Raw genomic sequence first — 59,871 nt, 5'->3', positions numbered from 1 at the left:
AACATTCACAGGACATGCCACAGGCCTGCAGACTTTATATCACCTCACAAATGCACTGAAACAAAAACAAAAAAATCTGTTATCTGAGGAAATAGACAGACTATTTACTATTTGCTTATCAAACTATTCTGCATTTTGGCTGAGCATGAATTAAAAAATAAGTAAAAAAAAAAAACCAAACAAACATCAAAAATGGCAATGAAAGGAAGCATTTTTACATGACTGGCAGGAAAGGTTTATTGTACAATGTAACAGTTATAAAATAATGGCACCATAACTGTTGAGATTGTTATAAGTCTTGCAGTTACAGTGCTGGTTGCAAAATATCCCCAGGAAAAACGTAAGCCCCGACTGTAACCAAATCAAGAAGACAGATGCTACTTTTGTCTGCTCATTTATTCGCAAAGAGTCACCAGAGCAGGTACATGCTTGATTTCACTGAACGTTTTTATATACCACAGACTCTTTGTGACACATCTGTCAATGGGATTTGTGCCTCATTCCAGGATCAAGCCGAGGATCTTTTGCTTGTTAGACAAATGTGTAAACCACTACGCTACCATCAGGACCGTTACGTTTGTGTTCCTCAATAGCTATGCACACTTCTTCTGGTAGCTAAAATGGCAGATGGTGGAACAACTAGAATGACTGTCGAAACGCTAAGTTGCATGTTTAAGCAGGGAGAAGAGATAGTTTTCCACAACAGCTAGTCTGTATTGGATTTGAACATATAGAGCAGTTATTTTCCATTCCACATGCACCCATAAACATGAAATCCATTCTGCTTATTTCTCGTAACTTGAGGCTGGACCATTTCCCAAAATGCTTCTCGAGAAATCACACACGCAGTAACAACTCTGATTCCTTTCCTGTTTGTCTCCTATTTTAATTCCATAATAAAAAAAAACAACCCACAGGATTACGCTTGAAATAACACCTCACTTCCAACAGCACAGCACTTCCAACTTAGCATGAGTAAACTCTAAATTTTTAATTTTTACGGTACAAATGAAATCACTGGTGGGGACTATTCTCCTAGCACAGAAACAAATGCACATGAATACATGCATAAACACACACACATCCAAACACAAGTGCAGCTCTTAACCACACAGTAAAACCCCCATTATCTTTTAACCACAGAAAACAACAGCGCCTTAAGGTTAAAAAACCAAACTCTCTGAAGCCCATTAGCTATTCACCGCAGGGCAGAGCACTTTAGACTGGTGGTGTATACAGTTAACCACAGTATCTGAAGCACATTACCTACTTACCACAGCTCGTGTGTACGTGTATATGCGAATGCTTGTGTGTCTCTTGTGCAGTATGTACACCAGGCTCAGGTTAGCTTATGTGTATGCGCATTTTAACATTTGTGAGTTACTGAGCATGCGAGCATATCTTATCATTTCCTGGCTGTTTGTCTGTGTGTACACATGTAACACGACACTTTAATGAAAGGAAGAGAAAGACAAGGGTGGAAGAGACAACGGCAAAACGGGAAGAAAGATGACAGAGAAGAATATTGAACGACATAAGTCGCAAAAAATTCAAGCTATAGGGGGACACAAAAAGCAAGACATGTGGACATCGATAATACCAAGCCACAAAGACACTTTGCATACAGCAATGTAGAAAGAAAGACAGAAAAAAAAAGAAAAAGTTGCTTCTGAAACCTGCTTAAGAAAGCAAATTTAAGGACATTTTTAACAAAAAAGCATGGAAAAAGAAGGAAGAAGACAAAGAGAGAAAGAGAGCAGCGCAAGAGTGACTTAACTGTGAAATTCAGAGAGAGAAACTGCGATGAGGAGGCAGCAGTACATCTTGATCAACAGATGACTGATCATATCAGTGCTGGCCATCTTTCACCAGCCGCCGTTTGACGACATAACATGACCCCCTGTACACACACATGCACACAGCTGCGCGCACACACAAGCGAACACGAGCACACTCCCACATACACGCACATCCATTTCCCCCGACATACCCTGAGGCAGGAGCATCAATAACGAATGGCCTGGCCAGGGGCTTCCACTCACTCTCACTCACACACACACACACACACACACTCATTCATTCACACATGCACACAAGCATGTGCACAAATATACCCCCATATGTGTCTCTCTTTCACATATTCATGCATTCATTCAAACACACATGATGGTCAGGCTAGAGGAGAACAACAGAGGAATAAATTGGACACACAGACACACACATTAACCCCACAATATGGTTCTGTGCCCTCAGGCCTAAGGTCTTACCCCCTACTCAGGACCCTGTGTCCTCCTGATGCCCTCCTGCAGCTCCTCTCTGTGTGGTTATAGGCAAAAAGAAGAAGAAATGAGAGATTATTAATAAACTGTGAATACTGCTAGACCTAGAAACATACATTTGAAGTGAACAAATGATGTGTGGAAAACAGTAAAAGCCAGCAAGGGTAACACAAGAAGGGATAAAGAGGAATTAGAAAGTAAGAAATTCACAAAAAAAAGTGACTCAAACAATTCCTGAACTAAAAATGAACAATTGAATGCACAGACAAATCCAGTCTATCAGTACTGTTTCAACTGTAAGTGTAAATATTTCATTCCTTTAAGATGCCTCACATCACCCAGAGAATGGCTAAGAATGTATTTATTTAGGTTATTTATGCTATAAAGCACAACAAAAATCAAAGTCATGGAGATTTCTATAAGGTGGAGTTCATTTTCCCCTCCACAGTGTCGTTTTGACAATAATAATAAAGTTCAGCTTTAACTAACAGAATTTAGTTCAGACAATTTGTAGTTAATACTGAATTTCAATCAGTGTTGAAAACTGAACTGAAGATAGACTGTGAGGTAAGAGCAGAAAGGGGTTTTAAAAAGACAAAGAAGGTTAATAAAAGGTGGTTGGGTGGTGGAAAGATGGTGGTGTTGTGTCTCCAGTCTCATGGCTGACATCTCCTAAGTGTAATGGGAGTGTACTTTAACACCTGAGTCCACCAAAAGCAAGCGCACACATTTTCATACGAGATCCTTCACTTTCCATTCAGTCTTTCATCTTATATTCATCTTATATTATAGTATTTCTGTTTCTTTTGTTTGGCTCTCCTTTTTTCTTTTCTTCTGACTTTATTAAACAAACACACCTGGTGTCTAGCTACTTGAGGCCACACGTGGCTTCTGTTCACTCATCAAACACAAGAGCAGTACTAGATTAATTCTTCAAAGTACATATCCAATCTCTGTCTTCTTACCATGGTGGATGTCTCAGTCTTAAGACTTAGTCCAAGCCCACTTCAGTGGCATTGTAGTTACAAATACTAAAGTCCAGAATGATGGCTGAAGGGCAGTCCACAAATGGTCCAATCAATTGTAAATTTAGCTTATAAAAAACCCCCCAAAAAATCATTTCAGGGAGGAGAGGAAATATTTTTTATCTAAGGAGGACTCAAACTATGGTTTACTGCATATAATTAAAACACTCTAAAGTACTCTGGACTCTAAGTACTGTCCAGAAGTCTTAAGTAACCCCTCATTTATTTATATTTCTCTATACTGGACAAGTGGACTTCAACAGCAGACGAACAGTATCCAAAAGTCACGTCCTTAAGAAACAGGAAAAAAATCCAGCAAAGACCTGAACGAGCTCTAAGAGATTCATCTGCCCCTTTAGTTGATCCAATTACCAAAGCCTCATCAGAAATGGTCTCAGTGGAAGAGTGGCTGTCAAGATGCTATTCTTAAAGAAGAAAAACAGAGAGAAAAGTCTGAGGTATGCCAGATTACACAATAAGTGGTCTGAAAATCAGTGGGAACAGGCTTTTGATGAGGGCATGATGAATTCAAATGTGAAATTTCTTGTCCCCCGGTCCCACATTTTGAAACAACACCCTGTATTTTGACTGGTTCTGTTGGACATGCACTTTTCAAAACTTCAAAACTACTCCAAGGAATACAATCGGTGTCTTTCTTTTATACTCAGACTGTTATCCTGTGTAAGGCCATAGCTATCCTGGAAAGTTACAAATCAAACATGCATCTAAACTTACAATTAAAGATTAAAAACTGCCTAAATTAGCTTGGAGAACTGTTATGAAGACTCCTTAAAGAAATTACAAGAAAGCTTGCCCCAGACTTCAGACTGTGTTGAAGAATTGGCGGTCAAACGAAATATCGACTTTCAAGTTTGCTAGAATTGTTCAGACTCTATTCTATTTACATTTATCTTTTTAGATGTTTCAAAAAAACACCTATTTCTAATTTTGCTAGCAAAATATAAAGGAAAAGGCTGAAGAGTTTTGCATTGTACTGCATTTCTAATTCAAGTTCAAATGCACCTATTTAACTTACTAGAGGCAATGTAAGCTGTGAGTTAGACACGAGGATCTGCAACCTATAGTCTAAGCTGATGTTTCATTATCACAAATACTGTTTTGTCAAGCATTGTAAATAAAAGAGCAGAACGTGACATATTGTATAGACAAAACCTCCCCTGTGACACAGGTAGTCAATTATCTCAGAACATAAATGTACCTGAAAGTTGACACTTTAGCGATTTGCTAAATATCAAAACACTGTGCAGTCAAGTGTAGAGGCAATCGTTATTTGTGTAGGTTGACCCTGCACCTCAAAAGCCGACCATGTGGCATTTAGTGTTGATACACAAACACAGCTGATCTGCAGCAATAGCAGTCCAGCCTCCTATGGGAAGTGTGGCCTATCCCTGACTATTTAATAACAGAGGGGAAAAAATCGCTGCACATAAAGCTGTCTTTGCTTCTTAATTGCACTCTTTAGTTATTCCAGTTAATGTTAAATACTGACAGAAAGGGTTTAGAGACACATTAACACACACACGCAGATTAACACTTACACACCTTAAGGTTGTGGGTGAACTATACATGACACATACACACACAAAAAGAAAAAAAATGCTTTAGGTGAGCCACCGAAAACACACTGAGGATAATTATTACATTCATATGCAAACGACTGCAGTGCCTGCCTGGCAGCCTGTGTTTCTTAAAGTGTGTGCTTTTCTTATTTAATTAATTAAAACAATTGTCAATGAACTTTAAATTAGTCCAGCATAAAATAATCATTTCCAGTGTGTGTGTGCGTGTGTGTGTGTGTGTGTGTGTGTGTTAATAATTAGCAGGCAGTAAAGCGGCTGTGTTAATTGCATTTAGGATCCTGCCTGGGGAGAGAGAGGGGAAGGAGTGAGCAAGAGAGAGAGAGACACACAAAATGAGGGAAAGAGAGGAAGAGAAACAGCAAGCGAGAGCGCGCATGCAAGAGAGAGAGAAAAGGACCGTCTCTCATCTCTTGTTCCTGAAATAGAGAATTCCCATGTATTTTGAGATATAAAATGGAGCATGGAGCCCCCAGGAGCAGGAAAACACACATATACCGTCCATCTCACACACACTTTTTTTTTTATTCACTCACACCCTCATACATACACAGCCCTTGGGAGCATAGCGCTAACCTTAATTAGCCTAACACTGTGGTGAAATTGATTGAAATGCAGAACATCAATTATTAAGCCTAACTGTTTTCATAACCCCACACACACCCCGCCATGTAGCACATGTAGGGGGAGGCGGAGAATATTAGGAAGGTGGAGAGTTTGTGTGTTTGTGCGAGCACAGACACGTGCGTGTTTGTTTGTGCGCACGGCCTTCAGTAGCTCGTTGCTTTAAAAAGTAATGTGAGATCATGTGAAAATACACAGTGTACACAGCTGCACACTTAATACACAGAATTAACACACAAACATGCATAACATGATCTGCTTCGCAACAAACAGGGAATAATATTAGCTGATATTATTGCACACGATGTATTGACATTGGGAGGAAAGACAAATAAGAGAAAAAGGTTGAAGATCAGCGAAGGAGACAAAAGCAGCTTACAGGCCACATTCAGAACTGCAAAAGTGACAGTAAAAAAATCGTTAAACTAAACAAAGAACAACTAGTGCTTTAATTTTGTTTATTCAACCAATGTGAAAAGGTTAGAAGGGACAGAACGTCTTTTCCCCCTCCGCTCAAACAGCCTCCATCATTGTAAAAACAACCCCACAAACAGCTCATTTACAGGTGCTGCTGTATGCTGACAGGTTTGCCTGTGGTGGGAGAGCAAGACCTCGCGCTCACAGGGCACTACATTTATCATTACGCAATTTTTTAAGGAAAAGTGGCTGTGAAGATATGAAAACTTGCTAATTCTTTAAGATGGCAACAATGAGGAGAAATGAAGCGTCATGATCACTGCTGTGCATGAAAGGAATGGTTGAGATGGTGTGTGTTTCAACACCTTAAAAAATCACCTAAACATTAATTATAATTTCAAAATCTGAAGCCAAATACCTTCCCCCAAAAACATTTATATGCATAGTTGAATATCTGTGCACAGCTCTAAATTTCATTTTTCCAATTTGTGCCATTAAGCAGTTGTACAAGAAGAAGCAATCGGCCTGTGCTGTCATTCTCACTGGACATTTCAACCTGAAGAACCATCTAACACCAGCTACACTTGTATTTTAAAGAAAGCATAGAAGAACAACCTTGAAAGTATATTTAGATTTTACAAGAGATATTCAGTGTTCCCAGCTAAGCGTAATATTTCCCATCCACATAATGAGCGGATCTTAATTACAAATAACCCACCATACAATCTCATGTAAAAATTCCCCCTTAATGACCATTTCTGTTACAGAGTAACCTTTTGAACTCGGTTGAGGTGATGATATAACGACGTCACAAACACTCTTAGAGCTCATAACAGCTCATAATTGGAGGGATCGTTTTGGGGTTAAAGCAGAACTCACCAATAAGAATGACAAACACATTTGAATAGAGTTCTTGAGTTGATTCCTTTCATATAGAAAGATATTTCAAGGGTAACTTTGCCACCAGTTTCATCCATTTTGAAGACAAGTGCATTCTAGGTGCTTCGCTGTCTATGATTCGTCTATTTCTGATAGTAAATCAGTTAAATGGAAATTGAAGGATAGCTGATTGTTAAGTAAGCAAGACGGTCAATAGAATATCAGGTTAAGCAGCATGTTCAATGCTACAGGAATGCATTAGATTTTGAAAGAAGAATAAACTGGAGAGACTTTTTTTTTTTCTGTGTTTAAGTGAAACAAGCCATTTAATATGATTAATTACTGTCAATATCGTGTTATTCCTCCAGCAGAGAATGTATCCTTGCAATCTTTTTGCACAATTACACCTGTGGTGACAATGTATTACACATTTATGGGGCAAATAGGCAGCAGAAAGCATGGCTTTTGCTTCCGTTTTCGGACTTTTATATGTGAACAGATTACAGATATATAATTGTCACTCATTCCTTATTGTACATATTCATGAGAATAATTGTAACTGTTGATAATATGTGAAATTCTGTGGGTGGACATAGGAATGGACTTTCATTTGGGAAATTAAGTTGTGCATTCCCCCACATTAAAAAGTTGTTCATATTCAGATGTAAGATCTGATATTTTTTTTAGAACCATAAAGAAACAGGGAAAAAAAGTCGTGTCAGTCTCCCCTAAAAAACCTTGACCAAAGGAGGTCTACCGCCTGCCACGCTGCACTCATTTCTTCATGTGACCACACCATGCCCCATCCCCAAACTTGATGACTCCCTGACCTCCAGCATATCTTTGTCCCAGCGCTGCCACGACCCACTGAGTCAGTGGAAAACTCATTTAGGCCTAATTACATGGACTAGCCGTCTACACCCCCTTACTTTCTTTCCCCTCTTCGGTGAAAGAAAGTAAGAGAGGGGTAGATGGCTCTTTTCTTCTTTGCTCTCTCGCTGTCCTTTTCTCTTTGCTCTCTCGTTTCTTCTCTCATCGTGCTCCAGTTACCAGGTCAGAGTAGCCCTCCGCTACCAGCCAGCCAAAACACACACATGCATGGACACACACAGGCACACAGGATATCCAACACTCTAGTGTGGCCAAGAGGCCACAGGTAAGCAGGTACAAAGGCTTTTAGATGGTTCATTGTTATTTCCTTGGGGTCAGCCATAGGTTAGGGCCCAGTCTTAATTAGTTAACATAACTTATACATGATCAACCTTCTTCGGGTCCTATGGTGCCCAAATACACACAAAGTGCCTTTCTAAGATGTAAAGCCAAGAAGTAAGAAGGGTTCATCTACACATGTATCGACTGTTCCCAAGGAATCATCCACTTAACCCTGTCTAGGAAAGACACACATCATTCGTGTACACACACACACACACACACACGGTTGGATCAAGCAGCACGTATAAGGTTTAGATTCAAGGGGTCAGGTAAGTGAAATGTAAGGAACCCATGAAAGGAATCTTACACTGGGACGTCAAATGGCACAAACACAACGTCAGAAACAAAAAGTCATATTAATGATAGATGTCAGTCTGGGGTCAGCACACAGGTTGTATGTCAGGACCTACGCTGCAACATCACCAGGTATTAAAAAATACCTGACAGGGAGAGTTAAAGGTATTCTTAAAAATCGCCCCGCCTGTGTCAGGTAATTTTTTTTTTTGCCTTAGATGCATAGACATAAACAAAGACAGAGACATGGACAGCAATAGATAAACAAATTACAAGTCAGCTATTTATAGCTGTGCTGAAATGTATGATGAGGAGTCAAGCTAATAAGTCCAGCTGAGAGAGACCCTTGTCGGTACGCATTACGTAGATTAGCCATACTGTTAAGAGCAGCAGTCGTAAAACCAATGAAATGTCATAACTACACTCAAATAAACTACTTTTTAAAAGCACTAAGGTATTGATAGAAAATTTCATGCTCACGTGAAATCCATAATACACTACACATACTAACAGCCTGGAGTAAGATCACAGTTGCAAAATACTATATTTGCTGCTGACTGTAATTTACCAAGCCGAATTACTCTCATAGTTACTGGGAAACATATTTTGCATTTGCAACCTCTGCATGAATAGCCAGCACATCCGATCAATATCTAGTCCATAAAGCAGACGCCACAGTCACAACAATTAACGTTCTTGCGTCTATTAACCAATCGGAAATATAAATTGAAATCTTTTCTGCCACCGCAACTGAAAAAAACATGACTGCCACCATTAATAGTCTATATTACACTTCCAGAAAGTTTAGGTACACTCAGGATATGGTATTAATTTGTTTGGGAAATGCTTACTGCTCTGTACTGTAAGAGGACTCAGGGGACTGGATGAGATCCAAGGCCAAACCATAAGGAAGGAGGGTAAGCATCAACAACAACACCCTAATGATGCTCTGGTAATGGAGTGGGTCACTTAGAAAGACTACTCATTCGGGCAGGCAAAAAAAGATGGTAATAGGTGCACTGGCATAAATTTAACTGGGAAGACCAAAATGCTGAGTGTTTACACGAAACAGGTTAAAATGTGTTGCTAAAAATATTTTACTGCTTTTTTTTTTTTTTTTTATCACAACACCAATTATCTAAAACCAACAACAACAGTACATACTATAACACATATAAAAGATACTCCACTCTCTAGACTGTTTACTCCACCCAGCCTTTTAACTGCAAAGGTTTTAATGTGTTTTAATGTGTCTGGGATGTTTAACTGTAAAACCACCATATCACTAAGTAGACTATTTCACTTCAAGGGAGGGGGTTAAAAGACGGTTTCACTCACTGACAGTAAACAAATATAAATAATTCAGGGAGGGAGAGATTACCATTTTATTTATGTTACAGGTCAGTTACTGTTTCAGGGTTGTGATCCAGTGTCTGTATATATGCTTGTGAGTGTGCACATAAAGAAGAAAACATTTATTATCAAACTGGTTTGGTCAGTTTTTTACAGAAATATACAAACTACTTAAATCTTCATTACAACGCTAAGTAACTGTCAGTGTCCTTGTAGACAGGTAGTGTACCTGTGTAATAGTCCGGCTTTCCTTAAAACACATTTACAAATTAACACGTGCACAGGTTAATAATACTGATGTGAACTGGGAGTAAAATAATGCAAATAAATAAATAAACACAAAAATCAAATTTAAATTTTAAAGTAGGTTTTGAGCTTCTTTATTGCGCCTCACACCCCTGGGGCGCTTCATTAGTTTGCTTCTACCTCCCCCTACCGACAAGCATAAGACATCTAGCATCAGGACCAACCCATATTCTACAACCTAGGCTCCTAGGCTAGTGATTTGCTTACATTTTTAATAGTAATGCCATCCTTTTTAGTATTTGAACTAAACCACCAAAGCCCTTCAGTTTACATGCAATACACTATAAACACCACATAAGCCTCACTAAATACACTTTAGCGAGGCTTTAAAAGCAAACACAAGCTAAAAGACTTCTAACAGACAGTCTAAACAAAGCTAACTTCAATAGACGTCTGTGCATCAACTTACTGATTTAAACAGTTTTACTATACTTATATCTCTCGAGAGTTATAGGATGGACATTAGCCAAAGACAGTACCTGGACCTCCGAAATGCAAATTCTTCAAGTGTTACTGTTTAATTGAATCCATCGAAGAACTCGGTGTTTAGCTAATGAGCTGGAAGAGCCCGTCCTTGTTGTAGCTGTGGTTGAGATGATACTTATTCCAGCTAAGTCTTGCAGCTAATCCATTTTAAAAGTGTCTTCACGGTGGCCTAAGCTAATTAATCATAATTTGGTTGGTCTAATACACTAATATTTAACAGTTTCGCTTCTGGGGAGAGCAAATAAACATGTCTCATTATACAAAACAAAAAACAAAAAAACAACACTTTTTTATGTGCACATAAAATGTGTGCAGCAACTCAGTGAAGTTCAAATTGAGCATCAGCGGGGGGGGGGGGGGGGGGGGGATGACTGACATTGGTGTTGGTCTGAGTATTTTAGAAACTGCTGCAATCTGCTGTCATTCTCCTGCACAACTATCTCTAGGCTTGGTCTGAAAAGAGAAAATATCCAGTGAGGGGGCGAAAATACCTCATTGATGACAGAGTTCAGAGCAGAGCGCTTCAAGTTGATAGAAGGGGAACAATGGCCCAAATAAACAGTCAATACAACTGAGGTATGCAGAAGAAAATCTCTAAATGCACAATATGTGTCTTAAAGCAGATTAGCTGCAATAGAGGAAGACTCACTAGGTACCACTCCTGTCAGGTAATAATAGAAAACTGAGGCTACACACAGGCTCACCAAAACTGGTTAACAGAACACACAGAAAACCGTTGCCTTGATTTCTGCTGTGGCATTCAGAGGGTAGGGTCAGAACTTGACATAAACCATATGAAAGCATGGATCATGTCTAGTTTCTATTAACTCTCCAGGCTGTTGGTTCTGATGGTGTAGTCATGTGGGGGATTTTTTTTCTTGACACACTTTAGGCCTCTTCATATCATATGAGCATTGTTTAAACACCACAGTCTCCCTGAGTATTGTTGCTGACCATGTCCAACCCTTTAAAACCACAGTGTGCATATCTTCTGATGGCCCCTTTCAGCATAACGCACCATGTCGCAAAGCGCAAATGGCCTCCACAATCACAAATTTCAATCCAGCAGACCACCTGAGATATGCGGTATGAGTTTGGGATGTGCAGCCGACAATTCTGCATCTGAGGACTGTTTCCTTGTTTTATCTATGCCAAGAAGAATTAAGGCAGCTCTGAAGGTAAAAGAACCAGCCTGTTTATGCCGAGAGCGAAAACACCATAAAGGACAGTATTTTAAATTAAAGAAATCCAGGTAAACTGTCAGTTTTAACTGATGACTACACCAACATGAGCTTTATTCATTTATGTAGAACACTCAGCCTAACAAAGGCTAGAACTATTTGCAATGCAACACAAGACACTATTTTCAGTTGAATTAAAACAGCTTTATTAGTGTACACTGTAAGAAGTTGTATATGCAAGGTAGTTGGAAAGCCTATGAAGTGAAGTGTTTGAAAAGACAGAAATTCTAAGAGACTGTCTAAGTGAATATGCTCCATTGACAGCAAGCAAAAGGAACAGCATGTATGATAAAAACAAAAGTACAACTATATAACAACACATCACTAGTGACATGTAGAAACTTCACTGTCTCCAAAGAACCACCTTCTTGACGATTCACCTGAAAGAGGCTTATTTGAAGATACACAATTGTCATCACAATCAGGAAACAAAAAGAAATAATAATAATAATACAACACGTGATCCTTAAATAGGAATGTGGATTTTCAGAATGTGTTGAATCAGCCTTCATGAAACCTTATTTGGTTTCATCTTCCCTCTGAGAGCTGGTAATTTTTAGGGCAGGCTAAAGTCTTAGGTGGCACTTAAAAACAAATAGAAGCGAAGGCTTTTGCTGGATCCCGGCAATACGCACAAAACAGTATGACTAGCCATCAGAAAAAAAATGAAAAGAAAAAAAAACCTTATCAATGTTTCTGCATAGAACAAACGTGGGTTAGCACTAATACACCATGATATCGTCACTTTAACATTTGGAAAGTCTGGCTAGAACTTCCAGTCAACATTTTCCCTAATAAATAAAAAAAGAAAATATAAGACAGGTTGACAGATAAATAACAAAAAGATAAACAACATTTACCACATTGAGCTGGTTTTAGTCTGGTTACAGATGAGCATTAGTTAGGTGAAGAAGTATAGGTCAACATTTGCCTGGGTCAAACCAGTATAAAGACAGGCAGGGCTCTAAAGTAAAGATAAAAATAAAGGCAATGAAGTACACTGCCTAATGACAGACGTCATCCATCAACTGTGCGCTCTAAAACCCACCTACTGAATTTTGACATCTTTGAATATGCAATAATGTATCATGTACTAGGATTTCTGGACTTCATGTCTTGGCCCTCATTATGTGAGAAGCTAAACCTTCATTTTGGTGTCCTTACTTAAAAAATAAAATAATAGCAATAATAATAATAATAATATGTCACATCTGCATCACTGATCAAGTAGAAAATGGGAATGTGTTTACGTGCACACCAACAACAGCTCTTTTATTTAGAGAATGTAAAATGAGGATACTGGGAATGTGACAGCAAGAGCCACAACAATGAGGCAAGTGAGTCCCATTATTATATATTTACATGTCCCACTTAAAATCCCAAGTAAAGAATTCACTTACAGTACAGAGACTTCAACTTAGTATCGCGTGTGCAAGTAAACACACTCATTGTTAATTAATGTGCATGTGTTGAATTACAGAACTCAGCTTTTGATGCAGTTTGTTCACTGCACACTGGAATCTCAACTCCACAAATACACCTTTCAGCAACAGAGCTATATTAATTAATACCATGTGCTGTATACTCCATTGCGAGGCGGTTGGATTATACATCAATATCCAAAAGGTCAGTTATTTAGTCATCGAAACACCTTAATTTTTCTAATAGCTGTGGTACTTAACCACAAAATGCTCATCTTTAATTGTGGAGCTCAAACAGACACTGGTGAATTTAAAGATTAAGCCGATCTTTGGTCAGACTCTGAGATGAAATACTGGTATCACTAAGATGACATCTGTAAGAGCCTAAATATGGTGAAAGTCTCCAAATTTCACACGTTGAAAAAAGAAAGGTATCAATTAGGACAATGTCAGTCATTGAGCGCAATGATAACTAAATGTGCTTTAAGTGGTAAATTCAGTGATAATGGTATATCCTATGCTACACACACGCACACACACAAATAGTCATCAAGCTGTAATAATTTTCAAACTGAAGGTATGTTCTAAAAAAAATAAATTCTAATAAAAAGGAAGAAAGCTTTAAAGATTTTAAATATATTTATATGTAAAAAATACTCGGAAAATACAAAATGTAGCTAAAGGAAACAAGTAAAGAAAATAACTGTAGAGTAACTAGCTTGTGGAGTACTTAAAGCTTGAATACTTAAACGCTTTCAAACGCCAATGTCGGTACCAGCTGGCTTTCGGATAGGAAATTTTATTTATTTATTCATTTTTCAAATCAAATGAACACCAATTCATGCAATGTAAGGGCCCAAATCTTTACAGTAAATAGTCTAAAATAATAATCTTCTTCTGTGATTATCTTGAATCGAGTGGGCTTTTCAACACTTCTATATTTTCGATTTAAAAGCATACCTTGCTATAATTTACATGAAAGGCAACCATTTTTAATTTAGGATAGTGCAAGTGCAGAATAGAGGACGCTTGTTAATTACAGTCCAACACTGCAGGACTTTACTTACTGATAAAATGTCAATAATGATACACTATTGCAGAGATTTATGCCTCTTCCACAAATGTGAAACATAGGGAATAGGTGTTTATCTTTTCCTCTTGTTAGACGTAAGCAATAGTGAAGCCTTGTGTTTAATCTTAAGCCTGTGCATCTCAAAGTCTATACAGAGCTCCTCTTCACAAACAAGCTGATGTAACTGTGGAATAAAATAAGGAGAATGTAAGAGAGGGTGCATGGGAGGAACAAATTTTGGCCTAGTGTGACATATTGTAGACACTTGCTTCAAGTAATCCTCAACTTTAATTCCAATCATCTACACTAGGTGGTTAGTGATGACTACTACTATTTAATGGAAACTCCTCACCAACCAGTCCACGCTTCGTATAAAGAGGAGACACTTTATCATTATGAAAACAAAGGAAAAGAAAAGCGCATATGGTTTGTGTGCATGAGAAAATGCGAAGATGGGGTTCATGAGTAATTAAACCCCTTTAAGAGCAGAAGACTTTGCATTCCAACATAGTGAGGTCAGTGATAACAACAGCACATGACTGACTGGGAGAAGAGAGGAGCATCCCAAATCAAATGGAAGTTTGGTCGCCAGTAAATGAAGATGTGAAGTTGGCTTTGGTCGATTGTGAGCCTGGAGTGGCAGTAGTACTGTTAGTCAGCGTCGTGTAAACGGAAATACTGACATGGGATCAAAGTTGTGCTGTGGTAAATAGGTAGTGAAGATGCGATCTGAACGAGTAGTTGGACAGACTGTCCAGCAAGTAGAAGGTCACATGCTTGATCCCCGAAGCAGCTGTTGCTGTGTCAGTGAGGAGGATAATAAAGCTCTGTCCTGCTTTGGGTTTTCAGATCAGAGCACAAATGTAGGCTCGCCCAATAGGACATCACTCTCTTGTCATTTTGATATTGCAAGGTGATCTCACTTGATGAGAACTAGAATGTGTCAGTTGTTCCAACAGAGTCAGGGTCTATTGTGGCATCACTTAACAAACCACTATTGTCAATTAGTGACGTCAAGCTCTTGTCCTCCGGGTCCAATGTGTGTGGGGGTTTTTTTCTTCTTGTTTTTGTTTTGTTGTTTGTACATCACTTAAGACTGCATGGTGCTCTCCTTTAGGATACACTGTTCAAACACTGAAATGTCTGACTTTGCATCTGCAAAAGCAGGACACTGTTTAGGACATACTAGAGCAGCGCACTGAGGGTGAACCCATTTGGGTCAACACCTTATCCAACCACTGGAGGGGGCCATTGAGATGCAGTTCAATCCAACAAGGGGTGCTGGTGACTGTCTGACGCCTGCAAGGATAAAAATATAGCACATGGGTATGGGACAAAAGTAGCTAAAAGTAGCATTTCATGTGATTTGTTATTGATAATAAGCAGCATTTATAGATGGATTTCATATCAATATTCATTTTTTATTTTTTAAAGCACAAAAAAAAAAAAAAACCCAGTATGTTAAACATTATTATGAGATTTCTTACGTGTGATTAAAAATACTAAAATGTAAATCTGAGTTTGCAGTTTGTCCAAGACTGTTACATTGTGTGTTATTCTTGGCAGGATGCCTTTAGTGCACTCACAGTCTGTTTGGGACGTGCCAACCAACTACTACTCTGTTTAAATACAAAACTGTTTGGGGTGTAAAAAGCACCCGTTTTACCTTCCACTGAACACTGGGGAGCAGTAAGGCAAAAAGTCAGTCCTCATCCTTTGTTAATGATGTTCCATGCATTTAGCTCCTAAAAACTTAACATTTTATGTGCACACACAAACTATGACGACTTAAAATCTTGCACGAGCTGCTTCTCTACAACCTGCATGTAAGATATACTGCTGACACCGCAATAGAGAGTGAGAGTGTACCTAGATTTGAATTTCAAGTCCTTCATCACTTTCTCAAGTTAGGTTGCTGATTCACTATTTCTCCTTAAGACTAATTTACTTAGGTTCAGTCCATTAACTTGAAGGTATACAAGCTATGAGTCAGTGTTAAGGGAAGCTACAGTCTTTTTCATGCACAAACAGTCCAATAGCTTCAGAAAAGTCCCCCTAGAACATCTTGAGAACTAATACAACTTCTATTGCTGACTATTCAACCATCACATCATGGCAAGCAAAATGTGCAGAGGTGAAGGGAACCACAAGCTTTGTCACAACTATTTGTGACACTTATGTGGCCTCTACCCACAAGCTCATTTTTAGTGCATAAAGAACTTAGATGGACACTGATGTGTACACAAAATTACAACCAAAAGTTGTTTTTAAAAAGGGAAGGTAGGCCTAAGCCTTTCAGTTCATAGAACCAGAAAAATATTGTTAGCAATCAGAGTCATGCCAACATTTGCAGCATTAACAGTTTACAGAGAAAAATAAATGAATTAAACAGCTCAGAAATTGCAAACACTATATTCCTGAGCAGTCCACAGAGAGAGAGAGAGAGACAACACTACTGAGTTTTACTGAGCAACTCTCTGGTCTGATGGGGACCAGAAAGCCCTCCATTCATTATGGATGGCAGTGTAAGAGAACATGTGCTTCAGAGACAAATTCACCTGTACTCAGCTCCCCAGCCCTTGACAAAGCTCATCCTGATGGTGCACATCCTGGTTAGTTGGTATACAGCCTCAAACCCTTGATTTACTGACTGGGCCAGCAGTGCGGCAAACTCCTGGTTGTTGAAAATCTTCAGATTACAGCCTATCAAAACAGAAAAAAATACATTAGAAAAAGGAAACGAACAAAATGATGTGTGGGACTAATAATCCCCCACCAGGAAAGATTTAATTTAGTTAATGCAAATACTCCGAGGACATTTAATTTTTCACACTTGTGCACATGTAACATTTTACAAAAATAAAGCCAAATTAACAACAAATTAAATAAATGTGCATTTCCAAAACCGGTAAGCTGAATATTATAATTAGCAAGATCACAGTTGTGATATATTTGTAGGTACCAAGCTGAACCATTGTGAGGAGTGGGTGTGTTGCATGTTAGGAATTATTCTACACAAGCCTTACAAATCTGACCCCTGAAAGTTCAAAAGATCTTTGTGGTGCATTTCAGTACCACTGTGTGCTTCAGTAATGATAGCGTTCACACTGCTCTTTTGGCCAGGGATGAAATGTTCAAAGTTACATGGGTACAGATGAGTCAGAGTGTGGGTGAGTGTCTGAAAAGACTGTCACACTGTATTCCCTTTCTTCAAGCTCAATTTCATCAATATCAGAGGGGGGGGGGGGGGGGGGGGGGGGATCTACATATCAGAGCTATTTTCATTTAAAAAAAACAAAAAGCACAGCCATCACGCACCATCATTGTCTTAATCTTTGTTTGGTGATACTTCCATTGGAGGAGGACCAACACTAAGGTTTGTTTTTTTTCCCCAAGAAGGGCACAAGCAGGTTGTATTGTAAAGCGCTTTGGGTGCCTTGAAAAGCGCTATATAAATCCAATCCATTATTATTATTATTATTATTATTATTATTATTATTATTATCATCCCCTGAGAAGGCAGAGATCCTTCAATGTGTACAGCAAAACACTAGGGATTTTCTATCAGTCAGGACGCCAACAGACTAAATAAACCAATCTGGAAGGCCACCTCTGTGATACAAACTGGACACGTTAGAAGCCCTCTGAACCACTTACTGTACAGGCAGCAGTGCACTTTTTACTAAGAGTGATTCAGCTCCAGACTGACTGACACAGGAAATTGTGGTTCATGCCATAACTGTGTTCAAATTAACACATCTGCCTAGCAGAGAATCATCTCTCAACAGTTTATCTCAACCCTGCAGTGTCACAGCACTTAACACTTACTGATTTACTTCACTGTACTGCACTTTCTGCTACTGAGAAACTTTAATAGCATCTGATATCTGCTATGCTGTTTCTACTACACTAGGTAAGTCACTTTTTTATAAACTTAGATTTTTTTTTACTGTATTGTATGCTACTACCTAATATTGTCAGCCAAACATTTACTTATTTAACATTTTTTAATACTCATTTTGATCCCAGATTAGTTTTTACCTTTCTGAGACATTTGCAAAATTCACATCTTTAGGATAAATAAAGTATATCTTCTATACTGTATCTTGTAAGCAAACCAGGCAGGACCTTTTTAAATTGTTGTATAAGAATCATTCAGCTTTATTTAAAAAATAAAATAAAACATGTACAAACCTGGTGGTATCTTGCAGACTGTGGCGGGGTGCCAGCCATATCGTTGATTGCAGTTAGGACTCTGGACAAAAATGGCACTGTCGCTGAGGCACTCGGCAAACACCTCCCCTCCGATATAATACAATCTCACGCCACGACCTGCAGAATGTATCACAGAAAAATTAATGTGAAGCTAACGAAAAAAAGACAGAAAAAAAAAAAATCACAAAGGCTTACTCTGGAGCAAAGCTTGAACTTGAGTGAAATATCAGTGGACGTAGTGCTATGGAAAGTCTTAAATCAGTCACACCTATTCAGCAACATGTCTTTATCAGATAGATTTTAAAAGCCATCACTGAAAGAACTGCTGTATTTCTCAAAAGAAACAAAAAGCTGTATTTCTCACAGCACCTTTACAATTGAAATCTCTGTAAAGACACATTTACAGCTCAAAGACGTCAGTGTAATGAATCTGAGATTCATAGTGCAGGTATTGTTAAAGTGCCGCAACACTGTAAAAATCCTTAAAAAGAGCTTTTCCCACACAGAGTAGCTGCTACACCATGTTATTTTTGAGTGTGTGGCAGTGTATGCTGTACCTATATGTCTCCTTGTCATTTCAACAGTAGCATTTCTGTTAACATTGCTGAGAAGCCCTAAACAGAAGCGTTCAGAGTTGGAGGGATCGGTGAAGCCATCAACGGTCAGGGATGGCTGTGAGGCATGGAACGTCTCTCCAACCCGCTGGTTTAGCTCGTAGTAAGCTATAGAGCACCAGAATGCTGGTTCGCTATAGGTGACTGGCTGAAGGTCTGAAAGAAAGAAATCAAGGTGGTAATGTTTAAAGTTTTCATTGAATCATTTATTGATAATTTCCAAGGAAACTAAAGATAACTGATAAAGAAATAAACCAATAAATCACTCTTACCCAGGCCGTGACTGACAGGAGACAGGGTGCTCGGTGACATTTCTGCTGGTGAGCCTGATGACAAAAACATACAACACATTACATCTTGTTGTACTCTGATTTGCATTTTAAACACTGCCTGTGTAAAACACACTGCTGTAATGACGTGCATGTGTGAGGAAAAAAAAAATCCAGAAGTTTACATGTGAGTATAATCTTAAGGATATTTCCAAGTGCTAAACTCAACTAATCTACCTGATTCCATACTTTGATTCATCTGCTGGTCGCTGGTTTCACCATCTTCACTCATATAGCCAGGTGGAGGAGTGTCTGTAAAAAAGGAACATTAAATAAGTTGTGTATTCTTAACAGCAACCATTGTTTAAAACCCAAACAAAGCCAAGAGGTTTTTATACTAAACTAAAGCTCAAGAGTTAGCACAGAAAGATCAGTTGTTACTTTAAACAAATGAGTGAAACTACTGAAATATGAAGGAAAACATACATACCTGGTATATAGTTATTAGGAGGATCTATGCCTGCAGGGAAGTTGGTGTTTTCAGGAATGGAGTTTGTAAAGTCGTCTAGAGGCGGAAGCTCTGTCAGAATCTCTGTGTGACGTGGGACCAACACTGGTGGCAGCACTGAAGAGAAAAGAAGTGTTATTGACAAGTACAGATGGAAATTGTTATACCAATTAATATGATATAATTATATGCATTTTTCCACTAAATATAATCTTGTAAAAAGATGAATGAACACTAATATAAACACATTTAGACTGATTTTAACAGCACAAAACGGAAAGAGACTAGGAGATCTAAAACAATGATTTTGCTATGACTACCATGCTCATAGGGTTGTTCAAGGACATCTTGAACACCAGAACCAAAAGTACTTGAAGTAAGAGGACACACAATTCTCAAGGACCCTTACCAGGTGTCTCCACTCTCTGGTAATGGTAGGGATTGACACACACTTCATCCTTCTTAAGGTTAAATGCATACTGGCAGGTGTCAATGGCCCTCAGCTCATGGTGGCTGTGAAGGTCAGGCCATCTCCACAGGCGGCAGTAGATGACGTGAGGCAGGCCCTTACGATGAGACACCTGAAGGCGGCCATCCAGTGACCTAAGAGAATTGAGAAAGCGAGAGAAGATGAAAAGCAGCTCATAAAGCGCCAAGATCTTCACAAGAAACTCTGAGAAACTATGAAAGGTGATTGTGTCATGTGGAGTTTCTGGTTTGAAAGTGCTTACTAATATATATATATTTTTTAAAAAGTCACTGGATATGTTGCACGGCTAAACCTTATTTTAAAAGCCTACCTGCTAGTTGATTATTTAAAAAGCTATAAAGAAAGCTTTTCAGTGGAAATGACCAGCTACATTATTCCCTTATTGTCTAAATAACCATAAATGCAAAGTTGTAGCACAAGTTGTGATTACATCTGGTTTAAAAAACAAAAACACAAAAACAACAGAAATGACCCCACCTTAAAAAAACAAACAAACAATGGGCATTACTTTTTTCTGCACAACTTTTGCAATAATGAAGACATATGTAGTAAATCTGTTGGATCACTGTATTTTTCATGCATGTGAGTATATTCACCTGCTGTGGTCAGGATATCCGTACATGCCTGCTGAGTCCCACTGCTCTATCATGTGGCCTGAGCCTAGACCCCAAAGGTCTGAGCAATTGCTACAGACACAGAAACACACAGGCACGCACACCAAAGACATGCATACACATACACACGCACACAAGTGGAAAAAGAAAAAATAAAAATACAAAATGAAAGCAAACAGATGGTAAACATGAGGCGTTTCATTCCAAATTAGTACGATGAAATCACAGATATGTACAGTTGGTAACTCAATGGCATGAAGGAAGGAAAAAGCTCCACCTTCAGTTTCCCAGTAAGAGACCAACAAGATGACAGATGACTGCAAGACAAATCCAAATCAGACAATAGTGATGTGGTGCAATCAGGTGACACAGAATGGCTCCGTAAGATAATACAATTCCAGGCATGCATCCAATTGTCATTTACTTGACTTAGGTGGCTAATAAGCCGCTAAAATGCACAACTGCAAAGAACACACAAACAAATAAAAATAAAATAAAACCACACATTTGGGCATGTTTTTTTCAAAAACATATGAGAAGTGTGATGTGAAGAAATATATTAATCTAAACATGAATGATATGTGAATGAGGACATTTAAAAAAAAAAAAAAAAAAAAAAAAAAAAAAAAAAAAAATCACTAAACACTTCGTGTGTCAAGACGTGAGAAAAAAAAAAAAAAAAAAAAAGATACAACACTAATGTGTATCTGCACATAAGGAGTTTGTGTGAGAGATCCTGTTGTCTGATTAGAGCAAAATGATTGTCATGCCTGTCTGTGCAAGGTTCTCTATCTCGAAGCTTATCACCCTACTTGCATAGTTTTACAACTACAAGAATCACAGAGAGCACTTTGCCTTCTTCCTTTCCTACTTAAAAGGTCAAAAGTACAATGTCTCTTGAGTCCATCGTCAAAAAGCCCCCTGTCTGGGAACCCTTGATCTTCATCCATTCACCTATTGATCACTGGAGATAAATGACACAAAACTAGAACTGTATTTTAAAAGCGTCTTCTTGCAAGTTTAACCAAAGTATGCGCAAAACATTAGGCTGTTGTCATTTAAAATTTCCATCACCACCAACTACTATCTCCAGAAATAGCAGAGCTGCTACAGTGTTTCCTACCTCCAGTCAGAAAGAAACCTACAAACACCTTGCAATACTCGAGATACCTTTTTCCACATCCTTCACTCCACCCACAAAAAGACCAAAAGAAAAAAAAAAAATTATCTTAGACTTTATCGGCACTTTCTTGAGCTTAAAGGAAATTAGAGGCGATGTGAAGTACTATGCAGCTAAAAGAATCCAAGCTGTGTAGTTACAACCCTTAAAACATACTGTCTAAACAAATGTCTTTCGGTAACTATCATGATTTTATCAGTTCTATATCAGAAACTACAATCTAACCTACATTCCTCAATGAGAAGAAAACAGCAGACATTTAGCATCATGCAAGTCTTGTCTTTTTCATTTACAGGACATGGATGACAACATATGATGAGCGAAAATCTCTGACAACTTCCTCAACAGTTAGACCACTTTCAGATGCACTGTTTAGAATACAGTACATAACCACATACAATACTGTGCAAAAATGTTGTGCTGGCCCTCATTTCTTTGCATTTGCTTCTATGACGGCTTGGGCTGCATTTCAGCCCTAGGTGTTGGGGATCTTGTAAGAACTGATTGTATCATGATTACAGAAAAGTATCATTAGATTTTGATCCACCACACAATACCATATGGAAAGCATCTGATGGGCTGCAACTTTCAGTCTGGCAATGATCCCAAACACACTCGAATGGAAAACTGTCAGTTTCAGTCATTGATTGGTCTCCCCTGAGCCTGGACCTCAATATTATTGAAGTGGTAAGGGATCATCTAGACAGAGAACAAAACAAAAGACATCTGGCATCCAAAGAACTTTGAATGTCCTTCAAGAGAACAATTCCTGAAGACTACTTAAAGAAAGCTTGCCTAAGTTAGTTTAAGTCTACTACAATTGTACAAACCCTGTTTTTGCCTTTTATACTGTATTTACATTTAGGTTTTTACATGTTTGAATACATCACTGCACATATTTCTACATTTTCTTAGCAAAATATAAAGAAATGATGGGTACCTTAAAACTTTTGCAAAGTACTGTATGTGTTACATTCCACTTTTTGCAAGGTAATTTGAGCTTTACATGCAATTCTGGTGATTCTCTGCTTTGCACTACAGTACCACTGTATGGGCGCTACAAACACTGAGCTCAGTTCTGTAACTTATATATATATATATATACACACACATCCATTCAGAGTACATCTACACAAATGCATTAAAGACTGCAATGTAATTATGTCTGTCTGACCTCAGCCAGAAATCTGACCAGAGTGCAGTGCTGAGAAACTATCTGCCCACCAAGGACATCATCTAGTATTCCTTAATACAGAAGGTGAACCTGTCTGTGCTACAAGGCCAAAAAAGGAAAAAAGAAATACAGTGCAAACTCCATCACATTAGCTGCATTTACATTTCTGGTCACCTCACATAGCCCTCAATTGTGACACAATTGAGGGCTAAGTTACAAAAAAAATGGAAGGAAAGCAGGAAAGCACCAGTCTGCCAAACCAGACACATGCTAGTTTCACCTCCATTATATTGTAGGTAAATCTGACCAGCATTCTCTGTGACTATATGGGTTTCTACCCCAATACTCCAGCTTCATCCCACAGTCAAAAGGTGAGCTTGTTTTGTTAATTGGCCATGGATAAGAGGTAGATAAAGTGCTTTTAGTGTACAGAATAAGACACTTGCATGGATGTATGGTTAAATGTGGCCTGTAGTCTAAAGCACATATGTAGGACTAGAAAAATGTTATTGAAATGCCAATTGCTTTGAACACCTGATATAAATTAGATCTGAATTTTCATTTCTTTTTCTTCTCCATATCTGTCAAAAACTACCAATAGAAAGCAATGGGTTGAGTGATCAAGAATAGCACCCATCAATTCAGTGACAGGCCAGTCTGAGTGTGCTGATTTATGGTCAGCATAAGTACGTAGTGTGGTACTAAAATAATACCAAATTATAATTTGTAATTAATGTGAAGCTTAAGACAGAAAGGAGAGAAAGACTACATTGCATAAAACACTTGAGAAGGGAAGCTTCTAATAATCCGATCCTCAGTGAATTAATGAAAGGTGATCACGTGTACTTTGTTGGGTTTCCATGACTTTTTTGTCTCACCTCATCTGGAGACTTCCAACACCTTCTCATGTGACAAACAGAAATATACTGAAGCCATATGTAAGAGAGGTAGCCAGCGACTATTTGAACTAGGTATTATGGCGAACAGTTTCAGAATGAAAAGAATAAATAGATGCATTTTCTTTTGTTTTTTTGTTCACTTGTTTGCAAAAACTGCACTGTATTAAGAGAATATTCTTCACTGTAACAAACTTATACATCCTGCACAACTCATTTTTTAATAGAATTCCATCAACTTTTTTAATCATATAATGTTCATCATATTTCAAACTAGGGGTGGGCGATATAAACGACATACGATAGAGATTTTGACTATATCGGTCTATCGCGATAGCGCATGTTGATGATGTCATCAAGCTGCGCCTGTTTTAGTCGAAAGCATGGCGGGCGACAGTCATAGCAAAGAGATGAAGCACTTTTGAAATATGGGGAAAGCCAAAAACTGCGCTTCCTCCACTTCCGTAACATTGATTCATTAATGTTGAATTCTCTCGCAGCTGCTCTATTCCCATGTTGTTGCAGTATATTAATGACTAACCTCGTATTGGGGATGAATGATCTCAGTTATTCTCCTGACTGAAGTTTGGCCCATGTATAGCATCCTGCTATGCGATTGCATTTGTCTCTAACCACCAGAATCCGTCACGTTAACTTTTATCGAGTGGGAAAAAAGTTGGCGTTCATCCTCCAGCTTCACTGTGCTAATGTTATGCTAACATAGCTGTGTCGCTAGCAATCACGTAGCACAACATTATATACCAGGTAGTCCAACTTCAGTAACCCTGCAAACGCCACTGCTGTTTAGTTTTCTGTCTTAATTTATGTCGGAAGTGGTAGCAGAGCTGTACGTTTTAATTAGTTTCAAAAATCTCTCAGTCAGAACATGGTGTGAAATGTTTAGGTGTAAAGTAGCGAGCTAACTTCCTGTTAACTTCTAACTCCGTTAAATTTAATAAACTCTGTTTTCATGGATGTAAAACTTAACTGTTACACCCAATAAAGCAGCAACGCTGATGATTTAATTAAAGATGAAAGAATTTAGACCGTTTTTAACTCTTAGTGTTCGTTTGACTTTGGGACCTGAAGCGGATGGAATTTTGGACCCAGATTACTCCGCGAAGCTCCTCACTACGGCAGCCGTAATGCTCTGACAATCCATCAAGCAGTGCTGCTTACCAAAGTTGTACTAAAACATTTTTTAACAGATTTCTGCACGCCAAAATCGGTTCGAGGTCAGTAAGCACAACCAGAATTCACACATAAGGCACACTCTCGATTTTTGAGAAAATTAAAGGATTTTAAGTGTGCCTTATAGTGTGGAAAAATACGTTATACAGAAGAAAAGAATATATCATGATATATATCGTTACCGCACGTGCTTCAGATTATATCGTGATATGAATTTTAGGCCATATCGCCCAGCCCTATTTCAAACAGTTTGTTAACTGGTGCAGAATGATTTACATACCAAAGGTATTCTTAAGTTTTTGGACATTGCTTCAACAGCTATTCACATTTGGTTGTCTCTTACTTTATTGCTTGAGAGTTGTAATAACATAATTTCTACAAAACTTACTGGACTTAAAGTGCTTCATGAAGTGAAGTGGCCAATGCAGAGTGCTAATTAAAAAAGCAGCTATTTAATTAGTAACTCCTGCTGTTATCTGAAAGTACTTAAAAGTATGCTACCAGTTAAACAACAACATTATGCTCCTACCTTTGAAGCCAGAGACGTTTATTACTCAAACAACATTTAGATCTTTGATTTGAAAATAAACTTTATAGAATTAGGAGACGAGATGGTGCAAACTACTGGCGCAAGACACAAAACTATTTCTGAATAGATTTTAAAGATAAATTCTAGAACAGGCACGTTAATCTTTTCACTGTTTTCGATCAAATTCATCCGAATGATCACTTATCGGCATAATGTTCTCAAAGGAAACACTGAAATCAGCTCAGGCAGTTCATATTCTTAAGGTGCAGAAGACCACAAGGCTGATGCAATCAAAGATTATCAGATAAAAATCAATATAGAGCAAACTCTGCAGACGGTGTATATGCACCCCCGAGTTCTGCATATAGGTTAGTGAGTTCTAATGAAAGCAAGCACAAGATGGTTTTGGTTGGCAATGCATGCAGGACATCTGTTTCCTCCAACCTGGTTTCACTTCTGCTGCCTTGCTAACCTATGGCACAAAGTATTGGGGAAGTGGACCCACTGTTGCATAACGGAGACTTCTTTCTGCAAATGTGTGGGTGCCTGTCACTCTTTTTCTTACTTTCATGTGTGTTGATATACCTCACTGCACTCACTAATTTGCGGTATTGTGGCACACCATTCCATGCTGCCAGCAGATTTGTTTTTGTGTGGAAGTGTGACAGTGCTGAAAGAAGCAACTGCATTGTTCACGGTTGTAGTCTTCATTTTTAACCATTCAGTGGAAATGAAAAAAATTTAAGTTTACATGTGCTTTATATAAATGTATTAATGCACAAAGCTGTTGTGAATGAGCGTCTACAGTTCAGAGACAAAAAAAACATAGAAATACAGGATCTCTGGGTCCCCATCTTACCTGGGTATGGTGACACACTTTGTGTTGCTGTTCTGTGTACTGATCGCTTTCTCTAGCTCGTCCAATTGTCCCGTCTTCTTAAGCTTCTTTACCAAGCTTTTAACTGCTTTTTCACACCACTTCTCCTCCTGTCCACCTCCATTCTGCTCCCCAACCCCTCCGATTCCTCCTCCTGCTCCTCCGCTCCCCGCTGGAGTCTTCTTCCATCCCAAGAGCCGCTTCACAACAGGTGGGGTGAAGGGAAGGATGGAGGACATGGTAGCTTGTTGAATGTTCTGATGCCCCTCTTAATCTGTCTTGAGTTGGGAAAGAAGGGTTTGGGGGAGTGATATAGTTGACTGGTCTGAACTCACTGTTAATATACCCAGCGTATGTATGTCTTTTACGAGTAATGTTTGATCAGAACTAAGGCATTGGTCTTCAGAGGTCAAACTAAATATAGGTATTGAAGGGGAATAAATCCAAAGAAACCTAGAAAACAGAGAAAACACACATTAACATTTGTGCACGAAAATATTAAGTGAGATGAACAATTGAATGCATTTCTTTTAAACTTAAAGTTTTTTGTTTGTTTTTTTTAATCATTTGTATCACAGCTTTCCACTATCACCTCTCCCACTGCACACGAAGCACAAAAATTTGATGCATCCGTATTAACAACCATCTCTCACCTCTCATATATTGTTTTTTTTATTAAAGCCATTAACACCTAACTTTTGCAAACACTTTAAACAGAGACATATTTTTAGGACTACAACACTCACAGGTCATTTCACTGGCTATTTAAAGATATATAGAAATGATGAACAGCATTTGATTTGAAAATCTGAGTACTTAACTGACATAGCCTAAAAAAAAATAAATGCCACCAATACACTATTTACAGAAACATGTTTCAAGTACAGGCAACAGAGCAACACTTATATTTATGACAGTCCTATATTACAAAGCAGTATTTGGGGCTTAGTGGAGGAACTTTAGGTTCAACCCAAGTTTTGAAACCCACTGCCTACTTATTAACTTAACATAACTTTCACTTTTGTCATTTTCTGGCAACAACTAATTAGACATACCCTGTGGTTACTAGCAGTTTTTAAGCAATTTTATATGTTGTTGTTTAGCCTTTAAAATAGTTATATAACACTAAAAGAACGCTAAGGCTCGTATAAAGCCTTGACCTTGTATAAAATTTGCAGTTCTACTTACCTGCCAGTTTAAATTCTGTTTATATTTTTGTTTGTTACTTGCTCTCACACAGTCTAAAACCACCAGGGTTGCATCCATCTTACCAAGCTAATGCTCAACCTGTGCTTCTATGACAGAGTTGTGGTGCTGAGAAGTCTACTAACTTACACATACAAAGCTTACTTGCTGGTTTTCTACTGGGCTTTAAATAGAGTTTTTATGTGCTGCTCCAGTCTTCCTAACCACACATTAATATACTTCTTATTTATATCATTTACATACAATGCCCACCAGACACATACAATGCTGCTTTGGTTGCAGTAAATGTGCTACTTTTAGCTTGACATGTGTCTTTGACCACTTCATATTTTCTATTATTGTAGTTTTCTATTTTAAAGTAGAATAGGCCACCCCGCTACCAGTAAATGTATGCATGTTTGTGCCATATGTGGCCAACACCACTGTGTGAATGTGCTCATAGCTAGACTTGAAAAGCCTAGCTTGACTTATCGAGTTGATAGGAACCGTTGTGTGACCACTTAGCCCGACTGCCGATGTTAGAGTGAGTGAACCCAAATATCACAATTCATCCTGGTATACTGGATTTGCTTGTTAGTACAGCTCCCTTGTATTTCACTATTTACACCAAATTTTTTGGTCTCTAATGTAGTTATTCAGCATCACATGCATGTTGTTCACACAAATGCAGCTCTAGACAAATCAATACTAAACTTCTGAAGGATCCTAACCCATATAAATCTGTTATTCCAAATGGTGGATGGTGCACTTGATCCTGTTCCCCAGTATATAGTCGGCTTTGGAAACAACTAAAGGGTATATAATTATGCTAAAGTATTGTTTTTACTTAACAGGGAAGAACACCCATCTTAGGTAGCAATCTATAGCATTTCTGTAACCAAAACCTGTTATTACCCTATCATAAGGAAACTGAGGACTGTTTAATCCTGGTCAGTAGCAGGTTCCTAGAGGGAATTTCAGATGAAACCTGCTGGCCCACCTACTCCTGATAAACTCTTAAGCTTCCAGGATGCTTTTCTTTAGACTTTCAATCTGATATTCTCCTTCACTACAACTGAGTGGAGCAATTCTAAACCTCAACCTCACCCTCAATTGGACTAGCAACTAAGCAGAAAACAGCTCATGAAATGTGGAACACACACTAAACACCAAGTTCAGGACAATGATGTGAGTTTTGACTTGCAAGTGTAACCTCCTCCTGTATTAGACCTGTCTTTTTTATTGCAAAGAGCCATTTTCTAGCCTATTGACGGAAGCACACATGCTCAGACTGTGCAAGTCAAACAGGACCTCCAGAGACAACTGTAATTGAATTACTAAAGGAAATTTGAAAATGCATCTTCTTTGCGGACTCAGTCTTGCCAAGACGTATACTCCATTGCTTTTGGATTAGACAGCTGCACAACAGATCAATGGACTCTAATAAATCCAGACAGAACTACTGGTAGATGCAGATTTCTCAAGTTAGCTGCCAGGTGGAAGGGATAAATATCCTTAGTGTGTTACTCTGAAAGTCCAAGCTCCTTCTAAGAATTATTTTCACTTAATGCTTAACCCTTGGACTCCTACAGTAAGAGCAGCTTCCAGAGAGAGACCTTTCCTTAAAATAATTAACTACAAGCTTAATTCTGTGTTTGTCTGATACTGTCCAAACAGCAAAGCACGCCAAGCAATATTTCTAGCTGCAGTACGCAAAATAACAGCTACTGGATGAAAGCTTAATGGCTTTTTCAATACACGGATTGAGTTCAATGAAAAGCAATTATTTGGTCCACATGAATGATCACTTAAGCGTTGTGGTTAATATGCTGAAGAGAAGCAATGGTTTTTCGAAATAACAAAATCTCAGGGACAAGCCGCTGGCGAGTGTGAGAGCCTTCAAAGTGAACACAAAGTCTCAATGCAAGTTAAGGAGTCAGGAGAACAAAACGTGCCGATTAGGCCGTTTGTTATTTGCTCCTGGCCATTCGTTGATTCGTGTCAACTCGAAATCCTGGCATCCTATCGGGATCTTACGAAGGGAATAAGCAACAATAATATGTCTGCAACGATCTGTTTGGGTTACTTCTTCTCCGAGATCGCCTGCATAACACACGCGATTCGAAGAATAAGCTAACGCTACTTAATGGCAAGGGGATGTAGACTTCAACGAGCCACAAAAGGCGAGTTGGTCTCATTGCTGGCTGTCATTTGCCCTCAGCCACATATTGGTGAAGATATTAGGGTTTCTTTTGTCTCGGAATGACTGATAGTTCCCCCTTATCCTCTTCACCTCGCCCCCCCCCCCTCTCAAAAAAAAAAAAAAAAAAAAAAAAAACAAGAGTGCGAAAAAATCTGCTAGCAACCTTGCTACTTTGTGTCACAGACAAACAGGTCTGTGGCATGTTTTGTCGCTTACAAATCAATTCTCTTTCATTGTTTAAAAAAAACACGCTTACCCAGCACCGCGATAAAGTGAAGCTTAACAGTCACTGGAGTACCTGTGAAAAAAGCCTGCTTGCTCATTTTGAATTCATCCGGAGATACTTTGAAATGTATTTTCCACCTCCTAGCCGCCGGGATGATGGCTCCTCATTCAAAGCTCAACCAAACATGTATTGCTTCACGCAAAACAAACGTAAGAAGACTTCACAATGCCCCGCCCCCCAACTGGTTCTATTGGTCACATCCGGGGATTTAGCCCCAAAGCCCTCGACTGTTTAGCCCGTAACCTGTTGCCAGACGCGTGCTCTATTGGTCTGAGGCAGTGTCCGTCACAGGGTGTTATGCATGGAGGTATGTCGGTGTTACCTTGATTATCTTTATAAAATTGCATAATACACTTGTACACTAACTGTATCTCTGTATCTACACGCACACAAACATACTGACACACAGAATATATATATATATATATATATATATATATATATTTTGTGTGTGTGTGTACTTAAGTGAAACCTTAAACCACTAATCATTTATAATTTGCGGTTGGGTGGGTCCAGACAATCTGGCTACATCATGCAAATAGCCTCTACACCTGCAACGCATGTAAATAAAATCAATGTGTTGGCAGGAGACAGTACACCAAATCATGTGGATCCCTTTGTTCTTTTTTCCCCCCTCGTTATGTTTAAGCGTCAAAGAGCCAAAGGAGCGCATGCTCGGTGCGCATGGGACTCACCTGGGACACGTTGCTCAGCTGCGGTTGAAAGTCCCATACGCTGAAGGACCAAATGATGCACTACAATTCAAACTGTGCTACACAGCTGCGGCTTAATAACCAGCTCATGACGAGGCCGGATGCTAAAACTAAAATAAGAAGTGGACACCACAGGTGACTGTGCCTTTTTTCCCCACTCGCCATAACCAACGAAAGTTCCCTCACTTGTAAGTACTTCTGTGTTTCCTCTTTCGTCCATTGCCTAAACCTGTAAGAGTTTGACAGAGTTGTAGGAAACACATGTAGCAGTTCTAACAAGTGTATTTTGTAGACTAAAAGATGCAGGTAAGTTTAGTCTATTCATCCATCCTTGGAATTAGATAGATAGATGTAGAATCAATAGGCCATTCTTTTCAAGTCAAATACAATATGGAAGCAGTAACTGATGAAAGAGGCAAATAATCCTTGTTGTTTCATAATACATTTTCCACATTGTTCCTACAGGGGCTGAGTACCTGTCGACAGGTAGGTATTCGATGATGTTGTGAATGTGTAGAGAAGAACAGATAATAAACCTCCCTGGACCATCACTAAGGAGACAAAAAACCTCCCTTGAGTTGATGGCAGTGTTTGCTATAAAACCTCTTATGAGACTCGTTCTGTTGCATAAATCTGTACAGTGAAGGCAGTGCCATTTTTCTTTCTCTGCTTTGCATTATTATCTTTAAAAGAAAGCCTCATGTTTTTCTGTGTGCAGGTGTGTGTCTGATTTGTATACCACAGGCAATGGGAAAATGCTGCAAACGCAATGGGAGACTGCTGTGCTTGTGTCTGCTGCCTTGTATGATGACTGGCCATCTTTTAATTTATATTGGCATCTCCATATTCATCACCATCTCCTACGCTCCGCCAAAAATAACTCTCCACTATATTGCTCCAGGGATTTCTGCTAATTCTTCAACTATGGCCTCCCATCCACTCGGGCCTTTCTGGAACCTTCGTTTGGAGGACAGTGCTCTGTGGAACCAGCTTCAGCATGCTTGGGACCGTGAGCACAATCCACTACTGACAGGAAACACAACTCGCATACAGAGAAAGCCCAAAGATAAGTTTTTATCAGAGATTAACAATGAATGTATTTCTGACAACACATCATACAAGTGTTCAGTCCCTCACATGCAAGATATAAACAGGCTGCCAGAACAGATTAGGGCATTTATCAGGTCAATGTACTACAGGGAGTACCCCCTTCTTATCAACCAACCTGGTATGTGTAGGAAAGACAACAGTAGCTTTGATCTGGACTCTCCCATGCTCCTCATGGCTATCAAATCTCAAGTGGGAAACTTTGAAAATAGGCAGGCAATCCGTGAAACATGGGGACACAGTGGTCTGGTGGAAGGGGAATCAAATAAAAAAGGTGGATTGGTGCGCACAGTCTTTCTTCTTGGAAGGCAGGACTCAGGTACAGGTCCACACCCAGACCTAAAAAATCTCCTGGAGCTAGAGAACCTGAAGTATGGGGATATTCTACTGTGGGACTTCAGAGATACTTTTTATAATTTGACCCTAAAGGACTTGCTGTTCTGGCGATGGTTCGAGCAGTACTGTCCCACTGCCATCTTTGTTTTCAAAGGGGACGATGACGTCTTTGTCAGAACAAATGCCCTTCTGGATTATCTGCACAAGAACGAGGAGGAGCACAAACTACAGCTACTTTTAAAAAGGAAAACTGAGATGGATATGTTCATCGGGGACGTGATTACTAATGCAATGCCAAACCGTGAACCGTCCACAAAATACTACATACCAGAAAATTTCTACAAAGGAGTGTATCCACCCTATGCTGGTGGAGGAGGGGTGGTGTATTCTGGATCACTTGCACTACGTTTGAAAGAGGTGTCTGAGAGGGTCCACCTTTTCCCTATTGATGATGTGTATCTTGGAATGTGCCTGCACAGACTCGGGCTTTCTCCAACCCATCACCCGGGTTTTTTAACATTTGACCTCCCAGCAGGAGAAAGGGAAAATCCTTGTGCATACAGATCTGTTCTGCTTGTTCACAAACGGAGTCCCAAGGAGATGGTTACTCTGTGGAAAAAGCTCCGGAACCTGCCTGGTCAATGCTAAGGCTCATTTGCCAACCAAATAGGACTCAGTGAGTACCGGATGACTGCTACAACCACACTCACTGGCTTCATCTTCATATCAATCAGGCATTGTCACATTAAGTAAGGTCACATAATGGACATTTCCTGTGTGGAGTTAAAAACTGAATAGGAGACCAATCTACCTCAAAGAGGGTTTGTTAATAAGGCATCACAGATTAAGGGCATACATTCTGGCCCCTTATTCACCATTTGTATGTATTTACTCTTCTTTAACTTAAAGGTTTTATTTTGTTAACTATAGAAAATATTTTACCATTGTAAATGATTTAGATGTATTTATACAATGGCTGGTGAACATAGTTTTGTTTTTTTTTCCCCTTTCTTAAATTTCTTGGCACTATTTTCTTCCCTTTAAGTCAGCAGTTTCTCTTAAAATGTTCCGATGTTTAACTTTCACTTCGAAACTGCAACACAGCTTGATTAAATGTATAATTTTCATGTGATGCCTTCTGTACCTCAAAAAAAGCAATGCTTGACTTTGAAAGGTGTGTATCTACATGGTTGTAATCCTTGAAAAAAACTTTGTCTTTTTTTTAATGTTCTCTGCTGCCAGAAAAATGGGTTTTTTTAGTGTCAATCTATGATGCTAACTACTTCCAACTTCTTGTATTCAATCATAAAGCATAAAACAACGTCTTTCAAGTCATGAAAATCTGAAAATCATTGATAAAGTAAAATTATGCAGTTGTTATTCAAAACGCTATAAGTTGCCTTAAACATGTACAATGTTCATGCGTATATAGATGTTGTAACACTGGAGTTTGGTTGTGAATAAAAAAGATGAACTTTAGCATTTCTTGAAAGATAAAATACTCAGTAAGAGTTTAAGTGCATTAATAGACACATTACAAATCAGCAGCATGGCACAAACAGCAGAGATCACATTTAAGTAAATATTTCCGCACTTGCAGTCTGAAATGTTTATGGATAACTCTAGTGTTTGGCGCGCTCGTCTCTTCTTTCTTCTTGATTATATTAGTAGCCCATTCTTGTCTGGTCTCAGTTATTGATCTTAGTACTAATAGGCAGACAGTGGCTTCAGAGTAATGCATTTGGAGGAGTCCATCCAAAGAAAAGACAGGAAAGATTATTAAGATGATGAATACTAAACACAAAATATATATTTTTTAAAACATTGTATAAAAACAAACACCCTAATTGTGTTTATGTGTACACATATACATTTATATGTGTTTATATGTGTGCTTTTGTTGAGATGATACTCAGATTAGATCTGACAATATTATCTAATGATAGTTTAGACAGGCATCTAGTGTTGCAGTGATGCAAATGAAGGCAAGTTCCTGAAAACACAGGAGTGATGATTTAATGTCAGTAAGCCTGAGTAACAGCCCCACCCAGTGAAGCTCTGTGGTAGTGACCAGAAGGTTCCTGCTGAATTTTGACCTCTTTTAGTTATAATATAAGACGATAAACAGTCCTGTTTTTGAGAAAGAAAGAATGACAGAAGGGATAAGTCAAGAGAATAGACACTTGAACATTGTTGCATCTCAACAATGCTGATAATTTATGATTCTGTGTGCTTTAGTATTTTTTTATCTGATAATGAATAAATATCATAAAAGCTAAACTGTGTGTTTTAAGTCATTCCGTTAAAAAATTGCCTTGCCTGAATGCATAGAGGTGACATTCCAGTGAATACATAATCGTTAATATAATTCTGAAATGACAGATGTTTTTTTCCTTGTTTTTATTTTTGTGTGTTCTTTGACCACAGTGGAGAATACTTCTATATTTATATATTAGTATTATTTTTAGTAGTAGTATTTTAAGTGGAAATTGATCGTGCATAGGAAAAAAAGGCACAACGTTTCAGACAATACATCCTTGATTATTTGTGTACATTGATGGCAGTATATTTCAAGTAGTCCTGTAACCTTCTTTGTCAGGAAGAATATCTGTACATGAAGAAAAGAACCCTCATCAGCTCAGTAAAATCAAAAACTGTGTGATTAATTCTTAGAAGGTCAATATCAAGGTTGCTTTTGAATTTACAGATGTATGCTGGAGACGTTTATTAATGCAGCTTTCATGGAAAAACGTAGAATAAAAATATTTGTAAAACATACATTTTGATGGAAGAGGAATAATAAACGCACTGTCTAGAATTTTTGGTACAGATTATTTTATATAAACTTTAAATAAAGTCAAATTGGGGAAACACTGTACACCAAATAATTACCTGTATTACAAAATCCAAACAAGATATTCAAAAATAAGTCTTTGATCCAACAGGAATAGTCGAGTGAAGTTTGTATTCCTGATGAACCGTCACCTGTGGTGATTTTTTGGGTATTGCAATTAAATGGAAATTCAAACCTATAATCTGAAGTAAAAGCTTATTACACATTTATATATTTTACATGTTTTTGTCACTGAGGCAGCCTATCAAATAGTTTCACAGAAAAGAAGTCAGACATGATGGATGAGCAATTGACGAGTAATGTCATTAGTCCAGTCAAACAGCGCCACCCAGTGGAGATCTGTGGCAAAGACCAGAACATTCCTGAAGACTCTGGAACTCCTCCACTTAGTATATATAAACTGGGACAGTCTCACTGCTGAGACAGAAAGCAAGACAAGCAACACCAAGAAGACAACAGACACCTGAACAGTGTTTCATCTCACAAGAAGAGGACTCAACACTAAACCCACTGAAGATGCTGTGCTCTCATGGAGTCCAGTCTGCACTCAGTCCATTCATGGACTTCTACTGGCCTGTACGCAGTCTGTGGCCAGAGATCAAGCCTCTGTTCTACCAGCAGGATCTCCTGCAGAGAAACCTACAGGAGCTGTGCAGCAGTCTGGAGCTGATGGATAAACTTCAACACAGGATCCTGGAGGAGACAGATCCTTTCCAAAGCAGCATGGCTGTGCAGCCAGTTGCCGTCCAGCTGGAGAAAGATGCAGATAAGTTTGCTCTGATGCTGGACACTCGAGGCTTTTCCCCAGAGGAGCTGTCTGTCAGGCAGGTGGGCAGGAAGCTGAGAGTCAGTGGCAAGACAGAGAAGAAGCAGGAGGACGGGAAAGGCTCGTACTCTTACAGACTGCAGGAGTTCAGACAGGAGTTTGATCTGCCTGAAGGACTGAACCCTCAAGCCATCACCTGCCACCTGTCTCCAGATGGGAAGCTCCACATCCAGGCAGTCAAAGCTCCGTGTGTTGAAGAGGCTGAGAGAGAGCTGACTATCAAGAGGAGCTCAGAGGACAAAGCACAGCAGAGTGTGTGTTCACAGGCAGAAGACAGCAGGACAGAGACACACAGCAGCACACAGGACAAACCTGAAAACATGGACTGAGATATGAAATGACACTAATTTAAAATAAATGTTTTTTTTTTAAATAATATTAATTTCTTTTTATATGTGTAATTGTGATTTATATCTGATGATAAATAAACATCACAAACGCTGAATCATGTTGTGTGGGTTTTTTTTTTCTATTTCATACATTAAAAAAATACAGCACATAAATGATAGAAAAAGAAAGTGATAAATAATATAATCTATTCCATCCATTCATGTTCTCCAGCTCCCAGCTGCCATAGGTGGCATACAGAGAATGAATGTCATCCATGTTCATATTATACAACTTACAATCAAGCATATGTTTGGACTGTGGGAGGAACATTGATTATCAAGAAAGATACTTCAAAGTAACCATGATGGTGGTGCAGTCGTTAGCACGGTCACTGCACTGTGGCCTTTTTTATTAATATCCATATAGGCTGTGTCACTTTAAAAAAAAGATGTGTAAAAATTGCATAATGTACATATAAAACAAGTAAAATATACGTTTTAACTTTGACTTCAGATTATAAGCTAGCATTTGTTTTTTATTGCAATACCCATATATCTCAATTTGGAGAATCTTTTTATCAGGATTTCAGACTTCACTTCATTAATCCCAATGTACTAAAGTCTTTTTTTAATGTTTTGTTCAGATTTTCTAATGCAGGTAATTAATAGATGTATAGTATTTCCCTAATTTGAGATAAAATAAATACAGCTGGCAAATAAAAGATTACACAAAAGTGTTTACTGTTTTAAGTTTTTAAAGACAAATGACCTGAACTCAAAATCGTTTCTATTAGTATTTGTTTTATTGTTCCCTTTTGCATGAATGGTGCAGTAAGTAATTTCTTCAACATGTATTGGTAAAGTCAAAAGCAAGCTTGACCTTCTGTAAACTAATCACACAGTGTCTGATTTTATTGAACTGATGATGGTTCTTTTCTTTAACATCGATACTCTTCATGACACAAAAGATGAACAGTTTAAAGTGTTAAATGAAATACTATCAAAATTGAATGCAAATAATCCATCTGGCATTGATGAAAGCTTTGTACTTTTTTCTCTGCATAATCAAATTTCCTTTTTGGTGATTTCTGTAAAATTAAAATAATACTAATGTATGAATAAGAAAAACAGTGGAAAAAAAACATCATTTCAGCATCATACTAAAGATTATATGTTCACTGGCATGTCCATTCTATCCATTCAGGCAAGGATTTTTTTTAAACATATGACTTAAGTAAAACACACAGGAAACATAGTTCAGCTTTAAACATTTTTAATCGTCATTACATTAAAAAAACAATAAAACAAAAACAAAAACAAAAAACAAACCAAAAAACAAACAAACATATAGGACCATAAATGATCATTTGCATTGAAAATAAACTTCTATTTTAAATTGGCGTCATTTTAAATCTCATTCCATGTTTTCAGGTTTGTCTTGTGTGCTGCTGTGTGTCTCTGTCCTGCTGTCTTCTGCCTGTGAACACACACTCTGCTGTGCTTTGTCCTCTGAGCTCCTCTTGATAGTCAGCTCTCTCTCAGCCTCTTCAACACACGGAGCTTTGACTGCCTGGATGTGGAGCTTCCCATCTGGAGACAGGTGACAGGTGATGGTTTGAGGGTTCAGTCCTTCAGGCAGATCAAACTCCTGTCTGAACTCCTGCAGTCTGTAAGAGTACGAGCCTTTCCCGTCCTCCTGCTTCTTCTCTGTCTTGCCACTGACTCTCAGCTTCCTGCCCACCTGCCTGACAGACAGCTCCTCTGGGGAAAAGCCTCGAGTGTCCAGCATCAGAGCAAACTTATCTGCATCTTTCTCCAGCTGGACGGCAACTGGCTGCACAGCCATGCTGCTTTGGAAAGGATCTGTCTCCTCCAGGATCCTGTGTTGAAGTTTATCCATCAGCTCCAGACTGCTGCACAGCTCCTGTAGGTTTCTCTGCAGGAGATCCTGCTGGTAGAACAGAGGCTTGATCTCTGGCCACAGACTGCGTACAGGCCAGTAGAAGTCCATGAATGGACTGAGTGCAGACTGGACTCCATGAGAGCACAGCATCTTCAGTGGGTTTAGTGTTGAGTCCTCTGCTTGTGAGATGAAACACTGTTCAGGTGTCTGTTGTCTTCTTGGTGTTGCTTGTCTTGCTTTCTGTCTCAGCAGTGAGACTGTCCCAGTTTATATATACTAAGTGGAGGAGTTCCAGAGTCTTCAGGAATGTTCTGGTCTTTGCCACAGATCTCCACTGGGTGGAGCTGTTTCCCAGGAACAGAACCTCATTTTTGCTGCTGGAAAAACTTAAATCCCCATCCATAACTTGAAATATGTACTATTTTCCCCCAAAATTTTCATTTGCTTTGACTGAGAAGAAAAACTATATCTACTAAACAAATATCTGATTCATGCTGATGAAAGACCAGCAGGAAATTGACCTCTTCTTCCTCAGCCCTCAACCTGCTCTCACCAAGACTGAAAAATATAAAAAATAAAATAAAGAACAAAACTCTGCATTACTTGAGAAGTATAATATAATACAATATTTACTGGAATATCCATTCTAACCATATATGCAGTGAATTTGTTTTTAACAAGACCATTGATTTAAATACGAATTTAAATGCAAACATTGGAGGTAAGCCTTAGATGTACACCATTTCCCCAGAAGGGGTCCAGAATCTTCAGGAATGTTCTAGTCTTTGCCACAGATCTCCACTGGGTGGAGCTGTTTCACAGAACTTCTGACGTCACTTGTGAACTGAATGCACTCATGTCTGATGTGAAAAGCTATTTGTCTACTGATCAAAAAATGTTTGGGTTCATGCTGATATTTTTTAAACACTAGTTCAAATCAATTTTATAATCCAAAACATATTATTAAAATCAAATAACACAAACTCCAAATTCTAAGAATGTGTAGAGAAACAGGTGAACATGTTTCAACATATAGCCATTACCACATATATCCACTAGGATGGGTTGTTTCTCAAGAGTGCCGAGTTCACTTAATAATTCTTAATAAGAATATGTTTTTGCAAATGTGTTTTGCTAACTTCAAATAGCATGATGTTAGTAATTATCACATGTGCAGTATATAATTGTTGTTAAATTATATGGTGAAATAGTCTGGCTTGTAAAATATTTGCTCAATTTATCAATACTTGGTATATTCTTCATGTTTGTTTGAAGGCTGTAACTTTCATTTGTTTAATAGATTACTGGAAATTGAAAAGGTACGGAAGCGTAGAGCTGCCACCCAGGCAAACGTGAAAGTTTTTATAACGTGAAAAGTTTATTGTTCTAACAAGATACTTTTCCTGTTTGTACAATATACTTTTCACGTTTGAACAACATAATATCACGTTATTACAATATACATAATTATCACATTTGTACAATATAATATTTATATTGTACGAACGTGATACACTTGTATTTTTCTTTGCCTGGGTGGCAGCTCTACGCTTCGTAGAAAAGCAACACACACACACACACACACACACACAGAACTTGTGGAAACTAATTGCGCAGTATTTGATTTTCTTACTTGTGAACTGAATGTTCTGTTGTTCACTTTGACATCGAGTGTTGTCACATTTTGGAACAGACAATAAGATTGCATGAACTACTCTGAAACCACCTGGTCTATGAAGTGTTAACTCAGATAAAGCCAGGAGCTCATTCATCAAACCCAGATGGTGTTGAATTAAACAACAGCTTTCAGTCTGAACTACCAAATTCAATTTGTCCTCATTTGTTTCTATTTTTAAAAGCCATAAAGTTTAGAATTTTAGAGCTGGAGAACTTGGATGCGTGGATCACAGGACCTCAATAAAACTCCTTCTATCCTCCTCTGTGCTTTTTTCTTTCGTTTTTTTAATGTAGGACTTAGAAAGAAAGACACAGAAAACATAGTTAAGCTTTGATAACATTTATTTCTCAACACATGAAAACTAAATGAATATCAATACAAAAACATTTATTTTACATTGGTATCATTTCATATCTCAGTCCATGTTTTCAGGTTTGTCTTGTGTGCTGCTGTGTGTCTCTGTCCTGCTGTCTTCTGCCTGTGAACACACACTCTGCTGTGCTTTGTCCTCTGAGCTCCTCTTGATAGTCAGCTCTCTCTCAGCCTCTTCAACACACGGAGCTTTGGCTGCCTGGATGTGGAGCTTCCCATCTGGAGACAGGTGGCAGGTGATGGCTTGAGGGTTCAGTCCTTCAGGCAGATCAAACTCCTGTCTGAACTCCTGCAGTCTGTAAGAGTACGAGCCTTTCCCGTCCTCCTGCTTCTTCTCTGTCTTGCCACTGACTCTCAGCTTCCTGCCCACCTGCCTGACAGACAGCTCCTCTGGGGAAAAGCCTCGAGTGTCCAGCATCAGAGCAAACTTATCTGCATCTTTCTCCAGCTGGACGGCAACTGGCTGCACAGCCATGCTGCTTTGGAAAGGATCTGTCTCCTCCAGGATCCTGTGTTGAAGTTTATCCATCAGCTCCAGACTGCTGCACAGCTCCTGTAGGTTTCTCTGCATGAGATCCTGCTGGTAGAACAGAGGCTTGATCTCTGGCCACAGACTGCGTACAGGCCAGTAGAAGTCCATGAATGGACTGAGTGTAGACTGGACTCCATGAGAGCACAGCATCTTCAGTGGGTTTAGTGTTGAGTCCTCTTCTTGTGAGATGAAACACTGTTCAGGTGTCTGTTTTCTTCTTGGTGTTGCTTGTCTTGCTTTCTGTCTCAGCAGTGAGACTGTCCCAGTTTATATATACTAAGTGGAGGAGTTCCAGAGTCTTCAGGAATGTTCTGGTCTTTGCCACAGATCTCCACTGGGTGGAGCTGTTTCCCAGGAACAGAACCTCATTTTTGCTGCTGGAAAAACTTAAATCCCCATCCATAACTTGAAATATGTACTATTTCCCCCCAAAATTTTCATTTGCTTTGACTGAGAAGAAAAACTATATCTACTAAACAAATATCTGATTCATGCTGATGAAAGACCAGCAGGAAATTGACCTCTTCTTCCTCAGCCCTCAACCTGCTCTCACCAAGACTGAAAAATATAAAAAATAAAATAAAGAACAAAACTCTGCATTACTTGAGAAGTATAATATAATACAATATTTACTGGAATATCCATTCTAACCATATATGCAGTGAATTTGTTTTTAACAAGACCATTGATTTAAATACGAATTTAAATGCAAACATTGGAGGTAAGCCTTAGATGTACACCATTTCCCCAGAAGGGGTCCAGAATCTTCAGGAATGTTCTAGTCTTTGCCACAGATCTCCACTGGGTGGAGCTGTTTCACAGAACTTCTGACGTCACTTGTGAACTGAATGCACTCATGTCTGATGTGAAAAGCTATTTGTCTACTGATCAAAAAATGTTTGGGTTCATGCTGATATTTTTTAAACACTAGTTCAAATCAATTTTATAATCCAAAACATATTATTAAAATCAAATAACACAAACTCCAAATTCTAAGAATGTGTAGAGAAACAGGTGAACATGTTTCAACATATAGCCATTACCACATATATCCACTAGGATGGGTTGTTTCTCAAGAGTGCCGAGTTCACTTAATAATTCTTAATAAGAATATGTTTTTGCAAATGTGTTTTGCTAACTTCAAATAGCATGATGTTAGTAATTATCACATGTGCAGTATATAATTGTTGTTAAATTATATGGTGAAATAGTCTGGCTTGTAAAATATTTGCTCAATTTATCAATACTTGGTATATTCTTCATGTTTGTTTGAAGGCTGTAACTTTCATTTGTTTAATAGATTACTGGAAATTGAAAAGGTACGGAAGCGTAGAGCTGCCACCCAGGCAAACGTGAAAGTTTTTATAACGTGAAAAGTTTATTGTTCTAACAAGATACTTTTCCTGTTTGTACAATATACTTTTCACGTTTGAACAACATAATATCACGTTATTACAATATACATAATTATCACATTTGTACAATATAATATTTATATTGTACGAACGTGATACACTTGTATTTTTCTTTTGCCTGGGTGGCAGCTCTACGCTTCCGTAGAAAAGCAACACACACACACACACACACACACACAGAACTTGTGGAAACTAATTGCGCAGTATTTGATTTTTCTTACTTGTGAACTGAATGTTCTGTTGTTCACTTTGACATCGAGTGTTGTCACATTTTTGGAACAGACAATAAGATTGCATGAACTACTCTGAAACCACCTGGTCTATGAAGTGTTAACTCAGATAAAGCCAGGAGCTCATTCATCAAACCCAGATGGTGTTGAATTAAACAACAGCTTTCAGTCTGAACTACCAAATTCAATTTGTCCTCATTTGTTTCTATTTTTAAAAGCCATAAAGTTTAGAATTTTAGAGCTGGAGAACTTGGATGCGTGGATCACAGGACCTCAATAAAACTCCTTCTATCCTCCTCTGTGCTTTTTTCTTTCGTTTTTTTAATGTAGGACTTAGAAAGAAAGACACAGAAAACATAGTTAAGCTTTGATAACATTTATTTCTCAACACATGAAAACTAAATGAATATCAATACAAAAACATTTATTTTACATTGGTATCATTTCATATCTCAGTCCATGTTTTCAGGTTTGTCTTGTGTGCTGCTGTGTGTCTCTGTCCTGCTGTCTTCTGCCTGTGAACACACACTCTGCTGTGCTTTGTCCTCTGAGCTCCTCTTGATAGTCAGCTCTCTCTCAGCCTCTTCAACACACGGAGCTTTGGCTGCCTGGATGTGGAGCTTCCCATCTGGAGACAGGTGGCAGGTGATGGCTTGAGGGTTCAGTCCTTCAGGCAGATCAAACTCCTGTCTGAACTCCTGCAGTCTGTAAGAGTACGAGCCTTTCCCGTCCTCCTGCTTCTTCTCTGTCTTGCCACTGACTCTCAGCTTCCTGCCCACCTGCCTGACAGACAGCTCCTCTGGGGAAAAGCCTCGAGTGTCCAGCATCAGAGCAAACTTATCTGCATCTTTCTCCAGCTGGACGGCAACTGGCTGCACAGCCATGCTGCTTTGGAAAGGATCTGTCTCCTCCAGGATCCTGTGTTGAAGTTTATCCATCAGCTCCAGACTGCTGCACAGCTCCTGTAGGTTTCTCTGCAGGAGATCCTGCTGGTAGAACAGAGGCTTGATCTCTGGCCACAGACTGCGTACAGGCCAGTAGAAGTCCATGAATGGACTGAGTGCAGACTGGACTCCATGAGAGCACAGCATCTTCAGTGGGTTTAGTGTTGAGTCCTCTTCTTGTGAGATGAAACACTGTTCAGGTGTCTGTTGTCTTCTTGGTGTTGCTCGTCTTGCTTTCTGTCTCAGCAGTGAGACTGTCCCAGTTTATATATACTAAGTGGAGGAGTTCCAGAGTCTTCAGGAATGTTCTGGTCTTTGCCACAGATCTCCACTGGGTGGAGCTGTTTCCCAGGAACAGAACCTCATTTTTGCTGCTGGAAAAACTTAAATCCCCATCCATAACTTGAAATATGTACTATTTCCCCCCCAAATTTTCATTTGCTTTGACTGAGAAGAAAAACTATATCTACTAAACAAATATCTGATTCATGCTGATGAAAGACCAGCAGGAAATTGACCTCTTCTTCCTCAGCCCTCAACCTGCTCTCACCAAGACTGAAAAATACAAAAAATAAAATAAAGAACAAAACTCTGCATTACTTGAGAAGTATAATATAATACAATATTTACTGGAATATCCATTCTAACCATATATGCAGTGAATTTGTTTTTAACAAGACCATTGATTTAAATACGAATTTAAATGCAAACATTGGAGGTAAGCCTTAGATGTACACCATTTCCCCAGAAGGGGTCCAGAATCTTCAGGAATGTTCTGGTCTTTGCCACAGATCTCCACTGGGTGGAGCTGTTTCACAGAACTTCTGACGTCACTTGTGAACTGAATGCATTCATGTCTGATGTGAAAAGCTATTTGTCTACTGATCAAAAAATGTTTGGGTTCATGCTGATATTTTTTAAACACTAGTTCAAATCAATTTTATAATCCAAAACATATTATTAAAATCAAATAACACAAACTCCAAATTCTAAGAATGTGTAGAGAAACAGGTGAACATGTTTCAACATATAGCCATTACCACATATATCCACTAGGATGGGTTGTTTCTCAAGAGTGCCGAGTTCACTTAATAATTCTTAATAAGAATATGTTTTTGCAAATGTGTTTTGCTAACTTCAAATAGCATGATGTTAGTAACTATTACATGTGCAGTATATAATTGTTGTTAAATTATATGGTGAAATAGTCTGGCTTGTAAAATATTTGCTCAATTTATCAATACTTGGTATATTCTTCATGTTTGTTTGAAGGCTGTAACTTTCATTTGTTTAATAGATTACTGGAAATTGAAAAGGTACGGAAGCGTAGAGCTGCCACCCAGGCAAACGTGAAAGTTTTTATAACGTGAAAAGTTTATTGTTCTAACAAGATACTTTTCCTGTTTGAACAACATACTTTTCACGTTTGAACAACATAATATCACGTTATTACAATATACATAATTATCACATTTGTACAATATATGATCACGTTCGTACAATATAATATTTATATTGTACGAACGTGATACACTTGTATTTTTCTTTTGCCTGGGTGGCAGCTCTACGCTTCCGTAGAAAAGCAACACACACACACACACACACACACACACACACACACACACACACACACACACACACACACACACAGAACTTGTGGAAACTAATTGCGCAGTATTTGATTTTTCTTACTTGTGAACTGAATGTTCTGTTGTTCACTTTGACATCGAGTGTTGTCACATTTTTGGAACAGACAATAAGATTGCATGAACTACTCTGAAACCACCTGGTCTATGAAGTGTTAACTCAGATAAAGCCAGGAGCTCATTCATCAAACCCAGATGGTGTTGAATTAAACAACAGCTTTCAGTCTGAACTACCAAATTCAATTTGTCCTCATTTGTTTCTATTTTTAAAAGCCATAAAGTTTAGAATTTTAGAGCTGGAGAACTTGGGTGCGTGGATCACAGGACCTCAATAAAACTCCTTCTATCCTCCTCTGTGCTTTTTTTCTTTCGTTTTTTTAATGTAGGACTTAGAAAGAAAGACACAGAAAACATAGTTAAGCTTTGATAACATTTATTTCTCAACACATGAAAACTAAATGAATATCAATACAAAAACATTTATTTTACATTGGTATCATTTCATATCTCAGTCCATGTTTTCAGGTTTGTCTTGTGTGCTGCTGTGTGTCTCTGTCCTGCTGTCTTCTGCCTGTGAACACACACTCTGCTGTGCTTTGTCCTCTGAGCTCCTCTTGATAGTCAGCTCTCTCTCAGCCTCTTCAACACACGGAGCTTTGGCTGCCTGGATGTGGAGCTTCCCATCTGGAGACAGGTGGCAGGTGATGGCTTGAGGGTTCAGTCCTTCAGGCAGATCAAACTCCTGTCTGAACTCCTGCAGTCTGTAAGAGTACGAGCCTTTCCCGTCCTCCTGCTTCTTCTCTGTCTTGCCACTGACTCTCAGCTTCCTGCCCACCTGCCTGACAGACAGCTCCTCTGGGGAAAAGCCTCGAGTGTCCAGCATCAGAGCAAACTTATCTGCATCTTTCTCCAGCTGGACGGCAACTGGCTGCACAGCCATGCTGCTTTGGAAAGGATCTGTCTCCTCCAGGATCCTGTGTTGAAGTTTATCCATCAGCTCCAGACTGCTGCACAGCTCCTGTAGGTTTCTCTGCATGAGATCCTGCTGGTAGAACAGAGGCTTGATCTCTGGCCACAGACTGCGTACAGGCCAGTAGAAGTCCATGAATGGACTGAGTGTAGACTGGACTCCATGAGAGCACAGCATCTTCAGTGGGTTTAGTGTTGAGTCCTCTTCTTGTGAGATGAAACACTGTTCAGGTGTCTGTTTTCTTCTTGGTGTTGCTTGTCTTGCTTTCTGTCTCAGCAGTGAGACTGTCCCAGTTTATATATACTAAGTGGAGGAGTTCCAGAGTCTTCAGGAATGTTCTGGTCTTTGCCACAGATCTCCACTGGGTGGAGCTGTTTCACAGGATTTATGACATCACTTCTTTTCTGTGAAACTATTTGATTACCGCATGTATTTACTAATGTCCATATAGGCTGCCTCAGTGACAAAAACATGTAAAATATTTAAATGTGTAATAAGCGTAAATGCTACATATTTCAGATCTGACATCAAGTTTTTTTTATTTACTTTGATTAAGTATATATTCAGTTACATTATTTAAATTTTTGTTCAAATGTGATATTTAAAAAACACAACCACAAATCCAAAATCCAAGAACGTCCAGATACTCTTTCATGGTAATTGCAGAACATAGTGCAGTTTGATGCATTTATCACATATAACCAATTTGTGAGGCTTTTTCTCAAGAATACTGACTTCAGTTAATGTTCAATGTAGGATCAGAACTGTACATCTTTAACATACTTTATTAAATTGCTACAGTTGGCTGTTGATAATGATCAGATTTAAAGTATTTATTTATTTATTTTTTGTCAGTCTCAGCTCAAATGATCTGACTTGTAAAATGATTGCGTGTATTAGGCAATACTTATTTTGTTCTTCATGTTTCTTTGAATTCTGTAGCACTGCATTTGTAAAATAGACTGCTGGATATTAAAAAGCACGGCTCACATAGACCTTGTGGAAACCAAATGCACAGTTTTTAATTTTTTTTAACACCTGAACTGATGAATGTTTTCTTGTTCACTTTGACATGCAGAGCTGTCATTTGTTGGGAACCAACACAAAATTAAAACTACCCACATGGAGTTAAATATTAAGTGGGTTTTTTTTGGTCTGCACAATCAAATCCCATTTTTATTAATTTCTCCAGATTGACAGAAGAAATAAAACGATTAAATATGTCTGCTTTTCACTTTAAAGAAACAACAATAATGTTTCTACAAGAATATGAATGTCAGACAAAGCCAAAATTAAAAGTAAAGAAAAAAATCAATTGAAATCATTTAATCTGTTCATTACTGTAAGACTGAATAAATATGTGTATCTTTAAATCTGTCAGACAAAAGTATGTTTATCTTGAAGACCAAATGAGCAATGAAATAATAATCATTTCTGAAATATCCCCTTAATTTAATTTAGCATCATGAGTAAATACTCAGAATGAATTTGTTTATTTCCATTAAATTGCTAAAGTGAAGTTGAGATTATATATCCATCACACAGCTTTTGTGTCTGCCGACAGCATACTCCAGCAAAAGAAGGACTTGTTTGCCTGAACAGGTTTACAGTCAGTTGAAGAGCCAACACAGAGAAAGACAGAAGATCACTCAAGTACACAGTCATACCTTTGTCAAATTTAGAATCGCCAGTAAAGTTAACTTGCACGTTGTTGTACTGCAGGAGGAAGCAGCTGAACAGATCCGACACAGATTCAGTGAGAAACTACACACATAAAGTCCCGAACCAGCCAGCTGTAGATTCGCTGTTGCTGTGAGGCCAGAGTGAAGAAACTGTGCTAACTACTGCACCATCATCATGGATACTTTGAAGTATCTTTCTTGGTAATCAGGCTTCCTCCCACAGTCCAAACATATGCTTCATTATAGATTGCATAATGTGAACATGAATGACATTCATTCTCTCAGCATTAACCCTGTGAAAGACTGGGAACTCTTCCAGGGTTTCACAGGACTTCTGACATCACTCATATGATTTCTTCATTACAAGTTTTTACCAGTGATTATAAGAGACTACAAAACTACCAAGCTTAGATTTGAGGGAAGCAATATTCACTTATGGTGCGAAAGTTAAACTCAATTTTTAGTGGAAATCATTCAATACAGACCAGACTTTTTTTTTTTTTTTGAAAATCGACGACTTTTCACGAGTCTATAAAGAAAATATGAAACACCTCGTCTTCTGTGTTGCTATGTTCTATACATAGGGCCTTTTTATTATTCTTCCAACAGTAATTTGAGGTTTCATCCACTAGATGGCAGGATCTCCTTCCTCATACATGTACTAGCAAAACTTTTGAAATACCTCTGAAATATGTCTTCTATTATACCATATTTGGTAGTGACCCTATTAAATACTAAGCATAAATACATAAATAAATTAATTTTCCTTGTTATTTTTCAAGTTGTTTGCAGACCTGCTTTGTGATTTCCTGCCTTTTAATTTGCATTTTCCTTTTGTTAAAATAATACTTTCCTACTAGTGGTTTTACAGTTTTATGATTAGAAATGAATAACACAACCATGTGATGTAATGATACACATATAATTGTAACATACTGACTCTAGACTACACAATCCAAGATGTACTCCATGTTTTTTCCAAAGGGTAATTAACATTAAAGCCCTCATCTGGATGTATACTTCTGCACATAGAAACAAATTAACAACTGTTTATGCGTCAAACTAAACAATCACACCAACCGAAATATGTAAAGATATATTTTTAATCAATTAATTATTTGCATGCCTTGTAATATGTTGCATTGATAATTTACAGCACTGAATGTTATTTTTGTCAGATTTTCTAATAGCAGTTTATACCGCTCATCTATCCTTACTTATTTTACCTTTCCTAAGAGTATAGAACAAAGACTAATATGATGATGATGCAGAGAAGTAGGGCAGAAACAGCATGGAGCCAGGTTTTAAACCCACAGTCTTTTCAACATCTACTGTGTCTCTCAAGAAAACAAGACGGATGATGAAACCTCGACTGGCAAATACAGCAGTTTGCTGCTCGGGGATATTGTGTCATGGTTGGTGTCAATATTTTTGACAGATAAAGAGAATATATGATTTTTTTGGAGTGGGAAAGATACTTTTTCTTTTTCTTTTTTGTCAAGCATTCACCTTTGGATGAACTCTCAAAAGTGGAGGCAGGATAGAAGTGAGGAGGAGGTGGAGAAGAATGAAAAGTAACAAAAATAGAGGAAGGATGAGGAGGAGGAAGAGGAGGAGAAAGCAAGGCTCCGCTCCAAGTAAATCATCTGCATTGTTCTCCTAATGCTTCTTATACGCACCGACACCCACATATCCTGAAAGTGTCGGGACAGCGCCGCACACACAAAGAGAATCCCAGGCTCAAATTCACACTTCCTTGTTACTGTCTTAGTTTGTCCCTCACGGAGATGGTTTTTAATGCACCATAATCCCCCTCGTTCCCTTGAACACATAAAAGACATATCCTTCTATCTGTGTAAGTGGCTCTGACGGCCACCAGCTCATCATAAACACACATGCACACACAAGCGCACACGACCGCCAGCTCATCAACATGCAGTTATTCCTTTGGCGCGGGATCGCAGGCTGTTAATTGGCTGCCAAGCAGAATGTGTGTGTTTTTGTGTGTGTATGTGTGTTTGTGTCTGTACTGCAGAGCTGGGGTTGCTTAGAAATTCCCGTCACGTCCGGGAGCCTCGATTAAGACGTTGCTCCAGTTTCGAACAGACAGACATGTGGGGAGGAGGGGAAAGAGGTAGAGAGGGGGAGAGGATGCAGCAGGGGGGAGAAAGATGAGAGAACTCCAGAGGAGTGGGAAGAGAGAAAGAGAGGTGATGAGGTGGGACTCGGCAAAGAACAAAAAAAAAAAAGAAAAAGGAAGGAGAAGTGAGAGTGAGAGAGAAGAAGTGAAATACTGCAGTGGTCCTGTGTGTGAGACCTAGAGCAGATAACATACACTCTACTGCCTGTCTTATCACTGTGATAGAGTTGCAAAGTAGAAGACAGTATTTTAGGTATGTGCTGTAGAGTTCCAGCAGTGGGAGTCCTGTTCATCTCCTGCAGATACATTGTTAGGTGACTGGCTCACATAGAACTGACAGTCTCCTGGATTAAACAGCAGTGCAACTGTGCTCAAAAAAGGGGAAAAGAATCTGTTTCCACGATGAAAAAGTGACACATACAAGGACATAAGTCAAGCAAGCCTGAAAAGGCTCATTTCAGTCAGAAAAAGTAATTCACTTAGTCTCTGTTAGCAGATGAAGTTGTGTTAAGTGCTCTTCACTGAGAGGAAGCTACAGATATCTGATAAAACATTTAGCAGTTTAAATTAGCTCGCTTTCAGAGTGATGATGACTCTATTACAAAATTGAACTTAATACGTTTTGCCTTACACTTCTGTTTGAATGTCATTGTGGAGCGCAAAAACTCAAATGTTTGTTCAATAGCTGGTATCAAAGCTAAGGCTGGTGACCATGCATAGAATATATATATAGTCATGTACAGATAGATTTAGTGCTGGGCGATATGGAAAAAATATTTATCACGATATGAATTATTTTATATCACGATAACAATATATATCACGATATACCACCTGCCCTGTGGTCATCTGGAAAGTATGCAGTCTGTAAACAGCGAGCACAGAGGGTGCAGTCTTTGTTAATGAAATGGATGGTTACGCTCGTGTAGGGCTGCGTATCTCTGCTCGTCCATAGGTCAGTCATCAAGGCATAATGCACGACACTGCAAACATCCTTCTCTACTTTGGCCCAGCATGCATCATATAAGCGAGGCAACTCAACTTTACTGAAGTGCTTACGACCGGGCATAACGTACCTTGGATCAAGGACTTTGAGGAGGTCACGAAAGCTGTCCTTCTCAACTACATAAACAGGAGCCATGCCTTTACAAATGTAACGCGGGAAGGCTCCTGTGATTTGTTTATGGCGCTGGAACGTTTTCTCATTCGGCGTGCCTTGTGCGAAAGACTGCTGTATCTTCAGCTGGCTATAGTTTTTCTTTTCCCAACTTGCTCCCATCGTTCCACAACTTGGTTTAGCTCGGATTTTCTGGATTCTTGAGTTTTCTTTTTCGTGGACCTTCTGTAGGTGATAGAAGAGATTTGTTGTGTTGCCATCGGGTGCAGGAATAGTTTTATAGCATAGCTTGCAAATGGGCGTCTTCTGCTCCGTATTGGTGCTGTTGAACCCAAAATGTAACCAAATCACAGACGTACCCCCTCTTTTTTCAGTAAAAGTGCTTCTTCTTGGGCTGCCTGTGTAGCTGTCTCTGCCTGTTGCATGTCCAGGCATGAAAACGGAACCTGTTGCACGTCCATCGTTTTGAGTTACCGTAAAGCATGTCGCAAATCCGGGTGCACATAAAGCAGCACCATGTCGCAAAACCACAAGACGGAGTTTCTTTGCAAAAAATATCATTTTTTTTTACTTTATTTTCTCTTGCATAAAGTTAAGAGTATGTATAGTGAGAAGACAACACTAATATATTTGCCACAGGCTATTTAATGATATATTTTATGTAATAATTTATAAAATTAGGTTAGAAACGATAGAAGACAAATGGCATGATAGACACTTTTCTATCGTCCACACGATATATATCGTCATATCGCCCAGCACTAGATATTTTTATGAAGATTAGTACAACAGTGGTATCTTTATCATGATGTCAGGTCACAGTTCATCAGCTAAAGCAAAGCAACCAAAACATTGCTTTCAAAACAAATGCTTGATTATTTCTGAAAGAAAATCTGGAATTCGGAGTGCACAGAAATAGTTTCAGAGCCAAGTGAGTGACAGAGAGAGAAGATTAGGTGAAAAGGGAAATAAGAAAAAAACAAATACACAAGAAGCCCAAGATTACTGAAAGATATGCTCAGATGCAGAAAGAAGAGAAAGAGCAGGCTGCCCATTATAGATTATAAATGGGCAGATAGATTATAAACTTTTACGGCGCTCTAATAAATCCTTGAGAGACTATTGGATGAATCTATGTCACACATATGTACTGAGTCAGTCAGCACATACTGTAACAACACATACACAACACAAGATTTTACTAGACATCCCCTGTTATGTAATCATGCCAAAGAGAGAGAGAGAGAGAGAGAGAGAGAGAGAAACAGAAAGAGGCACTAATCAGACACCACACACTTCTCACAGCTGTCTGTCAGACGCTGACAGGGGCCATGTTGCTCTTTCCAAGCTGTGACATCCAAATGGCTTGTTTTGTTTTTACGTTGACATGTTGCCATTCTTTATTATTCATGCAGTCAGATGGTGGCAGTAGACCACAACGGCTCAGATGCTTTAAAACAGACAAAGCTTTATGTATGATGAGGCTGAGCTGATGAAAAGTACGTAAGATCAATTGCCCAAGTTTCCAGTTCCAAAAGGAAAGACACTAACACTGACTCTTATCAAATAAACCCAGAGAAATCAGATTCTTCTTACTTAATTCATATTCAATTCTATCTTGCCAACTAGCCTCGCTGATTACCTTTTTAAAGATTTCCCCCTAACAGAGAACAGGGGTTAAGGGCCGTTGTCCTTCTCTGCTGGTGACCTTGATCCTCTCATTTTTTTTTCTATTTGAAAAATAAAATTGACTGCTGCCCTCTCTCTGTGAGGGTGTGTGTATGTGAAGAACTGCAGCCCAAGTGATCTTAACATGCTATCGTGTTTGTTTGATGGAGGATAATTAAATAGGCAATAGAACCCAGCCTGCTCTCATCACTATCGATTCATTTGCAGCACTCAGACACACAGAAACACACACACTCGGCCAATACCCCAAAGCCTCAGGTCTCTACAAGTAGATGTCTGATACTCCCACATCAGCTATCAGCAGCCTTTCATGTTTCAACGGGCTTATTTAACCTAATCCATATTAGCCTTCATCCTGAGCCCTGTAGTGGGCCAAATCTATACATAACCCTTTAAGGAAAAAGGATTTGTCTGATGAACAAATGACCCTGCAAAAGAGCCATGCTCAGTCCCAAGCAGTCTCCATTCTTGAAATCCAGAAATTTAAAGCAAAACCAGACCCCAACGATATGATCGACACAGAAGTTTTATTATTGATAAAATGCTCTCAAATTCCCATTCTCTCCCAGTCTGCTTGTGTGGCAGCAAACATTGTCATTGTTAATCCCCAATAATAGAATAGCTGGGATACATTGCAAAGTGTCAATAAAAACAGAAGGCACCTCTGGGAACTGAGGAAACCAGTTGCTAATGTTGTCCTGTTCTTTTGGTACCCCATCCCAGCATTTTTGAGACTTGATGCTGCCATTAAATTCAGATCAAGGTCTCATACAGAAAAAATTAATTTCCTTTTTTTCATTTCTCTCTGATGATAAAGTGCCTGTTGTGTTTGCCTTTTCAAAGTGCATCATTTAATTTAACACGAGTGTCATAAACCACAACGTGGTTCTTTGCTCCATACAAGCCTTTGTTCTCTACATGTGTGTGCCTTTGTTCTCCATAATGTGTTTTGTTTGTCCGTATCTGTATGACAATGATTAGCGTTGATGGATGATAGTGACCTAATAATTGTGACAAGGACACAACATTAACATTGAAGCTGGGACAATGGTAGTGCAGCTGTGTGGCCACTGCATTATTCAGACAGGATGGCTAACGGAGAAAGAAGGGGAAGGGGAGAAAATGGGAAGTAGGAACAAGAGGAGACAGGAAGGAAGGATGAGAGGAGAAGGAGGGAATGGGAACAGGGCTAGGTGTGCAGCAATTTAGATATGAAAATAGACTGGTGGAAGGAAGGAGCATAGATACATATAGCTTGTGATAGGGCTAACAGATATTTAAGACCTCAACCAACAAAAAGAAAGGAGATGAAATTGTCTCTAACGACTGTCTATAGTCAAACATCCATCCATTTTCTAACCCTTACCTAGGTCTTGGCCACATGGGACAGCAGTCTAAGCAGAGATGTCCAATGTCATGTGTACAATTTTATTCAACATACATCCATTTTTTAACCGCTTAACCAAAGTCACAGAGGAGCAGGAGCATTTCCCAGCCAATCACCAGTCCATTACTGGGCCAAGACAGAGAGACAGCCAACCATTCAATGTCACGGCCACAAAGGACAGTTTCCAAATGACGAGTGAGGCAACAATGCTAACCACTTCAACACCTATCTTAGATACTAGATACTGCTGCAAATATACCACCACTGCTAAGGCCGACAATGAAACAAAATATAATAATAATGTTCATTGTGACCAAAACTCTATCAGTACACACAAGCCCCCACCAGCCCCACCTACACACACAAACTCATTCCTCACAACCCCTCACCCTCTCTCTCATAACAACTAAAACCACAGGGACACCTAGATAAAGCCCCTCTTTGGCACAGCACTGATGGTATCACTGGTGTCTTTTAACAAGATATAAGACAAACAGGACCCAGAGGAATGGTTTATTGATCCTAACACAGTATCTGTTCACTCCATCTCCATCATAATTTAGAACAAATATAAAACATATCATCTACTTCATCTCCATGTTGATCAAATTTGATTACCAGTTTAGTCTGTAACACATCAGGTTAGAAGGTGTTTGGTCACTGAGATCAATGGGGTTCAGTATTGCAGTTTCTGTCTTTGGTCCTATCATGGTCTATTTTGGGTTTAGCTATATGTTAAATTTTTTGGTCTGTCTTGCCTTTGGTGTCAGTGAGCTGATAAAATATGCATGGTTTGGACTTTTCACCTTTCCGATTTTTATTCCTTGTATAAATCAAAGGAAAATGGAGCCTTTTATGGCTGGAGCTCATCCATGTTTGATGTGCAGCCAGGAGGGAGACCTAGATAATAGAAGCTATCAGAGACATACAGCGCTCTGCGTGTGTGCGTGCATGGGCGTGTGCATGCATGGACGAGTGTCTTTCCTCTTTCGGATTCTCTTCTATTCTGAGGCATTAATGGACTCGAACGCATAGACTTCCAGATGTTCTGACATGGAGATTAATTGGTTTTCATACACATGCACAAACATGCACACAATGTGTACTTTTAATAACTGTATTTAAAATGTGACAGTAGTAACATTCAACAACGTGGCGTGGAATCTGCCACGGCGGCAAATGAGGTCAAGCAGTCAGGAAGTTGGGATTCTCGTATTTCAGTTCAAGCTGTTAAACCTCACAAAGACATTTGAATTGTGTGCCCAGAAAGCCCCCCCCCCCCCCTATTAAAGCTTATAAATCATTCAGTCATTACTTATCTATTCATACAAATTCAGCCATTCAAACTAATTCAAACAGTCATTGATTTTTCTGCCAGGGATACTACAAAATAAGAGGAAATTACCTTGAGCAAAGTGATCAAAGCAGCACAGCGATGAGCGATTCATCAGCAGCTGTGGATAATAACTAATCGTCTGCAGGGACTGATCTCATAGAAACTTCACTCTTATCTCTGCTTCTGCATTTTGTCATTGCTCTTGGCTAGCACTTGCTGTGTGAGAAAATCAATAGTCATTTTAGAAACATGACTTAATAATGACTTATTGCACACTGTAGTGAGCAGTAGTTGAATTAAGGTCAAAGACTGAACAAGCACTTCTTTTAGATTTATGCTCATATGTAACTTGTACTAGCCATTATTCTTGGAAACTGAAGAAAACCTTTGTTTCAAACATGCCCGCTGTTAACCTTTTCAAATTCTTTGGAAATTTGTTAAAAATATAGTTAAAGAAGATAAAGTAACTGGTGTTTAAACACCTGGAATGGCAAACTAGCTGAGACTGACTCCTGAATCCATGGTTGGAATGACTGGCTCTGTGTCAGTCAAGATGAGCACAACAATGCAATATACACTCACCAGCCACTTCAGAGAAAGTGTGCCTTGTTGATGACCGAGATCAGAGGAGAATGTCCAGAATACTTCTAAACTCTAACTACAGCAACAGTAACTCAAATAAACAGTTGTTACAATCAAGAGCATCTCTGAATGCAAAACCCCAGGAGGTCCAAACAATTATTAGCAAGATGTACCTAATAAAGTGTACAGTGAATGTAAACAGTAAGCATGTGGCAGCAAAAATAAGGACAATCGTTTTTTTGTTTGTTTTCTTTGTAATCATTATTCGTATTGGATGAAGTAACGTCAATTCCATCTTAAATTTTAAGATGAAATACAAACCTCTACCTAAGGTGGTTCAAGTGAAAACCTTTGGATGGTTCAATTTATCTACTCATCCATTCTTCCATCCACTACAGTGTGCCACACTGCACTGCTGGTGTTATCTACATGTTTTTAATGGAAATTTAACAGCAATTGAAGTGAACGTACCCCACCCATCAAATTCACTGTATGAGCATTAAAGAGACGGGATTGGAAATAGAGCAAATTCATTAGACATATATGATGCGTGGCGTGTAGAGCATGTTAAATTAACAGCTGTTGCCATACGGATAAACAGAGTGAGGGAAAAACTGTTCCAAACAGAAATGGGAGACACACACATGTGCACTTACTTTTTATTGAAATACAATTTCCAGGTGATGCATTATAGTCATTAGTCTGTCTGTGCTGAGCATGGGGAATATTAAGACAGATGGGTTGTTTTTCACCCAAACTAAGGCATTCTCACACTCATTTACTCCAGTTTATACATATCCAAGAAAAATCACAAATTTCCATATTATGTACTATAAAGGGTTTTGGTGCAGTACAAGTTTGCTACTGTTAATGTAGACTTTTCTTTTCTTCTTCTTCTTTTTTATATATTGAATAAGAGTTCTGAATTGTGAACTCTAACTGAGCTTACCAAAAACTTAGGGCACATTAGAGCAATCTGATTGTTTTTAATGACCAGATATCAACCTGGTCAATTAAAAAAAAAAAGAACAACACTTTAATATACTTATTTAAAGTAAGAGACTGATACACAAATGTGCAGTTATTGCACTTTATTGATAATCTCTATATACAAAAATCATGCATGCCCTGATTACAACAGGAAGGAACTGCCTTACACTGTTTAGTGAAAAATTCTCATGATATTCCAATTAAACTGTTAGGCTAACTGTAGTCCCTAGATCAACTAATCAGGCAAGAGAAACTGACAAAATAATAACAGATCCATTCATCTCTTTAAGTTTTTTATTAAATCAGTGCTTGCAAAATTGTGATGGATGCAGTCATACAGATCAACTTAACTTAAATCTACTGTTATTACAGCAAAAAAGAAAGTGACTAAGGTCATTTACATGGAAAATGTATGGCAAGCAGACGCTGTGGAGGATAATTCCCTTCCAGCTCTCAGCAGGTAATGTCAAAATAATTATCAGACGAGACAGCTCAGTAGGCAGGCAGCACCTCTTCATTATAGAGTAAGGTTGAGGAGGGTAACAACCTCCAAATGTAGTAGTATACACTATACAAGGTCCAACATATAACTTTCTAAATCTTTTTCATTTTTAATCCTCATTTTTAATGTTTTTTTTAAATACACCTCTCTTATATGACCAACTCACCAAATAATGTGGACCAGAATGGGATGAGGGTGAGAAGAAAAAGAATAGCACATGTGAATGTACAGTCATGGTGAAAAGAAAGTACACCCTTGGTCAATTCTTGGGTCTTAGAAAATAAAATAAATTTGGTCTGACATGAACAACAACGCATGGCATATTACACGCTGTATTTATATGTTTAACAAACCAAATAAACTTTGGTATACAGAGGAGTTCATGGGTGACTCAATGACTGCAAGGTGCTCAATTGACTGCAAAACCAGCCCAACTCATTACAACTCCATCACTGTGTTTGACAGTTGGTATGAGGTGTTTGTGCTGATAGCTGTGTTTGGTTTTCACCAAACATGACACTAATTATTGTGATGAGTCATTTGGACCATGTTTGGTTCAAATGAGACAAATGAGAACTCTTGTGGTTGGGTCATATACAATTTTGCAAAGCTAGCCATGCTGTTATGTTTTTTTTTAGAGAGAGGAGGCACACCTTTCCAACAAGCCATACTTGTTCAGTCTTTTGCTAATTGTATACGGTCATGAACTTTAAAATCTAACATCCCAACTGAGGCCTGTAGAATCTGAGATGCAGCTCTTGGTTTTGTTTTTTTTTTTTTTTTTTTTTTTTTTTTTAAGCATAAACACGATCTGTCTTTGGGGTGAATTTTCTGGGATGGCCACTTTCAGAAGATGGTCAACTGTCTTGAATGTTTTCAGCCTGTGAAAAATCTTTCTTACTGCAGAATTTTGGACTTCAAACTGTTTGAAAATGGCCTTAATACCACATTGCTCCAACAATTGCCTTTTTAAGGATCATTGCTGATGTCTAACCTCCTTTGCATTGGCTCCAGAACTGTCTTCTTTTATACATGTGCTCACATTTGCTGATGATCAGTTAATTATGTGCTATTTACGCTCTTAATACTTAACAGTAGCACTGCCAGGCTTCTACCTTTCTACCTTTAAAACCCGGAGAGCAGCCAAATGGCTGGTAGGCTTTTAGCTAAGCTTTAGCTTCAGCCAAGTGGAAGCTAAATTGGCTAGTCATTCATATGTAAATTAGGTTGTTACCTGGGAATTCTGGACGGAGGGGAGTGGGGGTGTGTGATTGAGGGGGTGGGGGAGCTGCTAAAAGCTGTGAACTTCCTTTTGTGTTCGTCTTGATGCATTCTCAATCATCCAGGGAAATAAATCTCCAAAAGTCACCAACTTGGAGTGTTTCAGTTTGCCATCTTAGGGAGAAATCAACACACATGGGTGTATGTCCTTTGTCCTTTGTCCCTCCCAGATGAATGTGCCTGATCCCATCTGCCGGTGGATCACTGACTTCCTGACGGACAGGAAGCAGCATGTGAGGCTGGGAAAGAATGTCTCGGACTCCCGGACCATCAGCACCGGCTCCCCTCAGGGCTGTGTTCTTTCTCCTCTGCTCTTCTCCCTGTACACCAACTGCTGCACCTCCACCCACCAGTCTGTCAAGCTAATCAAGTTTGCAGATGACACCACCGTTATTGGGCTCATCTCGGACGGGGATGAGTCTGCCTACAGGAGGGAGGTTGAACGTCTGGTGTCCTGGTGCAGCCACAACAACCTGGTGCTGAATGCCCAGAAGACAGTGGAGATTATTGTGGACTTCAGGAAGCACACAGCCCCACTCCCCCCCATCATCCTGACTGACACCCCCATCACCTCTGTGGACTCATTCCGCTTCCTGGGTACCACCATCACCCAGGACCTGAAGTGGGAGCCCACCATCACCTCCGTCATCAAGAAAGCCCAGCAGAGGATGTACTTCCTGAGGCAGCTGAAGAAATTCAACCTGCCAACACGGACGATGATGCAGTTCTACACTGCAATCATCGAGTCCATCCTCACCTCCTCCATCACCGTGTGGTACGCTGGAGCCACTATCAGGGACAAACAGAGACTGCAGCGTGTTGTGCGCTCTGCTGAGAAGGTGATTGGCTGCAGACTCCCATCTTTGCAGGAC

At 38.9% G+C, this 59,871-nt stretch overlaps 7 protein-coding genes across 13 annotated transcripts; 2 read left to right on the top strand and 5 right to left on the bottom strand.

Annotated features, from left to right (window-relative positions):
* Positions 1-11,836: 11,836 nt before the first annotated feature.
* smad2 (SMAD family member 2) lies at positions 11,837-31,236 on the bottom strand. Of its 5 annotated transcripts, none has more exons than XM_040000180.1 (11): positions 31,134-31,236; positions 26,747-27,217; positions 20,900-20,989; positions 20,223-20,416; positions 19,796-19,930; positions 19,543-19,617; positions 19,309-19,362; positions 18,980-19,192; positions 18,402-18,539; positions 16,766-16,910; positions 11,837-15,506 (listed from the first exon to the last, which is right to left on the bottom strand). In XM_040000180.1, the coding sequence occupies exons 2-11, from the start codon at positions 27,001-27,003 to the stop codon at positions 15,383-15,385; spliced, it is 1,425 nt and encodes a 474-aa protein (XP_039856114.1). In that variant the 5' UTR covers positions 27,004-27,217; positions 31,134-31,236; the 3' UTR covers positions 11,837-15,382. The 5 variants fall into 5 exon arrangements, with proteins under 5 accessions (XP_039856114.1, XP_039856115.1, XP_039856112.1 ...); XM_040000181.1 differs by lacking the exon at positions 31,134-31,236 and adding an exon at positions 30,409-30,580 and having other exon boundaries at positions 19,555-19,617; XM_040000178.1 differs by lacking the exon at positions 31,134-31,236 and adding an exon at positions 30,409-30,579.
* Positions 31,226-33,860, top strand: LOC120714128 (N-acetyllactosaminide beta-1,3-N-acetylglucosaminyltransferase 2). Of its 3 annotated transcripts, none has more exons than XM_040000183.1 (3): positions 31,244-31,339; positions 31,617-31,637; positions 31,870-33,860. In XM_040000183.1, the coding sequence occupies exon 3, from the start codon at positions 31,899-31,901 to the stop codon at positions 33,240-33,242; it is 1,344 nt and encodes a 447-aa protein (XP_039856117.1). In that variant the 5' UTR covers positions 31,244-31,339; positions 31,617-31,637; positions 31,870-31,898; the 3' UTR covers positions 33,243-33,860. The 3 variants fall into 3 exon arrangements, with proteins under 3 accessions (XP_039856118.1, XP_039856117.1, XP_039856119.1); XM_040000185.1 differs by having other exon boundaries at positions 31,250-31,340; positions 31,612-31,637; XM_040000184.1 differs by lacking the exon at positions 31,617-31,637 and having other exon boundaries at positions 31,226-31,339.
* Positions 33,861-35,505: 1,645 nt separating this feature from the next.
* Positions 35,506-36,649, top strand: LOC120714473 (heat shock protein 30-like). The gene has a single exon (XM_040000711.1). It carries the CDS (start codon positions 35,965-35,967, stop codon positions 36,601-36,603), a length of 639 nt encoding a protein of 212 aa, XP_039856645.1. The 5' UTR covers positions 35,506-35,964; the 3' UTR covers positions 36,604-36,649.
* A 1,350-nt stretch (positions 36,650-37,999) lies between these two features.
* LOC120714494 (heat shock protein 30-like) lies at positions 38,000-38,703 on the bottom strand. The gene has a single exon (XM_040000747.1). It carries the CDS (start codon positions 38,654-38,656, stop codon positions 38,018-38,020), a length of 639 nt encoding a protein of 212 aa, XP_039856681.1. The 5' UTR covers positions 38,657-38,703; the 3' UTR covers positions 38,000-38,017.
* Positions 38,704-40,460: 1,757 nt separating this feature from the next.
* Positions 40,461-41,474, bottom strand: LOC120714495 (heat shock protein 30-like). Its single transcript, XM_040000748.1, has one exon. It carries the CDS (start codon positions 41,236-41,238, stop codon positions 40,600-40,602), a length of 639 nt encoding a protein of 212 aa, XP_039856682.1. The 5' UTR covers positions 41,239-41,474; the 3' UTR covers positions 40,461-40,599.
* Positions 41,475-43,051: 1,577 nt separating this feature from the next.
* LOC120747498 (heat shock protein 30-like) lies at positions 43,052-44,243 on the bottom strand. The gene has a single exon (XM_040053410.1). The coding sequence runs from the start codon at positions 43,822-43,824 to the stop codon at positions 43,186-43,188; it is 639 nt and encodes a 212-aa protein (XP_039909344.1). The 5' UTR covers positions 43,825-44,243; the 3' UTR covers positions 43,052-43,185.
* A 1,104-nt stretch (positions 44,244-45,347) lies between these two features.
* LOC120714644 (heat shock protein 30-like) lies at positions 45,348-46,693 on the bottom strand. Its single transcript, XM_040000989.1, has one exon. It carries the CDS (start codon positions 46,468-46,470, stop codon positions 45,832-45,834), a length of 639 nt encoding a protein of 212 aa, XP_039856923.1. The 5' UTR covers positions 46,471-46,693; the 3' UTR covers positions 45,348-45,831.
* Positions 46,694-59,871: the final 13,178 nt, after the last annotated feature.

Source organism: Simochromis diagramma, unplaced genomic scaffold, assembly GCF_900408965.1.
Source record: "Simochromis diagramma unplaced genomic scaffold, fSimDia1.1 OVJJ01000596.1, whole genome shotgun sequence".
In the NCBI taxonomy this organism is placed as follows: domain Eukaryota; kingdom Metazoa; phylum Chordata; class Actinopteri; order Cichliformes; family Cichlidae; genus Simochromis; species Simochromis diagramma.
The sequence above is the reverse complement of the archived record's forward strand: the minus strand, read 5'-3'. Positions and strand labels throughout refer to the sequence as shown.

What these genes read in the sequence shown, in the direction of transcription:
- smad2 (XM_040000180.1), bottom strand. Translation starts at nt 27,003, where the DNA reads ATGTCCTCCATCCTTCCCTTCACCCCACCTGTTGTGAAGCGGCTCTTG. An exon ending in TCCTAATAACTATATACCAG is followed by an intron (nt 19,618 to 19,795) that starts GTATGTATGTTT and finishes CCTTTTTTACAG; the next exon opens with ACACTCCTCCACCTGGCTAT. An exon ending in AATGACAAGGAGACATATAG is followed by an intron (nt 18,540 to 18,979) that starts GTACAGCATACA and finishes TACATTCTGCAG; the next exon opens with GTCGTGGCGTGAGATTGTAT.
- LOC120714128 (XM_040000184.1), top strand. Translation starts at nt 31,899, where the DNA reads ATGGGAAAATGCTGCAAACGCAATGGGAGACTGCTGTGCTTGTGTCTG.
- LOC120714473 (XM_040000711.1), top strand. Translation starts at nt 35,965, where the DNA reads ATGCTGTGCTCTCATGGAGTCCAGTCTGCACTCAGTCCATTCATGGAC.
- LOC120714494 (XM_040000747.1), bottom strand. Translation starts at nt 38,656, where the DNA reads ATGCTGTGCTCTCATGGAGTCCAGTCTGCACTCAGTCCATTCATGGAC.
- LOC120714495 (XM_040000748.1), bottom strand. Translation starts at nt 41,238, where the DNA reads ATGCTGTGCTCTCATGGAGTCCAGTCTACACTCAGTCCATTCATGGAC.
- LOC120747498 (XM_040053410.1), bottom strand. Translation starts at nt 43,824, where the DNA reads ATGCTGTGCTCTCATGGAGTCCAGTCTGCACTCAGTCCATTCATGGAC.
- LOC120714644 (XM_040000989.1), bottom strand. Translation starts at nt 46,470, where the DNA reads ATGCTGTGCTCTCATGGAGTCCAGTCTACACTCAGTCCATTCATGGAC.